Source organism: Chenopodium album, chromosome 11 (genome assembly GCF_948465745.1).
Source record: "Chenopodium album chromosome 11, dcCheAlbu1.1, whole genome shotgun sequence".
NCBI classification, from domain to species: domain Eukaryota; kingdom Viridiplantae; phylum Streptophyta; class Magnoliopsida; order Caryophyllales; family Amaranthaceae; genus Chenopodium; species Chenopodium album.
In genome coordinates, this window is record NC_137844.1 from 57,831,257 (window position 1) to 57,901,054 (window position 69,798).

At 33.3% G+C, this 69,798-nt stretch overlaps 9 protein-coding genes and 1 pseudogene across 13 annotated transcripts in view; 5 read left to right on the top strand and 5 right to left on the bottom strand.

Moving 5' to 3' along the window:
- Window positions 1–5,325: 5,325 nt before the first annotated feature.
- On the bottom strand, window positions 5,326–7,838 carry LOC145567919 (protein TORNADO 2-like). Its single transcript, XM_081627341.1, has 2 exons — window positions 7,227–7,838; window positions 5,326–6,105 (listed from the first exon to the last, which is right to left on the bottom strand). Exons 1-2 carry the CDS (start codon window positions 7,722–7,724, stop codon window positions 5,794–5,796), a joined length of 810 nt encoding a protein of 269 aa, XP_081483467.1. The 5' UTR covers window positions 7,725–7,838; the 3' UTR covers window positions 5,326–5,793.
- Window positions 7,839–9,427: 1,589 nt separating this feature from the next.
- On the top strand, window positions 9,428–14,746 carry LOC145567918 (28 kDa ribonucleoprotein, chloroplastic-like). 3 transcript variants are annotated; one of them, XR_014095751.1, is made up of 5 exons: window positions 9,428–9,825; window positions 9,981–10,079; window positions 12,694–12,987; window positions 13,781–14,001; window positions 14,558–14,746. XR_014095751.1 is itself a non-coding variant. In XM_081627340.1 (4 exons), exons 1-4 carry the CDS (start codon window positions 9,439–9,441, stop codon window positions 13,928–13,930), a joined length of 930 nt encoding a protein of 309 aa, XP_081483466.1. In that variant the 5' UTR covers window positions 9,428–9,438; the 3' UTR covers window positions 13,931–14,223. The 3 variants fall into 3 exon arrangements, 1 of the variants encoding a protein (XP_081483466.1); XR_014095752.1 differs by lacking the exon at window positions 14,558–14,746 and adding an exon at window positions 14,399–14,417; XM_081627340.1 differs by lacking the exon at window positions 14,558–14,746 and having other exon boundaries at window positions 13,781–14,223.
- A 5,991-nt stretch (window positions 14,747–20,737) lies between these two features.
- On the top strand, window positions 20,738–22,409 carry LOC145567913 (RING-H2 finger protein ATL52-like). The gene has a single exon (XM_081627335.1). It carries the CDS (start codon window positions 21,101–21,103, stop codon window positions 22,241–22,243), a length of 1,143 nt encoding a protein of 380 aa, XP_081483461.1. The 5' UTR covers window positions 20,738–21,100; the 3' UTR covers window positions 22,244–22,409.
- Window positions 22,410–24,452: 2,043 nt separating this feature from the next.
- LOC145569394 (transcription factor bHLH71-like) lies at window positions 24,453–26,740 on the bottom strand. The gene is made up of 3 exons (XM_081628740.1): window positions 26,381–26,740; window positions 25,181–25,612; window positions 24,453–24,676 (listed from the first exon to the last, which is right to left on the bottom strand). The coding sequence occupies exons 1-3, from the start codon at window positions 26,738–26,740 to the stop codon at window positions 24,569–24,571; spliced, it is 900 nt and encodes a 299-aa protein (XP_081484866.1). The 3' UTR covers window positions 24,453–24,568.
- A 1,585-nt stretch (window positions 26,741–28,325) lies between these two features.
- LOC145569395 (uncharacterized protein At4g17910-like) lies at window positions 28,326–40,188 on the bottom strand. 2 transcript variants are annotated; one of them, XM_081628741.1, is made up of 16 exons: window positions 40,060–40,188; window positions 39,901–39,964; window positions 39,747–39,792; window positions 37,185–37,318; window positions 34,182–34,255; window positions 34,007–34,088; window positions 33,812–33,901; window positions 33,216–33,289; window positions 32,993–33,080; window positions 32,618–32,744; window positions 31,206–31,310; window positions 30,800–30,929; window positions 30,670–30,721; window positions 30,532–30,576; window positions 28,780–28,878; window positions 28,326–28,647 (listed from the first exon to the last, which is right to left on the bottom strand). In XM_081628741.1, the coding sequence occupies exons 1-16, from the start codon at window positions 40,113–40,115 to the stop codon at window positions 28,495–28,497; spliced, it is 1,419 nt and encodes a 472-aa protein (XP_081484867.1). In that variant the 5' UTR covers window positions 40,116–40,188; the 3' UTR covers window positions 28,326–28,494. The 2 variants fall into 2 exon arrangements, with proteins under 2 accessions (XP_081484867.1, XP_081484868.1); XM_081628742.1 differs by lacking the exons at window positions 39,901–39,964; window positions 40,060–40,188 and adding an exon at window positions 39,119–39,208 and having other exon boundaries at window positions 39,747–39,776.
- Window positions 40,189–40,991: 803 nt separating this feature from the next.
- LOC145566978 (RING-H2 finger protein ATL29 pseudogene) lies at window positions 40,992–41,885 on the bottom strand (annotated as a pseudogene).
- A 999-nt stretch (window positions 41,886–42,884) lies between these two features.
- LOC145567922 (cinnamoyl-CoA reductase-like SNL6) lies at window positions 42,885–47,669 on the bottom strand. The gene is made up of 5 exons (XM_081627343.1): window positions 47,263–47,669; window positions 46,874–47,037; window positions 44,484–44,675; window positions 44,017–44,351; window positions 42,885–43,392 (listed from the first exon to the last, which is right to left on the bottom strand). The coding sequence occupies exons 1-5, from the start codon at window positions 47,393–47,395 to the stop codon at window positions 43,299–43,301; spliced, it is 918 nt and encodes a 305-aa protein (XP_081483469.1). The 5' UTR covers window positions 47,396–47,669; the 3' UTR covers window positions 42,885–43,298.
- A 7,521-nt stretch (window positions 47,670–55,190) lies between these two features.
- Window positions 55,191–59,416, top strand: LOC145569396 (uncharacterized). Its single transcript, XM_081628743.1, has 4 exons — window positions 55,191–55,561; window positions 56,392–56,527; window positions 58,274–58,359; window positions 58,440–59,416. Exons 1-4 carry the CDS (start codon window positions 55,235–55,237, stop codon window positions 58,578–58,580), a joined length of 690 nt encoding a protein of 229 aa, XP_081484869.1. The 5' UTR covers window positions 55,191–55,234; the 3' UTR covers window positions 58,581–59,416.
- A 2,703-nt stretch (window positions 59,417–62,119) lies between these two features.
- On the top strand, window positions 62,120–63,425 carry LOC145569397 (uncharacterized). The gene is made up of 3 exons (XM_081628744.1): window positions 62,120–62,536; window positions 62,723–62,895; window positions 62,990–63,425. The coding sequence occupies exons 1-3, from the start codon at window positions 62,135–62,137 to the stop codon at window positions 63,093–63,095; spliced, it is 681 nt and encodes a 226-aa protein (XP_081484870.1). The 5' UTR covers window positions 62,120–62,134; the 3' UTR covers window positions 63,096–63,425.
- A 2,283-nt stretch (window positions 63,426–65,708) lies between these two features.
- The window catches only part of LOC145567923 (uncharacterized), a 4,909-nt gene continuing 819 nt past the window's right edge, over window positions 65,709–69,798 (top strand). For both annotated transcript variants that reach the window (XM_081627344.1, XM_081627345.1), the window contains exons 1-5: window positions 65,709–66,515; window positions 66,611–66,669; window positions 67,493–67,562; window positions 67,680–67,811; window positions 67,906–68,034. In XM_081627344.1, the coding sequence (XP_081483470.1) occupies window positions 65,835–66,515; window positions 66,611–66,669; window positions 67,493–67,562; window positions 67,680–67,811; window positions 67,906–68,034 (1,071 nt within the window). In that variant the 5' untranslated portion in view covers window positions 65,709–65,834. The remainder of the gene's footprint in view (window positions 66,516–66,610; window positions 66,670–67,492; window positions 67,563–67,679; window positions 67,812–67,905; window positions 68,035–69,798) is intronic.

A 69,798-nucleotide genomic window follows, 5' to 3' on the forward strand; every position in this document is an offset into this window, starting at 1 on the left:
TCGAGGATAACACTCCTGACTATCTAAACGGAAGTTTTAGTGGCAGGCCTTATAGTCACAACTGTGAACCAAACTTCAAGCACAACTGTGAAGCAAACTTCATGATTCGCTTTTTTCTTTCTAAATAATTGATAAAATCGGATAAGTCTTGCCCGTGAAAGCTTGTTAATCCACTGATTGGTGTTTTTTCCGGAGAAAGCCCAAGAGATGAGGAATCCGAGAAAGCTTCTCTCAAAAACCTTCCCCGGTTGACAGAACGTCCCGCTACTGACACTTGAAAAAGCAGCTTTCAAGGTCTCGTCGCTTCGGTGAATCACTGTGATATGAAAATAGAACTGGGTCCGGATCATCCCCTCGTCCAGTTTGTTCGAAAAGAGGGCTATTTTAGCTTCATTTTTGGCAGACCGGGGGGTGATCTCTTTCATCAAAGCAAGCGAAGATCTTGCTGTTAAGGCACGGCGGTCCCTTATTTTCCTTAAAAAACAGGAAAAAAGGGACAAATCGGCAAGAAAACCGCAAGAACGGCCCTGAGAAAACCGAATTCGCAATTCCTATTTGCTTACTCGTTAGAGTAAGGAAAAGGAAGTTTCTTTTCTTTTGCCTAACTGAGCGGGAGTCGGAAAATAAGGAACAAAAAAATTGGGTTCGAATCCAGCCTCTTAAAAGATGGAGGGGAGCAGGAAAAGGGGGAATTTTTTTCATACCGAGTGCGAGCTGCTTTCTGTGGAAGGTTCGATTACGGGAAGGAAATAGAGGAGATGAAGGAATTTCCTACTGAAGATTAAGATGCCTATTTTGCTGCTGATGAAATTGGTTTCTCATTGTGGTTCACCTTCATATTTTTCGTGGTCTATATCATGCGAGTTATAGCAGGAATTGACTGCGGAGCCGTATGAGGTGGGAAACTCTCACGGGGACTTTTCTTCTGTTTAAGAGGATTCCTCCTTCAGGCGGGATGTAATGAATCCACTGTATAATATAGTAAGCCCATCTCTGGATTCTGTCTTTCAATGAAAGATTTGAGGCCGAAGTGTTTGGCCTTTTCTTCTCCGCGCCCGCTCACGCTTCGCTGACCTATCGCGTGGTAAAGAGAAGAAAGTACAGTAATTACAGACTCATTTCATGTTGTAACACCATTAATAAGTGCCTCACTAAGCTCATAGCTAATAGGTTTTCTTGGTGACGCCACTATTTTACTAGAGGCCCTGGCGATTCCACAGCCTAGCCTGTCCTCCACCGCTCTTCCTCATTCAGTCAGATTATTCAGTAAGATATGCTTTGACCATTTTGCTTTTTGGTTAGTAACGAAGAAAGTGCTAATCTCGCAGTCAACTGTTAAGAAGCGGCGGAGAGAGGTGTAAATTATGGCGGAAAGAGTTGTCTGGAAGGCCTTTCGCTAACACTCACCCAAGAATCTCCCACTTACGGTGAACAAGTCCTATCGGCAAAAGGATCCTCCTTTCGTACGCTCTGAAACAAGTATACATATTCGCTTTAATTTCTATTTCGGGAGCAGCCGACTGGTAGCCGAGAAAAGTAGCAACCATAGACCTAGCTCACAGTAGCTCTTGGAGTCTGATCAGTAGGGGAGAAATTCACACTGGGAAGCAGCCAGTTGAGAGCCCATGGCAACCATGCCCGCCTTTCTTACTGTATTAGCTGTATGCTAGAAGAATAGGTTCAGATGCGGGATTACCCGCTTGCAGCGCCTCGAGACAGACGCAAGAAATGGGAGAAATGAAAACGAAAAGGTATCCGATTTTCGAGAGGACATAAACTACTCACTATCCAAATGAAAGACGATCGATTATCTACCCAAGAAGATAGAAAGTCCCCTCCGGTAAGGCTTGGGTTACCCACGGGCAGGAAGCTGCCATTGTGCCTCTCAAGGTAAGGGACACGAGTGAACAGATTCAAGGGAGAGTTGAAACCGCTTACCCGAAGGAGGCAGGAAAGGAACGTTTCCCCCCAAAACCCCCTCGGGGGGGGGGGGTTTCGGCCGGTTTTACCTACTATTGGATTTGAACCAATGATTCTCGCCGTATGAAAGCGATACTCTAACCGCGCACGAGCTAGCCTGCAAGTCTTCCGCGGGGCGTAGCGAGTCGCTAAAGCGAAGTTTTTGGACAGAAAGTCTTTTTTGCGAACTACTGAAGACAGACTACTCTACTGGGAGTGGGAATAAAGCTCCAGTCCTTAGCCCTGAACTCCTTCAATATCGCACCCAGCAGGTCCCGTTCCCCAAAGGAGCTAATCAGCTGACGAAAACTGTGCACCGGACACGTAGCTTACCGAATCAGTTGCGACACGGAGATAAAAAGGGGAAAGGACGTTCAGTTTTAGCCCACACCGGATATGGACCGAACTGTCTCACGACGTTCTGAACCCAGCTCACGTACCGCTTTAATGGGCGAACAGCCCAACCCTTGGAACGCAGGAAAGGAACGTTTCCCCCCAAAACCCCCTCGGGGGGAGCTTACGCTTACTAAGCCTAGTCTACTAAAAAAGGGCTACAGCAAGCAAGCTTTCCCCCTTCCTTTGTTGTGGGTCGCGCCTTGCCTTACCGCAGGCACGTAGGGGGCGGGGGGAGCGGTCAACTTGATGCGGAAAAGGCATGAGTGCAGTTCCGATCTTTTAGTGTATTCCTTTGTTCCAACCAACTCAATATGATGGATCCATCCGGAGCGTCTGGATCGGAAATGCCTTCAGTTATTCTTCAGGGGATTCCGGTTCCTCCGGATAATGGGCCCGTTCTGCCAAAAATACCTCGATGATTTCCACTCGTTAATATATAGAGTCCAATCCAACCAGTCCTTCCTCTCCCTATGGTCGAACGTCTTAAAACCTTTTGCGTGCTCATATAAAGGGAGGTCTATGGGAGCTATTTGGGGTGAATACCACTGGAAATTACTATACTGGCATTTAGAATAATCTCAGAAACATGGCGATCGAATCGATTCGACCGATCAAGAACAGAGCTAGGCAAAAAAATGCAGAAGACCTCTGTTCCCCTTTTTGCCTAGCTTTCCTTTCCGTCTATGGCCTGGCCTTAACCGAGGAAAGTTCGAAAAGCTAAGGAAGTATTTGATATCATTTCGATCATAATGAATAATGAACTAACTTTGATATTTTATACGAGCTATTATTATATATTTTTCCTCATAATTTTTTCTATATTTAGGCAGTAAGTGATTTTTTTAAAATTATACACTTTGTATATAACTATTTTCTAAATAATAAGTAACGATATTTCAGCTAGTCTAGCAAAGATATAAATAGACACCATACAAAAGTAGACGAAAGATAAATTTGAGAAAGAATTAAAGAATTATACTGGTCGGAGGGCCATTCGTAATTAAATTATTTAACCTCAATAAAGTGATTATGAATTTATACTAGTTAATTAATTATTTAAGATTCCAAAAAAGCAGCAATGTTCCAAGTTGTCTATGACATTTAGGATTATGAATTTATATTAGTTAATTAATTATTATTAAGAGTGGCAAATTATTCAATCTTAGCTAACTTTTTATTGATAAAACATTATCCTAAATTATTAAAAGGAAAATGATTGGTTATAGAATTAAAAATAAAAATAAAAATTGTATCACCTAATATTTTGGTTTGGATAGAAACGGTTCACAGTTGATGAAATGGCATAAATGAGTTGTCAACTCAAAGTTCATTAATTTTGACTTTTATATTATCATGTTAGAATTATATATGTGGTTAGGGTAAAATCTGACGGCTAAATGTGTACTTACAGGAATGTGGTTGGGAGAGGAACAGCTACTGTTATTTGCTTTGTTTTGGTGAGTATATGTCCATGTTTTTTGTTAGGTATTGTGAGTTTGTTAACTATATATATCGTCATCGATGTCATATCATATGTATATTCTTGTATATAGTTTTATTGAATCAATACAATGTATCATATCTACTAGTCCGTCAATAAAAATACACGAGGTATATTACAGTAAAGGATCGACTAATTAATAGTTATATCGAATTGTATCACTTACGGATACACATTTCAAGGTTTATGGCAAAATTGGCAATACAATCCAATTGAGTTTACCCGTTGACCATACTCCTTGTGCAAATTTTGTTAACTCAAATTGACAGTGCACCGTTGACCTTACTGGTGTTTGCAGATGAAAGATATAGTCTGTATTGAATATGTAACGTTGACTTAGGCAATCCATGTTGTATAGAGAGGACCAGTTGACTTATTCTTGGTGGAATAAATTGAATTGAGATAGGAAGTCGTTAATTAAAGTCAAACCATTTCCGATGAATGAAATTTGCAGCATCATGGTTGATGCTCCCAAATCCAAAGATTTATGCATCATTTCAAGAAATCCATTAGTTACAACTTTCAAGCTAGACTTACTTAGTTTAAGGCGAAGCTACATTGAGTACGAGAACCAATATCTTTAATTTATTTTTCCGTTTCAAATTAATGGTTACACTTTTCAATTCCCATAGAATTGGGGATTCTGGTCAAAATGTTTCATCCCCCAAAATCGTGGAACACAAATTTGGTTAAGTAGGGAACTCATTAAATGTGAACCCCTTCACAAAATAAAATGGCATGATGATAAATAATGTGGCCCATTATATGTGAAGAGGCCTCAAGTTCATTGGGCCAGATTATAATACTTTCCCACAGTAAAAGCAAAAGCTGAGAGAGTATATGGCTACAAACAGAGTAATGTTGTCTTTGTACCTGGCCCAAAGACAGACAGGCTCAGCTTGTGAATTTGTTAGTAATAGGCAGGTTTGTATTTGCTTATTTTAGAAATAATCATAAGAAATTAGATCAAATCCTATCTTGAGTTTTTTTTTTTTTTTTTTTGAAAAATCTTAAGTTTTTATTTGTGTTTGTATATCGTTAAATATCTTTAATTTCATATACACTTTCTTTGTTCTCTTGCCCCAATTTGACTGGGACAATAGTTAATGATGACTTTAATTATCAATGACTCAATGAATATACGTTATAATAAGTTGATATTTTTGTAAAGAACAACCAAAATAACTATGTTTACCTTATGTGTCAAATATCAGTTAATATGATGTACGTGAATAGTGTAATGTGTTTGGCTTAGTAGCTAGGCTACCAAACTAGATCTTACTAGCTAAGTGGCTAATTTAATGAGCCTCTCCTTTAATTGGTTGGATTAGAGTGGCTTAATGCCTTCATGTACTTTTTTGCTTAAAAATATGTAGTAACATTGTTCTAGATTACTACTAGTAAAAAGAATACATGTGCAAATGTATAAATGTATAAAATGATACCATGTCCTCAAATTTTCTCAACGTTGTACACTTGTACACCAATTACATAGAGTTTGTTTTCCTACACGTAGTTTGCTACTTGTATAGTTTATTTTGTGTGTAAGTAGCAATTTCAACTTTTAGTGCTAAATGCTCTAAATGGTAACGTATTAACATCATGATAAGAACAATTATAGCTTAAAAAAACATTTGTAATCATCGAAACATGCCCACCTTTCGGCACCACCCGCAAATTTCGTTATTGAGATAATCAGTAATCACCATTCTTTCAAAAAGTTCTCTTCTCAGTCTCCCATAAAACCCCACCACAAGAAAAGAATATTACACTTCTCCCACAAAATCTACGCAAATCTAAAACAAATACTATAAAAATTACAAGTTAAAATGAAATTACAAGAAAATCATATCAAATCAACCATAATGTAGCTTAAACTAAACATAATATGTCCAATTAATCTTAAAATGAAGCAAAGGTTTAGGCCACATATTTTATTATGTGTAACCTTGCTTATATTTTCGGAAAATCTCTTCAGTTTTGGCATTCCTAAAAGCACAACAACCAATAAGATAAACACAAATAAGCGCGATTAGCGTAACGATTAAGATGATATTAGCCTTCCTCCATTGCCTAGAAATACTAGCAAGTAAACCAGCTTTACAAGATTCACAAGAGTAGCAAAGTTGGGTTTGGTCATTGTTCCATGCTAAGCAATCCATGTCAGCAGCAGTGTCAATTGGGCTTATCCAAAATGTTGGGTTTATGAATGTGTAACCACATGCTGTTGGTGGCTTGCAACATCCTGTCTGTATAACATAAAGTTTGGAATAACATCAATGCTAAGTAAAGAATAAATTATATTTGGGTAATTAATTAAGATTTCATTTATATATTGTAATACAATGTGTTAATGTGCATAGATTCTTATATAATGACATGAGAATTTGAGGAGTACTATGTAATATGTATGCATGGGTTGGGGAATCTTCTGCCTTTTCTACTTTTTAAAGATCTATGTTTATAAATCAAAGTGTTCTTAGCTTAAGGAGCTTAATTTGTCATTAACATGCCTGACAAGTACTTTGTCCCCTGTATAATTAAAGCTAATACAAATACTAGTACAAATGTTTAATATTCATGAAAAATTAGCGGTAAATTTTTTTTTTTTTTTTGAGGGAAAAAAATTAGCGGTAAATTATATGTGATGATATATTTAATTATCATAGGGCCATATAGAACCTCATGATAAAAGAGAGTTTGACCACATACAAGTCCAATAAGGTTACATCTTACTAAGTACTCCGTAGTCCATTAGCCTTACAGTTGGTCATCCTCAATCAATTTCTTTTTTTTTTCTTTAATGTGGAACCACTAATAGCAACACACGTTTAGGTTATCCTTGTAAAATTAAAGTTTACGTTTTTTTAGGGAAAATTAGAGTTTACATTGTCACTTGCTTATCTCATATGGTCATATAATGGTTTTAAGTGTTAACTAGTGCCTCTTTTCTCCGCAAAAAAAACTCTTGTAATAATTTTCAAGATTAAGAAGAAACTTTAAAAAAGGGTATTTTTAAAGACATTTATATCTCAACTTTTGTATGGCTTGTAACAGGTTTAAAGTCACTACCATCACAATACATACAAAAGATTGGATCTAAGTCACATTGAAAAAATAAAAATAAAAATTGAGAAATAATTCAAGAGTAAGAACTGAAAAATGCAACATATATCTTCATAATCAAGCATCAACAAATATTCTATGCATGCTTTCTTAACATATACAAGTAATAATTAATTCTTCATGTCCACCTATATTAAGCTAACCAATCATATAATAACACAAATTAACAAACTAAACACAAGTATGTAGTAATAATAAGAGATATTAAAAGAAAGAAATTAGACATTGTGTTAAATAAAATTACCTGTATAGGAGAAAGAGGAGCATTGAAGAAATCTTGAGCCGTAGTATAAGTTTGGTTCAACTCAGGACAAATGCTAGTAGAGCTTAAGCAATTCTTAATCATGGCCCATTTAAACGGCCCATTGACTCTCCGGCGAAGAAAACCCGAAAAACTATCGAGGCGATACTCCAAGTAAGCCCGGCTAGGGGCCGGGTGACCGGACCCTCTATTGGTAACCATGAAAACAAAAACAACCAAACAAGCTAACAAAATAATCATAATAAGCATACCAATAAGGTAAAATATTAGTAAAGGAGCGTTACGCCAAAACCCGCCAACGAACCCGGCTAGGGCAACTATTAGTGTCAATGCACCTATGATAATAACCGGCCATTGTAAGATCTTGATACATGAATTCTCAGGATCACTAGCTAGCCATATACCGGTACCGATAATCGGTATTGCAAGGAGTATGCCTAGGAAGTTTATGGCTCCTATGACATTGTTGCTTAAGGCCATTTTATTTTTGGTAAGATATTTGAAAGGATTTGATTTTGTTGTGGGATAAAAATATGGGGTGTTATGTTATGAGGAGCTTTTTGGGTGCATGAGAATAGAAGCTTAGGTAATGTGTAAAAGGTTTGTGTTTGGGAATAAAAAGTCCAAGTTTAAAATGAGAATAATTGGATTTGATGTGCTTTTTGAAATTGAGATGAGCTTTTGTTGTTTATTGCCAGAATAAAGGGTGGAGATATGATGCCCTTTATTGTGTGTCCTCGAGATTGGCAACTTTGGAGCCCATAAACAGTGTTGTGTATTGGGGCCTACTCTAGCTAGGACTTATGAGTACGACAACAAGTCTTGGGCTTCTTGGTTCTTGTTGTTTTGGATCACCTGGAAATCTGGCAAATGCAAGTTTGCAACCCATCTTTCAAGGATCTAGTGTACTCCAAATTAAAAAAAACGATCTTGCAAACGAGTGCCTGAGTGCCTAGGGTATTAGTTTAGGATTTTATATGTATTTTTCATAATGGTTAAAATCTTGAGATTCATGCCAAAATTACACGTTAATTAGTATAATTAATGTTTATTTTAATTAAATATTTTTCCTTATAGATAGCTTATTTAAACGCTTTGAGGGCGCTTATTAGCTTTTGACTTAAAAAAACTTGTGTATTTTTTAAAATTATTTATTATTAGTTTGCTCGTATTTAAAACTAAAAAACATGCGTTTTTAGACTTGTATAAAGCCGTATTTATTTCGGCCTGAATCGGGTCGAGGTAGTAGGTCGGGTCATTGATGATGAACTCTAGCTCAAGTTCAATGGGACATCAAACTTTCCTCACCTAATGAAAAAGTATATAGTGTAATAATGATAGTAAGTCAAATTGAGCATATTATTATACATTTTGCAACCGTCTCATCAACACAAGTGATTTTTTCCCTCAAATTTTAACAGATGAAAAGATTATTTGTCAAAATTTAAACCATAAACTATTTGAATGAATTTGACTTAAATTAAAACATGCATTTACCTTAAGAGCCTAAAGGCATATTCTCTTCGGTTTATTTTCAGTTCAATTTAGTACAGTTTAATTTAATTCCTAATTTCCCTCTCTCATAAAATATTCAGTTAAGTTTAGTTGAGTTCAGCTCCAATCACTTTGGTCCAGTTTAGTAAATCAGAACAAGCCCTAAATCGACTCTGCCTAATAGAAAATCTAACACAAACGAAAATAAAAATGTAAAAATCCACAAAAAAATTGTATCACAAATGCTTTGTACTACCTTCGTTAAATGTTATGTGCAACTTTGGAATATTTTATATCTCACAAATAATACTCTAAAATTGCACATAACATTTAATGGAGGTAGTATAATTTTAATTCGAGCAAACTTATTGACTCTCAATCAACTATCTTGAGTTCTCACACATTTATTTTATTTTAAATAGTGTCAAATGTTAAATGTACAATGGTTGAGACTTTTATCAATTGGATCTACTGAATTTTGTGTCTCGTGTGCAGCCTTATTAAGAGCATCCCTTAATCCAAACTTTTGTGTACCTTTCACATAAAAAAAAAAAAAAAAAAAGTAAAAAAGTTAAACGCCGCGTTCAAAAGATATTGAATTCGTAGAACAAATCAATACGTTGCGTTTTAAAGACTACGAGTCAACAAATTAGGGGAAGAAGCACATAAAAAAATCCAAAGAGTTTGGAAAAAAAAAAAAATGAAGGTAGGATTATCAATGGAAGCAAGAGCAGCAACAACCTCTATCCTCTTCTCTCACCTCCACACTTCACTACCTTCTCCCACTCTCTCTAAACTTCCATTCTTATCTAAATCTTCACCTTCTCAATTTCATCTTCGCATTTCCAATTCTACCCTTTCTTCTCCTCTCAAATTCCCCCTCTACCCCTCAAATACCCCTTTTATCAGACCAACTTTTGAACTACAATCTGCAGTTGAAGAAGTTGCATTAGAGGAAATTCCCAGTGAAACCCAGGATAATAATATTCAAAAGAGGAAACTTTATGTGGTAAATTTGCCATATTCTCTGTCTTCTGATGATTTGAAGAAGGTGTTTAGTGAGTGTGGTACTGTCAGGGATATTGAGGTAATTTCTTCATTTTAGGGTCTGTCGAGAGTCGTAAAGGGCAGTGATGTAGACGGGATTCGATATCGGGTCTCGGGTACAACCAGCAAGTATTGTTTTATTTCTGATTTTTGACTCTGTTTGATTTTTTTTTTCTTTGTTGGAAATTGTTTTAGTTGATTAAAAATAAAGATGGGAAGAACAGAGGATTTGCATTTGTTACAATGGATTCTGGAGATGAAGCTCAGGCTGCTATTGATAAATTTCATTCCAAGGTATAAATTTTCTTGGGTTGAATTTTGTTGATTTGGTACTTTTGTTTAGAATTATGTATTGAATTTTTTTGGTAGAATTGAAAAAGAAAATGAAACAATTGAAGTATGGAAATTTTGCAATTGTGTAAGTTTGGCACTAAAAAAAGGGTGGGAGGAAGAAGAAATATAGGGTGTGTACATTCATACACAATTTGGGCGTTTGGTGTGTTGGGAATGTGAGTTTGAGGATTAGAGTATGTTTTACCAGTGCGATTATAGTTGCATACATTACCTCCAATTGCTACCTTATGCCTGACAATTGGGTGTTTATGAATGATGATATTGTTGATATAGTGCTTGACAAGCAGAATTTAAATATAAGTGACATATATGACATGAAGATGATAAGATTAGAGTTCTTGGAGTAATAGTATGTACGATGGCCCGTAATTATCAAGTGCAATATTAAGGTGATGTATTGTATAAAGTATAAGTTGTGGAGATAATAGAGGAAAATATTCATTCTTTAAAAGGGAGCTCGATTTCATGCTCAACCCAACTTGAGAGCTTATAAGTTACAACTTTGCCTACCTATATGCACGTTGTGTGTTTGTTACATGAAGTTGGGAGGATTTATGTAGATTTCTACAAATACAATTCTTATATCTCTTGTTCTACCCAAGTTAAGAAAGCAATCATGCATTCATCACTTTAGTTCATTCTTCTTCATTTGAAACCACTTATTATTGCAAAATATTTTCTTTACCTGTTTGCCTCTTCATTTCACTGACATTTAATTTACAAAAGGAATTGAGTCTATAATAACTGTCAGATTGCAAGTGAAGACATAGCCTTTTCCTAGACATCGTCAAAAAAAAAAAAAAAAAAATTCAATTTACTTTTTTGGTATGAGAATGATTATGTTTGAAGTCTAATTCAGGAACTGAGGATATTTCGTCAAGAGTGAATAGTCTAGTTATTTCATAGTATGATATGATGCCATGTTTTTTTTGCAATACTTTCATATGCACTTGGACTTGTTAGACTAGGTTATTAATTTTGTAAAAATAGTAGTAGCTTATAGATAAAAAGATAAATGAAATCCTTCACCCAATAGATTGCTTCCATGATTGAATGGAAAGATTGGGTAAAGTTTATTTTTGGAGACCAGTTGATTGTCGAGCAGTTTCTAGTTATTGAGGTTGCTGAATAAGGTTATTTTTAGAGTTTAGTTGACTTGCTCTGAGTTGGTTCAAGCAGCCTTTTATGCTGTTAAATATGAGTCTAACTTAAAGGGGCCACTCAAAAATTATCCATGACCAATTGTGATTTACTAATTGTATTAAATAATAATTCCTGGATGACAGCTTTATGTGGTGCCACAGTGGTAATATAATCAGCTGCAAGGGAAGCTAGTAGGGGGCAGAGGTGAATCTGTGGATAATGTGGTTATATGCAGCATTATTGTCTGAAAGTCCTTTCTCACATACACAATTTTTTCGGTCAAAAAATAGGTCTAGTCTCTGATAAATTAAACGTTGTAACCTCTTATGGTAAGGTTGAAGAATTGCTACAGAAAAGTTTCAGGAATGATCTTGTAGGTTTATATGTGTTCTATGTCAACCTAATATTCCATTGTTCATTCTGTGGGAGTATGAAAGACAGTTTTTCATGTTCTACATAAAATAAAGTTTTAAGGTGTCAAAGTTTGATGATTGCATGGACAGAGAGAGAGAGAGAGGGGGCGGGGGTAGTAGATGGCAGACTTGAATCCTAGAAATTATTTTTTCTCTTCTGGCTCCATGAATCTTTTTGCTACACAGTTGTTTTTAAAATATTTCTTCATGTGAGTGCTTAAGCTGAAACACCACAGCCAAACTGATTTTAAGGATTTTAGCTATAGGTGGATCCTAGGTTTCTGTCCAGCTAAGGTACAGAAATGCAATGCTTTCTTTTGCATATTGCTGCTGGGTCTGCAGCATTGAAGATCTTTGAACCTGAGATTTCTCTTTTTCCAATTTTCATATTAATTATTGTACCAGGAAATGATCTGCTATTGTCATTTCAGAAAACTCTATCATCTTGTTTGGTGCAACGAGATTTTATACTTTGTTATTGCTGTGGCTGTATACGAGTAATTAGTTTGGTTTTTCTCAATCCTCTGCACAGAAGTAACTCAAGTACCAATGCATTCATAATTTTGGCAGTGTGTGTGTGTGTGTGTGTGTTTTTAATTATTGTTTTTCAATTGTTCATTGAAAATATTATTGTCGACCTATTGAACTTTATATACCTGTATTGCCATCTCTATTAAGGCTCACTTTGATGATAGGTTTATAACTACTCAAGCTATCCTGGTTATCTAAAAAGAAAGATAACTTTTTCTTTGGAATCAAGCTGATTTTGTCAACTGGCTATATGGCTGTTGGTCTTGAAAGTTGCTATACATGCTGTCAGCATTGTAAATTGTTTTCAAGAGATTATTTACCAATAAGACAGAAATTTAATCAGGCCTTATTACAAATAAATAATAAAGCTTGATTCTTATTCATTGCAATAAAATGGAAATTCATATTCTTATCTTATGTTGATATTTCACCAACTACATCACACAAACTATGCTTTTATGCTTCAGGAATTGGCAGGGAGAACTATTAGGGTGGAGTTTGCAAAGAGTCTAAAGAAGCCTCAAGCACAACCTCCTGCAGTTCAACCTGTTAAAGAGGCAGCTTATAAACTTTATGTATCCAATCTTCAATGGAAAGTGAGATCCACTGACCTCAAAGAATTCTTTTCATCTGATTTCACTCCTGTTTCAACTAGGGTTGTTTTTGAGAGTACTCCATTTCTGAGATCAGCTGGTTATGGTTTTGTCTCGTTTAACACAAGGGAGGAAGCGGAGGCTGCACTCACTTCTTTGGATGGGAAGGTAAATTATTTGTTTTGCTCTTGACCCTAATACTCCCTCTGTTTCAACATAACAGTCTAACTCATCGAGTTTTCAATTTTTAGGCTTTTTTTTTTGTCCATCGGATTAGTTAGATTCTTCCATTATATTGCCTGCGATGAATTTCAGCCTGCGTTGTGCCACTGTGATGCTCTTGGACTTCAGCTCTCCATTTGAGGCAAATCCAGCAAGAGCATTTTACCATAACGAAGGCTGAATTGGAATTTAAGGCCAAAACATTTTGCTTCTTGCAGCATGTGGTTGTGAAATTTTTTGATGTGCCAAAATCTAATGCTTTCTCGAATCATCGATTCATTGTAGTCCAATGCCATGCAATGCGGAGGAATTAAGGGACTAGTAGCATTTTATGTTTTTTAGGAAATACAAGTGCAGATTGTTGCTATTTTAAGCAATATAGTAACAGTGATCTATAAATCTTCGGGGGCGTATGTTTGGGAATACAATCATCATAGGCTAATACTCTAATAGCTATTTGAAGCTATTTTTGTCATGCTTGGCTTGTTCCCGGAGCTCATCATCTGTATTGTGGAATATATGGATAAAATCGCATGTACCTTTACTCTATTGGCAGCTTCTTCCGATCCACATTCCTTTTTTTTTTTTTTTTTTTTTTTTTTTTTTTTTTTTTTTTTTTTGAACTTAACCCCAGCACTCAATTTTTGATCTATAAACATGCAATAATGTTTACAGCTTCGATGCTGAAGAAGTTTCAAGCTGCTTTTCTGTAAATTTAATAAATTAAAATTTCATGTAGGAGCTAATGGGTCGTCCAGTACGCCTTAAATTCAGTGAGCGGAATAAGGATGGTGATGCTACAAATGAAGGAGAAGAAACAAATTTGGATGAATCTTCAGCTGTGCTTAGCGAAAAAGAACTATCCAAAGATCAGTCTGACAAGTCATAGAGAGAAAAATCTTCCACTTAGGCATGCTTGAACATTTGCGAAAAAAAACCTTTTCTCCTTTTGAAGTCGAGGTATGCAGTCGTGCTCACTGAGATCTGGTCTGTACATTTTTGCTCGATTCCATTATTTTTCTGTAGTAGATTCTTATGCAATCTGTCATAAATTTTTATAACGCATACGCATTACCTTATATAAACCTAGTGTAGAACCTGTAATTGCATCTTAACTTTTCATAGTTGTACAAGATATGTATAATATTCTATTTATACAGACTTGTTATGACTTGCAAGAAACACAAAATTTTCTGTATCCTCCTAAAGCCCTTGTATTCATATTGGCAGCGTTAGTCGGTTAGCCCTTTTTCCAGAACTTGTAACCTGTTATGCTTTCCATAGTCTAGTTCATTTCAGGATATGATTATTGTATGGCTAAGTGAGCATTTCCTGTCTTTATACTCTATCTTAACAGTAGCAGATAGAACTATAGAAGATACATTTGGTGGGGAATCAGGAATCACACACTGCAGATTAGACTCGTAAATTCACGCATACCTTTGTAGCTAGAAGTGACAGACGTGTCGTTGGGATCAAGTCATATTTAGGTACTGAGTAATTCCATTTGTTTTAGGTACTCAGAAGTGTACTGTCAAGTTGCTTATTCTGGAGTTTAGAGTTCCCTATCTCTTGTTCTAACGTGTGTTGCCATTAATTACGTTGAGATGATTGTACTACCTATCGTTTACGAGACAAAATTGTCGGTGACGTCTATATGGCTCTTGGATGAGGCTTTGTTATGGGCAGCAATAACTATACTCAACCACATTCCTGGGTTTTTTCTGGCATCCTTGTCATTTCGCATTGAAATATATGGTTAATTGGTTAACATGCTTATCAAATGTCTACTTTCCAACTACACTACATTAATGTTCAAGGCAGTTTTACCCTCGTGAGATCTTCATGTATCTCTTTCAGGTTCTCAGTTATAGTAGATTATTTGATTAGACAATGTTCACTAACATTAGTCTTGGGTGAAACTGCGTCACTAATTTTTTATTAAGAGGCGTAAAATTAGCTTTAAAGAAAGGTAAAAATGTCACAATAGCGGGCTTATTCAAGTTATTTTAAACCGTCTCATACTAAAATTCTACATGGTTAATCATTTTTAAAGTTTTGCGTATGCCTAACCTAACCATGTGGGCGTTATATGGTAATCACGATTGGACAAAATTGTCCTTTTTTGTTGAATGTTTTAGAAGGTAAATTACAAAAAAAAAAAAAAAAAAAATGTAATCGTATAAGAACAAATTTTCTTTGGAACGATATTTTTTTTTTCATTGACATTTTTTGGGATAATTTTTTATTTAATAAAAAAGTATTTCTCTAGCTCATCCATCTCCCCTCCCCCCCCCCCCCCCCCAACCTCTTTTTTTTTGACAAATTTTTGGGTGATATTGCCGACTGAGTCTTCCCAATTACATATTGCCTAAAAGGCTAAAAGCTTAATATTACTATACTTCAGTGCGTGATTAGCCTCTTTTGCCTAATTGGTACTATTGATTGGCGCCTTTTCTTGTCCTAGACAAGAATTAAAGATCAATTATGTAAAATAAGGAATAAAGTGAAGGAATATAACATCTAACTAGAATTGAAGAAATATAGATCATTGTAATTTAAGATTGTGCAAGAATCATGCTGATCATTTGGTGTCAGTTTCAACCTAAATGATTCTTTTCGACGTGGAGAAATTTGTGATTCTCTAGTATCGTTTATTAAATAACATCATTATGAATTTATGACCTACATAACTTACAAGATAATGAATTGTATTTGTTTCTATAAATTGACTAGTTTATGAGCGTATCAGCTTGCATAGTCCAATTTTTGAACTCACGAATTCACTAAGGATGCACAAATTTTGGATGGTTTTTAAGATTCAACTAATTTTGATGGAGATAGGACAAATTAAAGAGTGTTAAATTGATTTTTACTGGTATTTATTTTATTTCCCATCTTTCCAAATGTGTTTTTTCATCATCTCTCTATTATAAGATTCATTAAGTAGTTTACATTTGATGCTTTTTTATCACAACATTTGTACTTTTCTTAGAGTTTTTGGCTTATGTTTATCCTATACGATCAATAGCTTTAAAAATAAATTTTATTTTATTTCTAGTTGTTGAATGAAATTTTCATGGTAGAATTACTATATGTATTTGTGTTTATTACATATGGCTAGATTATTCAATAAGTTGAATGATTTTTCCATTTGCTCTCAGCTTCTCTGTGCCCATTTACAAACGGTTAAAGCTTTTCTACCCGAGTGTCTCAAAAGAAACAACAAAGGGTGTAGGGCCAATTTTGACTACTTCAAATCCTTATAGTCACCAATCATGATAATTTAATTTGTGTACCTTTCATCAAAATGGTGCTGTTGTAAGTTGTAAGTACCTTTCGTAGGGATCGTTCTTGCAAATGTCAAATCTTATCAATAAATATGAAGATCATAAATGCACACACCAAACATTTTACAAGGACAAATTTGTATGAAACTAGACTTCTCACAATAAATTATTTTCTTGGGTGATCATCTCATATTGTTTTGGGATTGTATATATTAAAGTCAAATATCACTTAATTGGTATAAATTTGAAATCAGAAATAAAATTATGGTGGTATGAGGTTGAATCCTGATATGTAAGAACACGATCATGTGTATTGTTCAAATTATGAATGAATTTTTTCCTCTTAATTTGATATATCATGAGGCATGTTATGAGCCAAACCCGCCCAAAGGCTATAAACCTCATACCTTATAAATTTAAGGTGTAAGATTTAAATTAATAATCATGTCAACCAAACACATGCGGTACACCTCATACTGGAAGTCCATAAATGGAACCTCTCCCACCCTTATGCTCTCGTGCTAGATCCGTTGTGAGTTTTATTTCCATTGCTTGATATATAATTATATATATTTACAAATTTGGTAAAGAGACATTTATGTTGTAAGTTGATATATGTGGAAAAAGAACCCTTAAAAAGAAATAAAGGTAGCAGAAAATTGGACATTCTGATTTATATCCTCGATCTTGTCCATAGAGAAGAATGTCTTGATGGATAAATATATATATGCTGTAACGCCCACAATTCCACAACCAAAATATGGTTTCCAACTCATTAATTATTCCATTTCTTTTTTCTATCTTATTAGTATTATTATTTGACAAATATGGTTGAAATTAAATTATCTAGGTATAGCATTGCTTATTATGATGAGTTGCAACAATACTTGCAAAGTTGTACGGTCCACTAGCTATATGGTTTATAAATGGAGGTGCCGAGGTGGAAAATAAACAAATATATTGTATAGATTGGATTGGGTTCGAGTCATATTCAAGCGACAATGACATTATTAGATCCTGATCGAGGTCTAGTTATTTGGTTGTAAAATTGCAATTCACTTTATGCTTGAAAGCTTGACCGAAAACGAAAAATGCATCTTAGAATCGTTGAGTCAAAAGTACCCTAGCTAAGTAGCTAGATCAGAAAGATCTTAACAAACGTGGTAAGATAGGGTTTGCATGCAAATATTAATCAACATGAGATACATACTCTAATTTCATGCAATAATGTCCGAATGTTTGACCTCAATGTGTACACAAGGCATGACTAAAAATTGTTGACTTCAAGTGTCTCAACTTGAATTTTTTTAAGAAATAATTAATTAGACACACAATGTTTCCTTTAAAAAGAAATATGCAGTATAATCTTATAAATGGAGAAAATTATTTATTATACAGAAATTACTAGCGTTTCTAATCGACAATATTGCATATGATTATTTTTTTGTTTTGTTTGAAGCGATTTCATCATAATTTTTTGTCTAACCAAAATCGACTTATTTATACTTTAGGGGTAAAATTTCCTTTTAGGCGGAAAATAATGCTTGATATCTTAAAATTATATTATCAATATGAGACGATCTCACTCAGTTAAGCTAAAACTTCTAAAATGCAAAGTATGAAAATAATGAAGATCAAAATGTTTATTAATTGCCAGTTCCACCAATTATATACTTCCTATAGTCCTATGCATATTCAGAAATGTGCAATTAACAAAATATGTTTAGGTCAAATATACATATGCATTGAATTATAGGGTTATTAATTTCTATAGTTTGTGGTCCTAGTTCTAAAGGCATCCTATGCCTTCAAATCTTTGAGTAAATTGATATTTGACAAAACTTTCTCCCTCTTTTTTCTTCCTATTTAATTTCTAATAATTTTAGTTTAGGCATGCTAATTACATTAAAGAAATTCATATTATTTTCTCATTGGCTTATTGTGGGACATAGTAATTGGGGATTTTTTTTTTAATAGTTGTGTTACTTGTGTAGAATGTTATACTCACTGAGCTGACATTCCTTAGCACTAACATTTTGATTTGTGGTATTTGTTTAATTATAAGAATTCATGTGACAAATTGGACCATTTAGAGAGGTGGATACTTGATCATGGCGGAGTGTAGAGATTATGAAGAATCATTTGCTTTTAGCAACATTAACTTACTATTATTATATTAAGAGATTATTGACCACTCTTGTTCATTAAATTAATCTCATGTAAATCATCCTTGTATCTTACCTAGGGGTGAGCATAACAGGGTACCCTGTAAAAATTCCAGGAACCGGAACCGGAACCTGTTGCAACAGGTTCCTCAAAATGGGAACCGGAACCGAAACCTGTTGAACAGGTTCCTAGAAATTGGGAACCGAAACCGGAACCTACAGGTTCCGGTTCCGATTCAGGGTACCCTGTATTATAAGATACTCACTAACTTTTTGTAGATTTTTTAATAAAAAACTGGTTAGTCACTAATTTATAATGTTTACAACTTGCAAATAAGACAAACTAATAATAGTTGTCTTACAAATTTAATGTATATATTTTTATAATTGCAATTTTGATATATATTATTTAAAAATTGAGTACAAATTAGTGTATAATAAAAAATTAAGTGATATTTTTATCAGGTACAGGGTACCCTACAGGTTTCGGTTCCAAAAAATTGAGAACCTGATCCGGAACCTGTTACAACAGGTTCTCCAATTTGCTACCCGGAACCGAAACCTCTTGTACAGGTTCCGGTTCCGGAACCTGCGGTTCCTAACAGGTTCCGGTTCCGATTCAGGGTACCCTAATTTTTTGCTCACCCCTAATCTTACCAAGACAAATATAGAATTGCCCCTAAATATACGTTTATATATTATTTTTTACAAAAATAATTGTTACGTGAGACAGATCTATAGACCCTAAAAGCTCATAATTAGGTATATCTCCCCTATAAACTCATAAGATTTATTAAAAGTTATGTATTGCAAAATTTACAAGTTATTTGAGTGTTGCTGATAGAAATTAAAGAGCTAGGCCTTGAGAGTGTTGAGTGTAAGAAAGTACAAGAAGCAACTCAATTAGCGTAATAATTGGTTTTGCAAATCATCGAACTTTTCGTGTATGAGACTATATATATGATTAATTTATTAGAAAGATAAGTTTTGTTAAACATTTAAAAGATATGTTATTTCTAGACCAATTGACATAGCATAATTAATTATGATTGTATTAGGGGAAAAGTAGAATCAAATCAAAGAGCTGACTTTTATCAAGTTTATTAATAGAGTAATTTTTTAAGACAAAATATTATTCTTTTAAGACATTTTTATGATTTAATTGCTCCTTTTAATACATAGAAGTTATGAATAGAAGGTTTGAATGATGAAAGAATATATGCTTGTTGCTAGTGGGATCAACAATTCAACATACTTTCGGCAAATAAATCATCTTAATTAAATTATTATTCCTGATGCACTTTCTTGCTGAATTCTGTGTAATTAATTAATGTGATCAAATTTACTACTGTAGTTAGTGTGTTAATTAAGTTTTGTTTAGTCATTTTAGTAAGGCAAAAAATATATATAGCTTTCATTATCTTGTTCCAACCTAATATAGACTAATGAAACACAAGAAGTATTAATTAAACTTAATTATTGTTCAAAGTTGATAAGGTTGAGACAGTAAATTCTTGATTCTTTGGATAGAACAGAGGTTATGTATACGTGGATATTAGTTAGTATCTCGTCCTATTTTTTTGGAGTTGTATGTACTTTGAGTGTAAAGTACAATGTGTCTATAATATGCTTCGTATACTTTTTTATTTTAGGATTGGACATGATTACTTTGTATTGTAACGAGTGCGTGACACAATTAGGGAATTAGATAAACATATGTGTCGATGATGTGATACAATATGATATAAGACTGAGTATAAAAACTAAAAGTTAGGAGCAAAATTAACATTAATAAGCAACCTACTAGTTAGTACGATAGTATCCCAATACTCAATCAATTTTTCCTATTATATGCATATCTACTTATTTACATTCTTTGTTGAACTAATTACAAGAAAATGTGGGAGAGAGGATTGATTGTAATTGACACTTCATAAGTTCATAGGTTTGTTAACAAGAAATTGTGACTGTTACGATAGTATCTTGATGTCCTAAAATGATTATAGTGATATCTTAGATGGTTGTACATAGTTGACGAGGCGTGCAGATATCAGTACCTAGCTATTGATAGTGAGATCAATTAATTTATTGATTAGTGCAAAGGGCATAAAAGTAAATTAAAGCTTTACAACACACTTCTGGCCCATTCTTCCCAATTATCATAAAGAAGATTGCATTCATGGGGGCCATGCTACATTCTCCACTTCATACACAAATAAATTCTGGAGAAGTGTACAATTTTTGGGAAACCATAAAACAATGACATTGATTACTTTAATAAATTCTCAACTATCACTAACCTTAGTCAACAAAATTTCTACCCCTCTCTTTCTTTCTCAAAAGAAATGCTAAAGTAAAGCTAAAAAGAGAACAACAACACTAACAAAGTAAATAAAACAAAAGTATTAGATATAACACCCAACACTCTTAAATCTTCCCATCTCTTCTATCTTTTGCTCCTCCTCCTCCTCCTCCTCTACCTCTACCTCGTTCTCTACTCGGAGAATTCGGTTGGTAAAACCCGTGTTTCTTATGAAATCTTATGTTGTGTGACGTTGTCACAAGTCTAGTTTTTGTATACTTCATTTTTTTTGAGGTAAACTAATGCAGTTTCTAGGAAAACCAAAACCTTTGTTACCTTTCATGAACACAAAAGATTGTTCTCTAAGGTTATGCAGCACATTTTGCCCTAAATGGTGCGACGGTATAATTGCACCATTTGTTCCACCACCTCCCTTTGCTTTCCCTGAAGACAAGTCTCAAACTAGCACAACTTTCTCACCTCTAGTGATTGCGATCATTGGAATCCTTGCGAGTGCATTTCTCCTAGTAAGTTACTATGCCTTAATCTCTAAGTATTGTGGAAAAAACACAAACTCAAGTAGGGAGAATCGAGTTACAAATAATGAAGAAATCGTCGAGGAAGATTATGATAATGGTAGTAACAACCATCAACATGAGGCTTGGCTTATTAGCACACCCGGGTTAGATGAAGCATTGATAAAAACTATCACGCTTGTTAAGTACAAAAAAGGCAATGGTTTGATAACAAGTAGTGATTGTTCTGTTTGTCTTGGTGAGTTTCTTGAAGATGACTCTTTAAGGCTTTTGCCTAAATGTAGTCATGCTTTTCATGTTGCTTGTATTGATACTTGGCTTAGGTCTCACTCTAATTGCCCTCTTTGTCGCGCTAATATAATCTCCCCTACACCTAATAATTCTTCATCTGTAGTCGATAACAATAACAATAACAATAATGTTCGAGATCATAATGCTTTGTTAGAAAACCAAGTTCAAAGGGAGGATGTTAACAACTCAAGTGAAGAAAGAAGACAAATGGGTGATCTTGTTGTAGGACAAGCAAGTGGGAATTTACCAAAGACAACTCCTTTTCGAGCTTTAAGTGATCTTGGTGCTAGGAATCATGGAGGGGTTGATACAATGAGAAGGTCGATTTCCATGGATCATCGATATGAGACTCGAGTTTCAATTCCTGATGTTATTAGATGCAATCATGGAGAAGAGGATTGTGTAACGAAAATTGGTGAATTTCGAGATCAATCTTTGAAGAGAGTATTAGCTGGTGAAAGCAGCAAGCTTGGTGCTTGTAATACTAGTAGTAGTAGTAGAAATGGAGTGTTGCATTGTGTTACAACTAGTGTTGCTATGAAACGATCATTTTCGAGTGGTAGATTTTTGTTTAGTAAGCATGGCAGAGGAAGAAATGAAGTGATTATTCCTCTATGATAGATTATCACACCCAAAAAAAATGATTGAGAAAATTACTAGTATACTTTTTTTTGGATTGTCATGAATTGTAAGAAATGTTTAGCAGATTAATTGTTTGAGAATAGTTAGTTTGTTTGATGTAATTTATTAGGTGATTAGAATGGAATTTAAGGCTTTTTTCTTTTTCTTTTTCTTTCTTTTTTTTTTTTTTTTTTTTTTTTTTTTTTTTTTTTTGCCTTCTCTGTTTTCAATTTGATTGTAAGGGGAAGTTTGTTCATGCAAATGAAAAGTATAAATTGAATTTACTAGTTTCATACAGATTATTATGTTGAATATGTTCTTTGTTACATGTGTCCAATGTGACCTGCAGCAGTGTAAAATTTTGGTCATTATTCAATATGATATGAATAGAATACATAGCTGATATATTCGATTTAGCTAATTTTAATACCTACCCCGGCTACTCCACTTGTTCCATAATGTTCAATATGAATATCTCGGGATTGCTATAAATGGATTATATTTAGGCGATATTTCATTCAATAGATTATCGGTAGATTCCATACGATAATCTAGGTACTTATTACTAATGAAGCCATGGAGGTAAAAGTAGGAAGAGTGGTGAAGTTCATTAAAGGCAGTCCTCAATGAATGCCTGTTTGAAAGTAGTTCGTAATCATTGCTCATTGATCAGCACTCAGAAACGTGTTTTTGCCTTGTTCAGATTGAAATTGGCAATCTTTACAGATTGATGAGCTAATATTTGGCCATCACATCAGCTAACATTTGGAAAAAAAGTACTTAAATGCATCATCAAAGTGTTCATACCGACAATTCAATCAAGTGCTCCTTGTAATCTATGATCATACACTTGTATCTTAGCGAATAGCGATTCTTAGTAATTGGCTTCGACCCCCTTATCAATCGAAAGATTTTGTTACACCTTCACATCCTACTAATAATGACTTTGATGTAACATTGACAATGTCTTCTTCAAGTCGAACCTGAATTAGCCTTAGCTTGTTACGATGTGTTGCACGTGTACTTCTTAGACACTACCTAAGATATCGTCACTCTCCGTGTGCCACTCGCCTAATCTTCATACGAGGTCAAGTCAAGCTTCTTAATGTGGCGTACTCAACAACACCAATGTACCATCAGCTAGCCTGCTAGTTTATTCCCAAGAGAAGTTATTGCACTCGCTAAGTCAATAAGGTGTATGTCCTTACCCTAGCTAAAGTTTGTGATGACAAGCTTTATTTCTTCCTTATAGTATCAGTGTCTTGGCTTGCCTTAGGGCCAAAGCAACAAATGGCAGCACAAGATAAGGCAATGCAAGGTCAAACTAAGGCAAGCATCTTAAGACATGATAACGAAAGGTGGACCGTGATAACGAAATAAGGTGGATCAAGGCATGAATGAGATGATTTTGGGCACCAAGTAGTCCTCTAGAGGCCTTTAGGAACCCTTGGAAGCAGCATGATGTATAATCTTTCTTGGTCCAAAAATGTTCTCTAGGAATCTAAATATGAAAGCTATTCACGAAACCGGACCAATTTCAGCGAAGAGCTGACCAATTTCTGATAGTGACTATTTTAAAATTTATGTTACATTGATAGCGAAGAGCTGCAAGAGATAATCGTTTATATCACCAATTTGGCATTACAAGATCCTACAAAGGTGTACAAAATTCTTCATCTTCATTAACGGATGGTGTTAATTATACCCAAAGTACATTATAACATTAGTACTGCATAAAACACATGAAAGAAGAAACTGAATTTTAGCATCTAACATCAATGACTTTGGATTAACGGGCCGAGGAAATATTATCATTGATCAATTGGGCCATTTACAAAAGCCCAATACGTAACGAGTTAATAGATTCAAGAAGTTGACCCAATTGTGATACGTTTAGGACAAAGATTATATTGTCAATCTTCATTACAGTGTTCATGTTTGTAAGCAAACTACATATTACAGACAAACTTGAATAAATAAGAACACAACCCAAGCACTAGTGTAAAATTCATGATCAATCTAATTGTGAACCCTGAAAATCTTTCAACAACAAAGATAATTTGCTTGGAAGCCTATTTAGATTATTAATAAAACAAGCAAGGATATTGCAGTGTTACCTAATTCACTATTCACCCTCGTGAACCACTATTTAGAACGTGTGAAATGGTACGTGGTACATATGTACCACGGTACACTTTGGGATTTGATTAACAAAACTAAGTCACAAATTACGCTCCCATACCCTTTTTACGTGCCCGTGATATGGGTAACAATGAAATATCCCAAGGAGGTGCTTAAATTAAAATCTAGAATCACCGAAAGCTAATATGCTAGGAAGGAAGGAACAGCATCTTGCTCAATTATTCTAAGCATGTGATGAACTGCCTCTGCAATACTATCTACAGAATTGAGCTGGCAACCCTCTTCCACCTGCAATGAGAATGTTCATTTTCATAAAGCTTAAAATGTTTTTACTTCCCAAATTGTGACAAAATAAAGGCATCTCTGTTTATAGTAAATGTAACATATATTGAAAACATGCTATTACATTATGTGGTCTTGCATAGCTAGCTAGGTAGAAATTTGATTTATGCCAATAAATGAAGCTAAATTTGTACAATGATCAATTATTTTCATAATGGCGATCTTTTGTCTTATTACTTAAGGTATACATACAACTAGAGGTGGAAAATAGGTCATTCAAATTAGCTTTGTTTCGGGTTAGTCTTGTTCAAATCATTTTCAATAATAGGTATACAATATTAGTTATCAAAAATCATCAAATTTAGGCTAGCTAGGTCAATTTTACTCCTAGTCAAAATCGAGTAATCTAGCTTTGTATACAATACTGATGATTTTATCCAGGTCAGATTTGCCAAGAAATGCATATAGTGAATGTAACAAAATGTAGTACAAGTGTAAAAGTATACATACCTTTGCGCTGATGGAATACAGGACTAAAGGGTCCAAGGTGGTGACACTAAGATGAAGGATGGTGAAACGAAATGTATGAAAACCAGAAACCAATTTTGATAATTGCCTTGGGTTTTTCTTCGAAAGGATTCGGATATTTGCATGGGTTTCAATCAAGGTGACCTCAATTTCGGCTGCTGCAGCTTTGCTCTTTAAGGTATACTTGTTACCAAGTTGAGATATAGAGTGATCAGAATCAGAGAAAAATTCTGGTAATGGAGTTAGCAATGTGCTGTTACTGTGTGTGGTGGTGGGAGTACTGTGACCAGCTTCTGATCTCGTAATTTCTGATTGCTGTAGCAAGATCATTTTCTGAACTTCAAGGGAATGCACCAGATGCTCAAGCTCCTTCACAAATTCTATAGCACCACCAACTATTGAGGCCTGGTCACCCTGCAGAAATACCGAACATTTGTGTATAATTTCAAAGAGTACAGAGCTTTGAAAATTATGTTTGTGTGTGTGTATAGGTTAATTCTATCAAGTCTTAACCAAAAATTGCAAAATTCACAACACAAAAGAGTTTACAATCACATCTCAGGGGAAAAAAAGCTTCATCAACCCAGAAATAGGCCACATTCATTTATAGTTCTGTCTCAAAATAATGTCACTTTCTACATTTAGTTATTTCAAATACATGAACTTTATCATACAACTCTTAATGGTATCCTTATAAGAATTCTTAGAAATGATTGCATAAGGTAATGAACAAAAGTTTTGAATTGTGAAGTGTTATTATGGTGTTGTAGCTTTATTTGTAAAATTATCCCCTTAAAAAAGCCCATATGAAATCGACCTATTACTTAGGGACGGAAAAAAAGAGAAATAATTGACATCCTAAAGAGTAAAAAATAGTATGAAAGAACCAAAAGTAGTATGAAATATACGTTTCTTATGCAACACTGATACGATAAGAGGTGATCAGCACTATCACAGATTAAAATGATCACGTTTCTTATGTAACAAACTAACAATGATAGATAAGAGATCAGCACACTAATATAATATTGATGACTTCTATTACACTATGCATAATCAAAGTTATTGTGCATGATTTTTCATCATACATATAAAAACAAACACTGTTTTAAACAAGAAACTTACTAGCTCAAGATTAATGAAACAGTGAGCATCAAAATTGAAAAATACTTAAATACTTACCCTTTGAGCATAAGATTCAGGCATGAGGGATCGTAGAACAGCAAGGTGCTCATTCATCTGCTTACGACGATTCCTCTCGACAGTAATATGAGTCATCCTCTGTGTCTCAGCTTCTTCCTTGTTCTTGCAAACTTTTGGCTTTCTCCTCCTCTTCTTCTTTCCTTGCACCCCCAAATTCACCCTCCGGCTGTCTGTTCTATGACTCGGACATCCAGACGTACCACCGAGAACTTTAGGCTGTTCCACAACGACAACATCTTCCATAATGCCAAAATTACTTCCATACATAGGAGCATTCAGAGTTTCATATACCATGAAGTTACAGATATCATTGTAGTTAGGCATTGCTTCTAATGCCATCTTCTCCTCCTCCCTCGCTCTAACACTTAATAGGTCGATTTTATGCATATAACTAGCCTAACAAAGAAACTTCATCAAAGAAACAGAAGAGTCTGAGACTCATACTCTTATTCTCCATTCAAGCCTAGCATAGAGAGGGAAGGCTAAAACCCGAAATTAAAAAAATTACGTGAAACTACAAAAAGCGAAGCACGTGAGAGGGCAACCTGTTTCAGGAAAACATACTGAGTCTCTGAAGAAGTATCAACGGTAGTGAGTTAGAGATGAGCAGTGTTAGTTTTGTTTTCCCAAATTCAAAAGGATGCTACCCAAGAAACTGCCATGGTTTTGCTGCTAGGGAAGGTGAAAAAGGGGGCCCAACAAAATTGCATGAAAATGAGTATAGTTACAAATATTACAAGCTGTTCAAAAGCTACACTTCATATATTCACTCTAGGGGCCCTGAGAGAGGTCCTCAATTTGTCAGGTTAACCCATTGATTAGTGGACACCTAAATCAACTTATTTGTCACTTGCATGTCATAATCACTTCTTTTTAACTCATTACATTTAACTATTTTTTGGATATATAACATGGGTTAATTGTCTAGAATCAATGTTGTTATGATTTAACTTAATTATTAAGTACAAAGGCTAGTACAGTATTAGTTTCTGTGATGCCAACTCTACCTTATTATGTTAAGTTAGCCTAAAAGTGTTCCATTTCATGGTCAGAGGATTCGTAGGTCGTATGAGGAACCAGAGTTAGTACATATGGGAAAAGTTAGTACATATGACGACACAGTTAAACACGAGTTATTCATGAAATCAGCAAACTAGAATCAAATAGTGTAAATCATCAAGTGTTCAACAAATAAGAGCAAGTTTAACCAAAAAACGGAATTCGACCATTATATGATGAAAACACTACGGAGTACATTATATGGTCCCGAATTGAAACCGGAGAATACAACCTTAGTCATCCACAACACCCAAAACCCCTCAAAGAGGAGGTTTTATTGAATTGAAAAGGAGGAAAAACTGTTTTCCTAATCAGGTGAAGAGGACGGGAGGTGGACCTGGGTCATGGTCCAAGCTGCCAGAGTTCACATCAGAGGGATCCATGTGAAATCTTACCCATGAAAAAAGTACATTATAATCATTAACATGTAATGTAACAAAATATGAACAAATTATAAAGTTTTTCTGCTGTTTTATATCATAATAATACACCGAATAGCGACATTTTGGTATCTATAATACAATCCCTAGACAAATAATCTCTTCTCTATTCCTGTCATATATGCCAGCTGATGGAAAGGCATATCAGAAAGCTCACCTTTGCATGAGGAGAAACAAAATTACAAAAAAAAAAAAAAACATCTTCACATTAATATGACCTGTACTATTATGATCATGCTATTTTGATATATTATAGAGACAAATGTCCTCAAAGAAAACAATGAAGCAGATGCATGTGGCTGATACTGAAAGCACCCCCGAACCAACAAATCAGAAAATGAAATGTAATTTGGATAAAACCTATGAATCTGTATCTATCTGTACTGAATAAAGAACAGATACAGTTCAGAAAATAAGCATCAGGATTAGAAGAAAATATAAAGCTTTGGGAACTGATGAAGTTCACTCTGTTTAAATTTCTGTTTAAATGATGAGCTGTTCAAGCAAATGTTTCTTACACAATACACGTTCAAAGTAATGGTAGAGAAAACACAAACAAAATTGGCATTGGTATAACGCTGAAATGACCCATCACTACCAAAACTTCAACCGAAAACCATAAAAACTCGCAAGTCCAGTGAAGAAACTCAGAACAAATGCATATAGCACTAAAATAACCAAGGCTTGATTTGAAGAAGCAAACAGAGTATCGATAGATAAGTTTACCAGTCCTGTTAGTAAATTTGCCTGCACAAAGGGGAAATTAAATAGAGAGAGAATCAACTCAAATTGCACAAATTAAGAGATCAATAATAAGGGAAGATAGAAAATAACTTAATTATTATAACAAGTACCAGAAAATATATAAAGCTCATTTACCAATAGGAAGGATGCCAATAAATTTTGGTCAAAAGCTACTTCAAGTGCCGTGAAGTTACTCCCAGGAGTGAACTCAGAAAGCATAAAAATTGCCAGAACCTATCAATTTTAGCAATTATTAATGTTAAATGATCAAGACACTGTTATATGGAGGATTAGAGGCTACCAAAATAATGTACTTATTTTAGTAGTATTACATATTAGACATAAAAAGGGTCATAAGCCGCATAAGTCATGACTGTAATTTTACTTAACCTTATGCATTACGGAGTATAAATTATTATTCCTTTCACACAAGTAGCATCATTTTTAGTAAATATGCACTTGTGTACCCATTGTACTTCAACAAAATTACAATCCAAAGGCACCTCACCAGCATACTATAGATCAAATAAAAAGCAAATGACCATTTAGTCCACATAGATTGACATTAAAAGTTAAAAGATATACCCACTCGACATTACCCCAATGCCTATAAAGATTATTGAAGTTTTATCAGAAAAATCTTTGCACCATGACCCAAGCCTGAGCTATACAAGAGTATTAACATCACAGTTAAGCGATTAAAGTAAACAACATACTTGTATTACTATTTAATTTGACCATGATTTTGTATCATGAAGCATAAAATCCTAAATCTTAACTTCCAGCAGCAATTACACAGTAGAACTGATGGCCCAAAGTTATTTCTCTGTTTCTGCACAGAAAAGTACTAAGCCAATATACGAGGAAATAAATAGGTGCTAGATACACCTTGAAAGAGGGAGTTCACTACTAAAAGGCATGGTCCCTATTTCCAGGGAATGAGAAGATTGTGACAAAATACCAGGTTGTTTACTTAAGTTTAAGCAAAGCAGAGGAGAACATAAGAGGCACTGAAGGTGCATTCTGTACAGTGATTTTTGGAAGATGGGTATGCCCTTTCAAGATCTAATCATGTTGCTTCTTGAGCACAACAAGAGATAAGGGATTAGATGTATGCTATAGAACCAGAAAAGCATCTCATAAATTTCAACAGGAATGTTCAAGTTTTCAGTAATACGTAGCAGTAGCTAAAAAACATTCTACCAAAAAAAAAAAAAAAAAACAAGCTAAAAAACAAGATTGAAAGTGTTAGCCGGCAATGGTTTGTCCACAAGGACCGCAATAAATCAAGCTCAACATCCCTAATTATCAGTCAAAGTCACTGAATATATGGCACAGTTGGAGCCAGGGATACAAGCTGCAGTAATTACCAATAACAGAAGGCTTTTCACCCTAGTTTCTGGCAAGTTGCAACCATAAACAACAGATGTGTAGTATATCTTTTGGTATAAGTGGAAAGCCGAAAGCCAAATGTCCAGGCCAATAATCTATTTCAATAATAAGCCTGGGCCTAAAAAAGAGCAATTACATTTCAGAATAGGGGTCCTTCCAGAGTTCCAGTTAGTAGAACGAGAAACTACATAACCCAATGTCATAGGTTCAAATCCTACAAAGTGTGATTCCTATATAATAAGAAATGGAAACTCTTACTGCTCAAGCTGGTTAATTTCCACGATTGAAAGTAGTGATTTAGAACTTGAATTATAAAATCAGGATTTGATAGAACATTCTAAGTAAACTCTCAACCAACCACACTTCGAGTTGTATACTGTAAAGATAAATATTATATACAATACCACAGTTTACAAGCAACACAAATCTTTCTGTAACAAATCAATCAGATCAGCTGATTAAAGAAAATAGAGGGCAGCAAGGAAAATAGAATACCTCAAAATTTACAGCCAACACAAGCATCACATAAGCCATGTTGCACTGAAAAATATAATAAGAAATTTAATTAAGTCGGAATAATTAAATAGTAAGCTAAGATATTATAATATTAACTCAACATCATAGTAGCAATACCATTCTCCGTGAGACTTGTTCTACATGCAGGTTTAAAACGAGAGTCAACAGCCTACATTGGTGAGAAATGATTAGCAGCAGAAAAACCACCGAATGACAACTAAATCTAAGTAGGGACAAAGAAATCTACCAGAGTAAAACAGAAACAGCACAGACTCTGTATCTTGTCAGCTGATCTCTATGTGAAGAAGCAGAATTATTGTTCTTAAAGAAGAGTTGATAGCCCAGCTGAACACCAATCAGATACATACCCAGATATCCTAAGAATGAGAGACCATTAACATCAGACATCTACACACTCTCTAAACTACATAGAATTTTAATTTTTATGTAAAAATAGATTTAGCTTCAAAGCAATTTAGAAAATAAGTAGTAACATATGATGATACACAAATATCTGATAGAGAGCCTTCTTTCGAAACCCACTAGCAGCTATTTTCTAAGAATTTCCTTCCATACAAGACATTGCCAATTGCCAAAGGTTTAAAAAAGGGGGGGAGGGAGGGGGGAGGGGGGATGTGCTTAAAGGCCCTTACCAAATATACTAAAAATGCCTTCTTTGTTTTGGCTTATAATGTCCAATCCTCTAACATCCGACAGAAGATAAGTGTTTAACCCCTGCACCAAAAAAATTTGATACCCTGAAAAACTGATGAGTCAATTTAATCAACAGGGAAGACAATTCATTGTCATTAGATTGACATCGGCAAAAACAAATAAGAAAGGGAAATTTAAATATGATAACCCTGAGAATCTGAGATTGACAAAGTTCTTGTAGTAAATTTACTACATAGTCACTGCTCATAACAGTCCTACGATTTCATGAATTCACATCATATCCCACTGACCCAACATTTAAAGGAAACCAAAGTTTCCAATTGTATAACTTTCAGTCGTCATCACAATAACTTTTTATCCAACATAATCACATGCTAATCTTTATTCTTATCAGCACTCTGACTTGACATTGTATTTTTTTTCCCAATCCCTGGAAAATTTCACATTGTTATTCATTTTCAGTTTACGGCTTTAGTTTTTTCCAAAATTTAATTTATGTGATGCAGCAGGAAAAAATAGTTTTAAGGTCTTGTATTTTTTATTTTCATTCAAACACAACTTGGTGCGAAAGAAGAATATGTATCACAAATAGGAGGGAAATACCAATTTTTAAGCATACATCAAATTTATCATTAGATCTCCTACAAAGTAACTTTTCATGTAATTGTGCATTGTAAATATAGATATTGAGTCCCTCCATTTCTAAAATTTCTTCCATTCAAATGTACACATTTGTCAATACACATCTTTGATCATTGGTATCTCTAATTACGAATTTCAAAAATTATACAAATTAGATATTCTTTAAGCACTCATTGATATGAATCAAACAAGACCCCACATGACTATTTTTTCTTATATACCAGTAATAGGAAATAATTTTGAAGATTCTTTCAAACTGTGAATAGTTGCAAAATTCTAAATAGGAAGAACTTTAAGAGACAGATTAGTTTTTGTAAGAGATTATCATAGATAATTTTCACCCTTTTATAGTGCAGTGCAACAGTTAAAGAGTTTAGAGGATTGAAAGAGGTCTCATGAATTTATTGATTTTTCTGATTAGTCAGTGGAAAAATTAATTTTGAAAAAATATCACCAAATTTGTCATATATTTGAAAACATATTACTATGTCTAGCAAGAGATTTTCTACAGCATCATGGAAATTAAGATTAGGGCATGAATTTCGTTCTGCCTCAGATTATTAAGAGCTACAAAGTATAGACCCAGTTTACAAAACTAATGTTATTGTGGCCGAAGGAAGATGGAATGATGTGAATCTTAACAAGACTCAAGCCTACCGTGTGCACGAAGGCCACGAACTGTGGGACACACTATTACTTAAATTATGAAAACCTTTATCATGTAGATATTCACACAAGGAAAACATACCTATAAGGATGAACAGACCTAGAACCCCACAATATTGTGGATGAACATTGATTGCCGATGTCAGAAGTGAGATTGCAGCAAGAGTGAAAAAGAAATTCCAGTGCACACCATATTCTCCCACATGGACCTAAGATGACAAAATGACAGATATAAGTTACAAGAATCTCTTCAACTAAAAAAACAATGCAATGCATAGTCATGGACAGGGCCACACTGTCAGGACTTCTTATACATCTGCAGAGAGTAGTCAGAGACTCTCAATCAGAGGTTACTAACAATAAATTGCTACTAATTATCTTTTGATTGAAATTTAGGGTTGTCAAATGGGAAATTTAAACCATAACAATGTAAGACAAAAGTCTTATTAATCCTCACCTGATAATCCACTCCTGAAGTTGAAACGAGACGAGCAAAACCCAACAAGATCAGTGGACATGTAGACTGAAGTGCAATCTTCCATCCTCTGAGGTCACATAAGAATCAGCAGAAATAAAATCCAAATAATTACAATATAAAAATTGTTTTAGTAATAACAAATACAAAGTAAACATAATGGATGCCACATATGTTAAGCTTAACAACAGCAAAACAGACTCACCCTGAAAATACGTCACGAGCGTGCCGTGAAACCAAGGCATTAGCCACCACAAATGATCCCACTCCCAGATCCATCTGATACAATCACATTAATAGGAATAAGTTACAAAGGACTTTAAATTTCTATACATATTAAGGCTGACTGGACAGCAAGAAACAGTGTATAAAACTATAAACTTTGAAGTATCTCACAAAAAATTAATAGCCGAAGGTACTCCCTCTGTTTCACGATGCACTGTTCTAAAACAAATAAGAGAGGCTATCAAGACAACAAGGAGTATAAATTACTAAGTGACAAGGACAACACAGAAAGGCCTGGATTACAAAAGGCATTGCATTTATTTTCTTATTCAATATATAAATACCACATCCTATCACTAATCTTAAATTTAAAGTTCTTCCATGGTATTTGCGGGCTGCAATTAGCAGGAAATCCAAAAGACCTTTCCCATGATGGTCATCCCCACTTAGGAACCAAAACAGCCCAAACAGGTATTCTGAAAGAGGGATATTTTAATGACCATGTCTTTTCAATCTAAATTTGTGAATCAATTTACTAAAAGGTAGAAAAGATACATGAATCTACAACATTCTTACCCAACTGGTTCCATAGGTCTCTGTCTTTGCGTATTTTCGAGGAAATATTTTGAAGTCAACAGCAAGTATACATATACATGTAATTATCATCTGCAGTAATCATCCTTGTGAGACAAAAGGGACCTTATGAGAACATAATCATACAGTTATAGTGCTACATCAAATAATTACACTTAAACAAGGTAAATCTTTTACCATGGCAACTCTGAACGATGATATACTTTTCCGTACAGTATCACAAGGTTGGTGGCTTCCAGGAGAAGATGATGTACTGTATCTGCCCATATGCACACAGAAAATTAAAGGTCATTAATCACCAAATTCATGTTGTACCAATAATTTTAGTTACTTTGCATGACATAAGAACTACCTTTTGACTAGCATTAAGAGTAGAAGAAATAACGTCAGCAGTAGTGCTAGTTTATGTATCCATTCTGACAAAACCTGGAACCAAAAAAATCTTTTGTCAAGTTGACTAATCCTTCTATCACTGAACTATTATACAATAATGTGTACAATCACTAAACATATATCAAAGCATATAAATGCAAGCTTCCAACCATTTCGAAATGACACAATATACAAGTGATACAGCCCCATTCAGAATCCAATTGCCGCAAGAAATCCCAGAGATGGGAATTTGATGCATTCTATCCCATTCTTTTGTATTGTTTCAAAGATTTCACAATGCTAGGCGCAAATGAAACTCATTTCCAAACTAAAAACCAAACAGCCTAGACTTAAGCAAAATAATCTGCATGGACATGGACATGGACTTGTGAGCAATAAAGTAGAGGAACTCAGTAGCACACAGATGATTCTTGCACTACAATTCCCTAGCATTAATATTAAAGGCTAAATACATCACCTACCCTCTATATGATTTTCCATTTCTGCACTTTGTACAGTAAATTTTTTTATTATAGAGGTCTACTGCAATATTTATTTCAATTTACAAAGTACATCTACTTTTTGACTTCAACAGTTAAGGGGTTCATGATTTGCTAGTTCTTCACTTCTTGAAGATGAAGCAAGAGTAGAGAACAGGACTAGTGCAGGATAGACTTTCTATAATGCAAATTTAACTGTTCTCCAATATTCTTTCACAGTGAAGTTTTGAAAACATTATGTATAATATATAGCATACATAATATAGGACTCTAGTATAAAATAGTGTTGTTAACAATATATATATTTATATTCTTCAACAAATGATTGTATGCATGAGACATGATACTTGCATAATTTATTCATATACAATAAAGTACAATACTTATTTATTTATTTTGGTAAAATATACTTCCTCCATTTCATAAAAATTGCAACACTTCGTCCAAAAATCTCTCACACTTTTAGTCAAAGTGTTGCAATTTTTCTGTAACAAAGGAAATAATAATTATTTATGTATTTTATTACTGAAAAGGGAGAAAATTCAGGAAAATAAAAATAATAATAATAATAATAAAGCGTGACAATTCTGTTGATAAAGATGAGATGAAGTTTCATTCCAATATTAGGTTATGGATACTTTTCCATCTTGCATTAAAAAGGCTTTCATGCATTAATTCCATTATGAATGAACAAATGAAAACAATCAAACCAAATTGAACATTGAATGATGTTGAGTAACAAACACAACACCAATATATTATTATAGTATAATAGTATGATATAAACAACAGCATGATGGAAAGTTGCAGTAAATAGTAAGTAATGAATTTAGGAATAATCAACAACACCAATGGAGATGAAGGATTCCCAACACCTAAATAGGAACCTAAGATGCCAAGTTGGTGACTATTGAAAACATCTCTTGCAACTCTTCACTTCCAATACAACCTAATTACGAAATAACCATATAGCTTAACCAAACACAATCTCAAGACTAAGACTTTATAGACCAATTGAATGGCTTGTTATGGTTCCAAACTAACTTATATGACCCTAGAGGACACCACAAGCATTCACTTCACTTTTAGAAAAAAAATTCCGAAATAGGGCCAAAAGCGTGGATTATAACCTTTAATTTCAGACAACTTTTGACTTTTTCGGACCCGTAAAGGAAAAAAGTTGGGGTGCTTTCCATGGACCTCATGACACCCTGGGAGGCCATTTCCGTGGTTGAAACCATCCACTTTGCCTTTACTCTATCAATTTAGCCGTTTTTAACTTATGTCTTCTTTATTAACAAAAGGCCACCGCAAGACTTTGTATGACCAACTAGTGGTCATATATTGTTGCAAACAACATTATATGACCCCAAGATGTATCCCCTGCAATCCCAAGAGTTTTTGACACCAGGTCTCAAAACCTCCAAAATCGGTCCGATTTCATGTATTAACCTTCAATTTTGGACAATTTTATATTGTGTTGGACCGGAAAGAAAAGAGGGAGCTTTCCATGACACCCCAAAAGGCCATTTGGGTGGTTGGGACCGTCCACATTGCCTTAATCGTCAAGCTATCCGTTTACATACATGCATCCCCTCGTTAACACTCTGCCACGGGTCTTTATGTGACTAACCAGTGCCCAATTATGATTTCAAAACATTATATGATCCAAAGATTCATTCTCTATCATCCCAAAAAAATTTGACACCGGGTCCTGAAACCTTTGAAATTGGTCCGATTCGTGTATTATAAATTCTCACCTCACAACCCTTCACGTTAATCTGCCAATATAAAGGTGCCAGCAAGATCAAGGATCAAGACTAAGAATGTGTGTCATTTTGGTCTTGATTTATTAGCCAATCAATTTGCCTTCTTACACAGAGAAAATGCGAAGTTTCAAGCATACACTCTCGAACCATGGATGAATAATCTAATAGATTCTAATAGATGAGCAAAGGGTTAAAAAGTTCAGATTAGATAAGATAAGAATTAATAAGTTCCAATAAGGTGTAATAACACCTTATATGTGGTCTAATAAGATAAGATAATAAAGGTTTGAAAAATTCAAATAAGTTTAGATAAGTTCAAATAAGATAAGTGTGGGATTAATAAGATAAGATAAGTGAAGTTTTTGTGATGAAAATACTACTTAAAATTAAATTGATGGTGTGCGAAAAAAAAAATTATAGATTTATTAACATAACAGAGATGTTTACCATGCACTGGATTGGAACTAGAAGAATGCTAAGTCTCTAACAATGAGAGCAGACCAATCAGCTACTAAAAAAGAATGGGATCTTATGCAAGAGTGCAAGATTTTTAAAAATTTGGAAAGGAAGAACATGACTTGAACACTGATAAAAATTTTAGATCAATAATATTGAACCAGACAAGGAAATCTATATGTGAAGTCATCAACTCATCATAATTCTTTCCTTGGGCATTTTATATAATGCTCCCGCACTATACATGGATCAACTTACAGTGTGAATTAAAAGTATAGGAACAACAATGAAGAGAAAATCCACAGCCATTGACACCATGTAGGTATTGGAATACTTTGCAGTAGCTGAATCACCATCATCTTTCTTTGATGACCTCTGCGATTTAATGGAGCCTGAAAAAAGAAAAAAAAAAAAAAAAGGAAAATTTGTCAAAAATAAGTCAAGTGTGATTAGCTCAAAATAAGCCAACCTTTTAATTAACTTATAATAAGTTAACTTTTAAGGGATATTTTCTTTAAATAGGTCAAATGACCTACAACCTACCAAAGATCATTTTTGTTTATTTTTAATTAATGATTAAAAAAAACTTTATAAAAAAAATAAAATAAAAAAAAAAAAGAAGAAAAGAAAAAAACCCAACCCCACTACTGACGAGCTCCCCCGCCACCCTCACCCTTTGCTGGCCTGCCTGACCACCGCATAAACCACCTTACCCACAAGATCCGTTTCTTTCTATCCCCTCCTACTGCCAACCCTCCCCACCCCCATATCCCTCTTCCCCCTCCCTGAACGCATGCCAATCCCCTCCCTAAATGCCGGCCAACCTAAACTCACGAACCCATTACCCATCTCGCATCAACCCAATAGCCACTCCAAGAAAGCATCCCACCCTAAAATCATGAAAATAAAAAAATAAAAAAATAAAAAATTAAAAAAAAAATTAAAAAAAGAGAGAAAAATAAAAATAAGAGAGAGAGAGAGAATGAGCAGAGGCGGCAATGAGAGGGGAGAGAAAGGAATGGGCAGTGGGGGGGGGGGTGATCAGCGGTAGCCGGCAGGGGAAGGACACGGTTTACAGTGGTCAGCTTGTGTGTTGTGGCCGTTAGGGGAGGGCAGGGGTGGGGGTTGCTCTACGGTGGGAGAGGAGGAGGATTTTTTTAATTTTGCAAAAACAATTTTAATAAAAACATTAATTTTAATTAAAATTTAAAATGGACCAATTATATTATTACACGTGGCATATTTAACCTAAACAACCGGTTTCGCACAAAAGCAACCGGTTATGACTCGTTTTTGGAAGATATCCTATAAAGGTTAACTTATTTTTAGTTAATTAAAAGGTTGACTTATTTTGAGCTAACAACATAAAGGTTGGTTTATTTTTGACAAATTTTCCAAAAAAAAAAATCAATCTTCTAAGCATTTGCAACAAAGAGTAAGTAAAAATCCACACATGATGGAACCTTTAAAGCTTAAGAATGGACAAACACAGATATACTTTTCATGTTGTTTACTAAGTTACTTCCTCGCCCTTTGACAAGCAATATAACAAAGAAGATGCATCACACAAAATTCTTATACTGAGATAAACATATTCCATAATTTAAAAGGATAATATATGATTATAGGTGTAGTAGTGAACCTTGGTCAAAGATGGGAGAAAAGAAGATAACAAAACTTCAGGACAAAAAAAAAAAACACAAATTAATGCTGCAAGGTTGAACTTAACTATCATGAAATGTAGACAGAGCATAAACAGGAAAGCGTAGATATGGATAAGATAAGCCATATTACCTTTTAAAACTTCATTTTTTCACAAACGAGAGAAACAATAAGAGCTTGTATTGTTCAGAACTAAGACCAGTACATATAGTGACATCCCAATTATCCCATCCATTCTAACAAAGGAGAATTTACTATGATCTATCAGCATATGCTAAAGGAAAAATATTGCAATAGATAACACATAAAATATCCACATGTAATCTTTCAAGTGACCAGGTTGAACCTACATACTTGTTTAAGCTAGGCCTCCAAGTTCTAAAGATGAGAAAACAAACAAGATGGAGAAAAAAGGACCTTATAGTAGCTATGCTTTTGAAGTTGGAATAAATTACTAAACATTCAAGGGTTTGGAATAAATGTAACGAATATCCATAAGAAAGCAGGAGAAAATTTTTTAAGCTCGTTACCTAGGATACTTTTGGAAGTTTTAGTTCAAAGAAGAGTTATGTCAATATAACTGGATTCAAATGCTTGAAAATCCAAAGTTCCCTTCCAACCTGGGAGAGAGTATATTAGTTCCTATGAATCCTATCTTCCTTATAATACATTTCCGTTCAACAACTAAAAATAAGAAAGGCAAATTTAGCATAATGTAGTGTCAAGAAAAGTTCTATAGATTGCGTTGTATACTTTGGAGCAAACATCATCAATAACCCAATACCTATAAACAGAAGTAAAGGGATTCGGTTTTATGAAGTTCTTCCCTTGCAATGTCCCACATACCTTTATTCAATGAGCGAACCACAAGCATGGAATTAACTTCAACCATCTTCTCACAATCTCAACTATCATTTTTCACTCCCTATATATCATATCAAAAATATTCCAGAAACAGGATTCTCCTGCATCATATGTTCCGATACCGAGCTGTGGTAACTAAATTCATTTCAACAATATAACAGAAACCCTAATTGTTCTATTCATTGACATAACCATCATCCTACTTATTGCACAATAGAATTCATATATTTTACACAGAAATTACTCGTAATCATAGCTAATTTTAACAGCTGCTGTATCACTAAAATAACATACCAGAAACGTAGTCAAATCCAATTGCACGCCGAAGAAGCACAATAATCTGAGAATTAGTCAAAAAAATTGCAACGAATTCAATTAATTACTCCATACCAAAATTGAAATCGAACAATAAGAAATCAACGAAGCAGAAATATTGAAGAAAACTCACGGGAATCACGAATGAAATTGAGAAAATGTCGAGCAAAGATGATCCAGTTAAGTTGCTAACAAACCTAAATTTGATACAGCCACAAATTTACAAATCAATCAAATCAGATTATTCAGGGTTGAAATCAAAAGAGGAGAGAAAGTTGAAGAAATGGTTAACTGTTCTTTGAGATGCTTGTTATGGTTAAATGACATTGTCGAAGAGAAATCCTCCATTGATGATGTTGAAAGGAAATGCTACTGTTTTTCAAGTTTCTGCACTTTTTTTTATTGTATGAGGAGAAATTCCCATTTGAAAATGAGAAATGAGCATCACTTTAAAGACATCTGGGAATCGGAAGAGAAGTTCTAACCACTTATTGTTATTTCAAAATTCAATGGCAATATTTCTTCAAAAAAAACCATACGACAATATTTTTTCAAAAAAACCATATGACAATACGAAGAATTTTCCTTATAACTCGTTATAAGCGTTTTTAGTTCTAATACTAGTAATTCATTCTGAATGTCGAACACTTATATGTGTTGTTTAGTATAGTTAATACTTCGTAAAAGTATAACAATGAGAAATGCAGAGTACATATATGAGTACAATATACAATATTTTTAAAAAGATATCCCAAATTTTTAAAAATGTAATACTTTGTATTTCTGTGTGACATATATTGCTATTTTATGTAGCAAAACATGCAAATCTTCTACACAATTGATATAATTGATAATACAAATAGTCTAAACCTACATTCCTAAACTAATTAAGTGGCCAAAATTCAGAATTAGACCCAAAAAAAATATAAATAGGGGTTCGTTTGGCATTGCTGTGGTTTTCTGTTTTTTGGTTTTTTGTTTTTTAAAAGTTTATGATATATGCCCCATAATGAATCAAAAATTATTAAAATTTATTAAAATCATGATAATTTTGAAAACTGACAACAGAAAAGTGGAAACACCTTTTTCTTGTTTCCTGTTTTTGGTTTTCAAAAAAACAGGAAATTGAAAACCAAAAATGATGCCAAACAAGCCCTAGAATTGCTGTTGTGATGAATCATGAAGAAAAGGAGGTAAATCGAATGGTGTAGAAAAAATAGATTGTTATACGTTGTTAGCTACTTGTGCAAAATCAGAAATTTCTCCAAAAACTTCATGCTTTCTTGGTGGTGTGCTTGTACAATCTCCAATTGCAGTACAACTTAACGTGACAATATGCTGCCTGTTCGTGATGGTTTCTTTGATATGCTTTGGTAATCTTAACGTATATTTATAGTCATCCTCTTTAGTCCTATTCCTAAATATTGAATGTCCGGTAGAATGTGATCTTGGAAACTTTTCACTTATGAACGGAACTTCTCCATTTCCTTTACAATCCAACAATATCCCTTCATCAATAGGCTCATCCTCCTTAATCACAATGCTAATCGCGTCATCATTATCTCTAGGATCATTTCCATCAACGATTTCATCTACATTATTGTTTCCGGTACTAGTTCTTGTACTCTCAATGTTGGGAAGCCTCTCGGGTGATTGCCTCGTGTCTAAGGCATCAAGGTTTCTCCGACAAACCGGACATGATTTATGAGACTTGAACCACAAATCGATACACTCTTGATGGAAGACATGGCAACATGTCGTCAAGAGTCTAAGGACATCATTATCATCAAACTCGCACAAGCATATAGCACATTCAAGGCCGAACTTGTCACGTCGATAATCTTTAACACTTGAATATGTAAATATTGGAAATGAGTTTACAATGCTTGAGTCTAGGCCAGGAGGAGTAAGGCTAGTTGGATTAATAGGAGTTCCACTAGGAGTTTGCCTATTATTCAAAGAATTAACTATATTTTCAAGAAAACATCTACAAAAATATATAGAAAAGAAACCTACAAAAAACATGACTAATAGAAGTATGGTTAACACGAGTGTAACGGGTGGAGTAGGGTCTTGAGGAAATGGTGGTTCGGGAATAGGCGCATCCGACGTCGACATCGGCGTATTGATGATCAAAGGGTTTGATTATTGGCCGGAAATTTATTACTCCGGCCTCAACTTTTTGCATTTGAATTTTTTTGATTTAGGAAATTAAACAACCATGTTCTACACTTGATTGAAATTTTATTTTTTTTCTTCTTGTGTGAGACTATTTTGTGAGGGTTGTTTTGAGAAAAAAGAGGAGAACTTTAAGAGCAAATATGCATGAGCTTAGTACATGGGTTCCTTAAATAAAGGTTTGACATGTAATCGAAGTTGAAGTGTGTAAGAAGTATTACCTACCATTAGTGTTGAGCGAGTCCTTGTGAGAAGAAGTAGGAAATTTGTTGAAGAGGTTTAATTTATAATACATGAAAATAATGACATTTTTATTAAGAGATTAGTGGTTAATAAAGAGTTTGGTGTAAGAGTTAAGTCTATCACTTGAAATAATTCAATTTCCTCAAAGTTGTTACAAAAGTATTACAAGTTATTTCTACTTATAGAATACATTTACTATATTTGATTTAGAAAAGGAAAAAGTTAATAAAAAAATAAAAAGGAAAAAGTAACCAACTATATGGGAAAATGGGATTGCTACATAATTCCTCTAATTTAGAAAAGTTGTATAATTTCTCTTTAGAGGTTAAAGCTTTTATTTTGAGCATAAATTCTTAGTTGTACATTAAAAATACATAGTCAATCAAGCTAATGGCTTGTGATTTTGTTTGAATTATTTTAATATGATCAATTTTAATATATTGTCCTTTAAAAAATTAGACAAATGTACACAATCAATGATAATGAAGGTCAAACTAATGCATTAAGATCAGAACAGAGAAAACCATAAAAGTCAAATAATTCATATATTTATTTTTGAATCAGATGAAGTTATATGTTTAACTAACATTTAATTCTCCATTTTGGCTTGACTTATTAGACCGAAGGAATTGTTGTTAATTGAGCATAATAACAAAGTAATTTGTATTTAGATTCCATAATGTACTCTTGAACAAAGAATTAAACGTTTGATAAATTGATAATATAATGTTTCATAACAACGACTAAGCTTACATAAACGTAATAATACATGTATAATACTACCATATGGATCTAATATAATGTAATTGGTGTTATATCATATTAAAATTAAGTGCTAAAACTTAAACTCTACAAGTACTAAGAAGACCTATAATTATTAAGTGATGTACGTATCATCGCGACGTTGCTTTAACTTATCTATATATATGTATAGATTTTATTTTTATTTACAACATAGGACCACTTATTTGTACTCCCTAGTTGTGTGAAAAAAATGGAGTAGCTTGCGCTTTGATTAATCTTGAAGATAATTAATCTAAGTTGCCAAAAGACCTTCTATATTAGGAAGTTTGATTAATTAATTCGAAACTATATAAGTTGATTCTGATCTTAATCAATAGGATGAGATTCGAATTCCACGATTGATTTCTTCAACTTCTCATTGCTAATCTTCTGTTGAATCATTTTAACGTCGTCTTGGAAACTATACACACATCAACATGAGAAATTCAGGTTAGATAATTAAACTACTACTATTTGCCAATATCAATGTTAAAGAAGAAAATAGTCACCTCTACAAAAATAGTAATGTGTCAGAGATTTGAGATATTGAAAAATATATAACATAATGACTTATTATGAGAGTCACGATGATATTAAATATGATTGAAATATCAATTTTATATGGATGATTAACTAATATTAAATGTGATTGTACTCTTACTCAACAATGAAAGTAATGGAAAAAGTCTACATACCTAGATATAATGGGAGTTCAATGTATGGTATGTACTTCAATTCATTCATGTGTTAAGAATTCCTCAATATTCCTTTCAAATCATTATGTTTCTAGTCAATCTCATTTATATAGTTAAATTAACATCATTCTTAATTGTAATGTTGCATGTCCAAATCATGAATATTGGCATGCATTATTAATCTACTTATACATACAATTAAATCAATGGTATTGACTTTTCTGTTGTTATTGTTAACTCGATCCTAAGTCTCAAATTTTGGCATGCATTAGTTTTCTTATATGATGATACTCTGTATTAACGTGACAAAAAGAAAAGTTTAATAATGCTATTTTAGATAGATTTTATACCTTTGGGCATGTACGGGTGTTGAGGGCAACAAGATCTTAGCAAGCTTAATCGCATTTTCGGGGCGATTAATGACATGATTAAAGCATAAGTAGCGTCCATAAGTGGAAATATCTTCAAAGACATGAACATGAGCATCCACCAAGAAGCTCAAATCAACGGTCACAAGTACTCCATCTTGGTACATCTCAGCCGCTCCTTTTAAGTAAGGGTGTCTAATGGTAAGATCGGGCCCCACCAACAAACCAGCGTTGATTGTTACCATGCTAATTCCACGGTCCATTGCCAACGCCCATGCACTCTTCTCCGCTAAAGTCTTTGATAATGCATGCCACAACTAAAAACAAGAACAAAATTCAAATGACTTTAATACTCCAATTTTTTTTTTTTTAAAGACTTTAGTACTCCATTATATTGCTATTTGACCTTGAATATTCTTAAAATCTAGATGAGTGTAACATATTCTTACCTTAAATTTACGACAAAAGCTTACATCGCTCCAATGTCTCTCGTCAAGATCTGATAACATTGATTGACGATCTTCTCTCCAAAGAATGGTGGCAGCCGATGATGTGAAAACTACTTTGTCAATAGTGTCTAACTGTGCACAAGCCTCTAATACGTTTTGTGCGGCTCTCACCTCTGTGTCCACTGTATACTCCTGAATCATAATAGTAGTATGTTAAATTTAGTACTGTCAAATTCGTCACAATTGAATTTTGTTACAAGGAAACTAGTTTAATGATCAAAAGTTAAACTTTAATAAACAGCAATTGAGTGACTTTGAATTAGTAGTCCTAAGATTTCTGAAGCGTTGACCAGTATTATAGAATTAGACATTTTCTTCCCAAACAGAAAAAGCCCACCGAAGAGGACCATTCATTTTGAAATTAATAACATGGACAAATGGCTGAATTTTGATCCACAATTATGGCTGACATAAAAATTTAAAATCTTGTTATCCTTGTTATTTCCTAAAATTCCACAATTTGTTGCAAAACCATGCATGTATTTCCGCATTAAATGTCATATTTCGTATATTAACTGCACTTGGGCACCATCAAAACGACAATCACCTTAACTAAAAGTTGAGCACTTAAATTTACACTTTCTTATTAAATGTTTGCTTGAATTGCATGTAGACAATGAATTTTGAAGTGCATGACAATTAATTTGGTCTTTTCATCCAAAACATTGATTGAATAATTACTCTGTATTTGTTACTCCCTTCGTCCCTAAATTACATTCCTACTTTTAGCATTTATTCCTCACATAATAGAAAGAAATAGGAATGTAATTTAGGGACGAAAAGAGTACCATTGTTCGACATGGAAAATGTTTGGGTGACCCTAAGGGTTGCTACCAATAGTATGTAAAATAGAAGAGTGTTAAAATTTATACCAATTTGATTCAATGACTATAAAAATAGTACAAGTATTGTACATAAAATATAAAAATAATCAAGAATTGACCAATATACTTTTGTTATTATTTACACGCGGAGTCATATGTAATTGTCTACTTGCACATATCGATCAAAATTTGACAATAAAAGGGGCAAAAACTTGGAAACGATATAAATAGAATTGTATTCTTGATAACCATCTCTTTCATGGTAAATTATTCAATGAATCCAGTAGCTTTCAGCCTTTCATCAATGAAATAAATTAAAGGTTGCAAAACCATGCACTCTAAACAAGTAAGTTTGGTGCAGTGTTTAATCACATGCAAAAGCTAGGTAAGATATTTGTACCAAAAAAAAAATAGAATTGAATCATTTGATTGGATGATCATATATTCATATGATATGAATACGTATAGTATATGATATACCCCGTATTAATAATTGAATACACATGCAATGATGTGGAAAGGCATATAATATGGTTGTATCAAATTTATTGTTCCCTCTTACATAATTCATCGGCTTTGTAGCTGTAATTGCCTTTTTCATAAAAGGTTTCAAATTTTGCTCCAACATTGGACTATTAATTACTTCGTATTAGACTATAGTCACTATATGACTATAAATGTATAATACATGTGATTGAGGTATACTTTCATTTCTCTTTTGCTCATTTATTTAGGCTACCATCCGAATCGAGTTACTTGCAAGTTGCAACTCTCTTCCAAGCTTTCCATTCGTATTTTAGGAGATATTTAATGTATTAGGATGAATTTTGTATCACTTCCTTTGTTCTTAGATAGTAACTTCCTCTGTTCTTAGATAGTACTAAAGTTACTTTTTTTTTTCGATTTTTGAACACTTCAAAGCAATTGGCCACTTAGCCTTTAAATTTCTAGTAAGTTAAAATTTGAACTATTACCTTGACTAACTACAAAGAAAGATAATAATTGTATGAAAGTAAAGGAACTATGGACACTAGTAGCTAATTTAGAGATTACTTATATATCCATTTAAAAAAAAAAAAAAAATTTACTTATATATGTGCATGGTAGGGTCAATACATGTTTGATTGATTTTAAAAAGTCAATACGTCAATATTTGCGTTCAAAATCTAAAATTCGAAGTCTATAATATGGAATTTCTAAACATTTGACCCCACAATCCATAAGTTTATCGGCCCTTGGATATTATTGCATGATATGAGTGACGTCATGATGGGAGTGGAGATATAAATTTTAAAAAATCAAGGATAATTATAATTTATATACCAAAATTCCCTTAAAAATTAACCCGTAATCTAAATCTTTATGTTTTCTAGCTATTTTATACGAAGTACTTAAAAACCAAGGTATTATATATCTAAACCATATACTATGAAAAATATAATAGGGTATAGAAAAATCTTGAAATGAAAATAAAAATACATAGAAAACGAGGAATAGTCAACTTACATCATAGACAGGCTGATCGTATGGAAGTTCAAAACTGTAGAACAAAGCAGAGCAACCCTTCAAAGCATCAAGAATACTATGATAATCAAAAAGATCACAATCATAAATCTTCAACTTTTCATTTCCATGATCATTACTCAACCCCTTCAATCCTTTCAATTCACCTATATAAAATTTAACAATATATAATCAATAATGAACCAACCAAAATATACAATTAACACAGGTTAATTAATATCTTCGTTACTACAATTAAGTTGTTCCTACTTCGACTTTTTTTGTGACATAGTCTAGCTCTATCGAAGTAGGAACAACGTCTAAAGACAGAGGGAGTATAAATGTAAAGTATAATACATTATAGCGAGCTAATCAATGTAATTAACAAATACCATGGGGTTGAACAGCAGCATGAACAATGTAACCACGTTGAAGAAGCCGCCTTACAAGACTAGAACCAAGGGAACCAGAAGCATCCATAACACACACCGTGTTCGAAATCGGAATAAACGATGCAGGCGCCATAATATTTGAGTAATAATCAGATAATTAGATAGAATAAAAAAAAAAAAAAAAGATTTAAGGATTGTTAATAACTTTTTTGTATGTTGGTTAAATATAGCTAGGAAAAGAGAGGGTTTATGTGTGTGTGTGTATATATTTATGTTTGTGTGAGTTTGTGTATATATATAGCTCCAAAACTTAGAGTATAAATATAAATAATAAAAAATAGTGTGGAATTACAGAAGTTGGTTCAACATGAAAGATAGGCTATGTTTGTGTGTGTATATATATATAAATATAAAGTATGAAGATATGGAAGGAGAAGAAAGGGAGAGCTGGCATTCAAAGAGTGTGGGTTGTGATAATAATATTAAGTAGTGGCGAAGGAGGTGGTTGTTAGAAGGGAGAAAGGGAGATGATGTGAAGGAAATAAATGTTATAAAATTTAATTACTGTTTAATTAGTCAACGTACATGACTAATTAGGAGAAGAAGATTAGATGAAGAGAAATAAGGTGGATGGAAGTTGGGAAAGGGGGAAGTTATTAAATAAATAATTAAAATGAAGTATATTGTTATAGGAGTTAAGCTAATTTTGGGATGTAGAAGTTTGGTAGAAACGTGTGTTTGTCAAAGGAGCCTCATTTGCAAGAAACCAAACTAAACCAAGCCTTCTATGTTTATTTCAATGTTTGTGTAGGGACCGTTTTGTGAATTGAAGGCCGGATATGTGTTGTATGTATGCTGTAATAATTCGAGATGTGTCTTAAGTGTGTTCGGTAGTTTATACTCCGTTTTATTTTTGTAAGTGTCTATATGTTTAATCGACATATTAGTCAATATGAAATCTTAACCGATTATATCTTAGTTGACAATATGACACGATTCTAACAAGTACTAACAATATATACTCTTATATATTAATTGGCTATAATGTGTTATACATTGAGACAGTAGCAACAATATTTATTCTTATATACATACAACACAAACATTAATTAGCAAATTATGTGGTATATGTGAATAGTGCAAATATAAATCTAGGGCATTTAAAAAAAACAAAAACTAAATATTATTTGAGCATTTAATTGATAAACCGTACTTCGTAAGTTTTAACATCTTTAATTATTTGTCATACTGCTACTTATAATATCAATGCATCATTACAAGCGAAGGTGTTACATGTTTGAAGTGATAGTGTAACAGACTGACAACCAATAACATTTGTCATTTTTAATATCAATAATAGTGCAATAACTAATTAATTAAGAACTTTATAATTTGGTATGTATAGTCTTAAATGACACTTAAATGATACGAAGTATAACGGAGTATGAATCGTATTAATGTTACGAGGTAGAACTAACATATCTACTAGCCTTCACTTAGTTGTCCGAGTCGTTGTGCTTTCTTGCTAAGCTAGTGGCTATTGAAGGGGTACGATGTGGGGCTTGATTGATTAGCCAGCTTGGGTAAGGTAACGGGGTTGTATGGGACCAAGAGGGCATTAATAGTTGATTAGAATTGTTGACAAAATAATCAAAAGATTGAGACCTAGCTAACTAAATAATTATGGATGGATATGAGGTAGGTAGAATGTCGCAAATTGCTAATTCTTTTTAAAATGATAAATTGTTTGCAACATTTTGTACTCAAACTCTCTTTGTACTAAATGCATGGTTAAAGATTTTTAATTTCTTTCATCTTCGATATTTGTATAGATTTTAATCCTAGTCCTCTTTTACCTACGCAAAGAAAAAAAAAAAAGGAAATTATCTTGTCATGAATATCTAATGTCTCATATGTCCATATGAATATCTCATCATTTTGTATAAAGGTCATAGAAAAGAATAATATTAGTACACTTGTGTAATGCATTAGAATTTTTTTTTCTCCGATCATGACTTAAAGTTAACACGGTATTAAACCATTTCTTTTATAAAAATATCCGAAGAGAATTCCTGTTCATCTTTTATTACTACTCCGGACAATTCAATATCAGTTGCCGATCTAATAAATTTAGAACCAATGATCGGTCGATGACAACCACAAGGTACGTGTGGCACACAAAGTAACAAGGCCTACGTACAAGTGTACAACTACGAGTCTACAACAACAAGGGTATGTAGTTTGGTAAAGGGGGGTTGGTTAGTTCCGTGGGAGGGATAACAGGAGCATAACAAATGATGCAATTTATTGCAGTGAGCTGGCCATTATTGCCTACCAATTTAAAGATACACACCTTCTTCTCTTAAATTACTCTCTTAGCTTTTATTTTACGGACAACAGAACTATAGCTGGCTTATGTTATTGCCCTTTGTATTTAGATCTCCTTCTATTTTGGTAAGTGCTATAACTTCTTGACATCATTAATTTAGTCATCACATCAAAAAAAAAAAAAAAAAAAAAAAAAAAAAAAATAGTAGTCGTATGATTTAGATTATATTCGTCATTCATGAAGTCATTTTTTCTTGGTTTTTTTTGTTAAGATAGCTTACACATTTTCTTAAGATTAAGAGCATTTGGTATTATGTCGTCATAGAAAAAGCTGAAATTAATTAATCGTTTTCTTTACCTTGTTATATGCTTGTATATCATTTTCTATTCTTTTTGTGTGTAATGTGATCAATTAAATCACAAAAGGCAAAGAAATAGATGAGATTTCAACTCAAACTATATATTATATATGGATCGGATATACCACCTCAATACCTTAATCAAAAGACAAATAAAGTATATAAATTGATAGTTATTTTAGGCTCTGTTTTTTGAGCTTTTGAGTAAAGCATAGGAGAGTAGGTGTCAGCAAAGCAGTTTATTTATACTCAACAGATCAGACCGCATTAGTTTAAAAGAACAGGACCTTAATTTAACGATTTTAATCTTAAATAAGTCTTTATTATGCTTTAGTTTTGTCCATCAAAAGTATGCTTAAATATCAACCTCATCACCAACCCTTCATATTACACTAATAATATTCATAGCTGTTTAATATTGAACGTTATGCCTCTGATGTGCATTAAAGTATTAAATTAATAAAGTACTTACATAAATGTAAGAATTTTGGATATTTGAAGGTTTTGGTCAACATTGACTTCTGCTGTTTGTCTTTTTACCACGACTAGTGCATCAGTATGATAGTATATGACTCGATCTGCATTGTTTTGCAGGTTTCTGACTTTATTTATTTTTTTTTTTTTTCCGGAAAGGTTTTGAAATTTTTTAGTGCCGTCTTTTACTGAATTATCACTCGGTCTTTCCCCAAAGTCCCATACCCATTTATCAATTTTGGCACGATTGTAAATATTATTCGTATTATTGCAAACATATGAATTTGGTTTAATCATATTTTCACTAGCAACATCAACGTAGACAGCTATGTATAGTGTATCATTCATTCATTCCCTTGATTGTTTAAAATTTTAGGAAAATTTGTCAATTACTACCGCGTATTAATGCGTATTTGAAAATTACTACCGCGAAATAAAAAACTTGTGACTTACTACCGTAAAACTTCAAAAAATTTGCGATTACTACCAATCTCCATTTTAAATCGTTTATGACGTCACTAACCCATGTTAAACCCATGGTTAACCTATTTAACCACCTAAAAATAAAAGAAAAATAAAAAAAGGCCTAACCCATGGTTAACCCCCCCCCCCCCAACTACCCAATTCAATTTCCCTCCTCTTTCTCTCTCATACCACACAAAATATTTGCAGCCTCTTGTATTGTTGTCCGCATCAAAGTCTGGACAAGCTACAAACCTCCTACCAGGGTTTTCTTTGGTCCAGGACTTCATAATTGAAGTGTTCAACCCACATTTGCATTTCCAACCCTTCCACCTTGCCCCCCTAAATATCTCCATGTTGAGTCAACAACAAAAACACAAACTTTTATCACTTATTATCTTTAAATCTTAGTTTAATTTAAAGAAGTATACAATACCCCTAAATTTGTCAATCAAAATTGCACTCCAAAACCCTAAATTGCGAATTCCAGAAATGTCGTTAAACCCTAGAATTCTAACACAATTAAACAACAGTTTGGGAGCGAAATTAAACAAATTGAGAATTTACCTGAATCGATTTGAGGACACCTTCGAGGTATTAGTCTTCAATTTTGAGAAAGAGCAGCAATTTGGAGAAATTTCTAAGTTGCTCAGTTTTCTAAATTGGGGGAAAAGAGTGAGGTTTAGTTATGTTAGTTGGGGGGGTTAACCATGAGTTAGACCTTTTTTTATTTTTCTTTTATTTTTAGGTGGTTAAATAGGTTAACCATGGGTTTAACGTGGGTTAGTGACGTCATAAACGACTTAAAATGGAGATTGGTAGTAATCGCAAATTTTTTGAAGTTTTTACGGTAGTAAGTCACAAATTTTTTATTTCGCGGTAGTAATTTTCAAATACGCATTAATACGCGGTAGTAATTGGCAAATTTTCCAAAATTTTACTAGTTTGTGTCATGCAACATTTTGTTTACACGGGACATCAAAGTACGTGTAATATATCGTGGATCATATTTATTTATGTATGGAGTGCATGGAATTATAAATAATAATATAATATTTTGAGATTATACTTATACTTAATTCCAAATTTATTTTGACTGAAATTTTTAACATTGTAGTGTGTAGTGCTAAGATTGCTAGCATATTAAATCAATCAAATGATATCATGAAGTAATTGACTTACAAAATAAATATAGAACCTTACCAACCATTTACAATTTATTTGGGTAATATTGGGGGGGGGGGGGGGGGGTGAAAGGGGAAGGAAGGGAAAGGAAGAAGGATTAGTTTTCCTTCCAAATATCTCCACGTAAAGGGATTATTTTATTAGAATTTAGTCCTTTAATTTCTCTTTCCTCCAATTCGCTTTATCCCTAAATTTTTATCCAAATGAAAGAAACTCCCTTTCCTCCATTTTCTTCAATCCAAACACACTATTAACGTATTAGTCTCCAGCCTCTTACTAGGTTTACAATTTATTTTGTTTTTCTATGTCGAAATTTCAACCCTTTATTTAGTTTAAGTCACTTATTGTTTTTTAAATTCAATAAATCTATGCAATATGAATACAATTTGTCTTTCGTCCTTCATCTCTCCCTATGACCGAGTTGTCATTTGTGTGTTTAATAGGTTGTTTCTCGGTAAATTATTGTGAATAAACAAGTCAATTGATAACGAAATCGAAAAAGAGATTAAAAAAAATGCAAAAGTTCAGATCTGCCTAGACTAGGGCCAACTTTTTTATTTTTTTTACCAATACCCTTTTTTTTAATGAAATATTAACATTATTGTTAATGCATTAGCTTAGTGTTAGAATATTAGATCACTCAAATGATATCATGAAGTAATTGACTTATCTAATAAAAAAATAAAAAAATAAATAACCTTACCAACCACACTTCCCTTGCTCGGTCTCCTCTTACTAGGTTTATAATTTATTTTGTTGTTTATATCGAAAGAAATTTGACTATCTTCAATCTTATATTTACTTATTTCCTCCTCCTTAAATTCAGTAAATTTGTATTAACAAAGAATAAAAATCATTTTACTCTATACTAATAATAAAAATAAAAAAATAAAATAATAAAATATAATAATAATAATAATAATAATAATAATAATAATAAAAAATTAAAAAAGGCCTTGAAATTCAACCATCACATGAGTCAACGTAATAAAAAGATCACGAGATCAAATCACACTCCTCTTTCAAGTAAAATATTAAGAGATCATGAACTTCAATAGTAGCTTAAGTTATGGTGAAGTCATTTGTTTGTTTAATACTTCCCCCGTGTTTTAATACTTGCTTCATTTTTCATGAGCACGTACGGTGATGTAAATCTTTGATCAATAATATCTTTAATTATCCATAAGTGCAGTAGAAATTGTTTTATATATTCGGGTGCACGGTGCACCCAAGAGTATTTATTTTTTGCTCGTTTTGATGAATATTGCACATTTTATCATTAAATGAACAAACAAATACCCTTGGGTGTACCGTAAACCCGGGTGTATATACACAATCTCTTATCTATACTACTATATAAAGAGAAAGGGTCTTTTGGGTGATAAATATGTCTTTCCCCAAAATGCCCTTCTCAATTTACAAAATTACTTATTCACAAATTAATTAAAAAAAAATCATAACTACTCACAAAAAAAAAATCTTTTAAATAAAATAAAAAAAACTAACTACCCACAAACCAGAATTACTATCACTAACAACAAACCAAAATTATCTATTTTTCATAAAAAAAAATAAAAATAAAATAAAAATATCCTACACACAAACCACGTTTACTTTTTTTTTTTTTAATTAAAAAAACCATGTTAAACTTTGTTAAAAGATAACTATATCATAATTTTATTAAACTAAGAAAATTAATACCAATATAGTTCCCTCAAAAAAAATCTAATATAGGCAACATATACCACATTCATCTATGTTACCAAAAAAAAAAAAAAAAAAAAAAAAAAAAAAAACATAACAATTCTTAAAAAAATAAAAGGAAAAATTATACATCTATTTAATCTATATACGTACTATTATCGTAGATGTTTAATCTATAGTTTTCAATCTTTTATATAAAAAAACTCAACAAGCAACAATATTTTATAAGGTTAATTGAGGTACACAAAGTGGAGTAGATGTGCTATTGACATTTTTTTTTTCATTCTTAAATGTAAAGTTTACGTAAGTATTGATTTTCAAAAAAAAATCTATAATAACAATTTTATGAGTAAAATAACAACTTCCTATATTATACACGCGTAGCGTGTGTCTCATAGCTTGTAATTTATAACAATTGAAATGAAAATTAATAATCTATTTCTTGAGATAATTTCAACAAGCACCCACAAAACTACTACCTCCGATTTTTTTTAGTTACAACTTTGGAATATTTTATATCTCTCAAATAATGTCATAAAGTTGCAAAAAAAAAAAAAAAAAGTGGAGGTAGTATTTTTTTCTTATGTATAAATCACAAATACGTACTATTAGTTTAAGTAGGTCAAATAAATTTTGCAAATCCCTATCCCTACCTTATAAAAAGTGGGAGATTGTTCTTATGAATAGTGCACAGACTACTATACCCCTCAAAATGTTTTTTTACCTTCTTACTCCCAAGTGTAATTTTGTAATTATTCTAAAAACCCATCAATTAATTAGAAATTAAATGATGAATGGAATAATAAAGTTTAAAATTTTCTATATTTAATTTAATGGGGTTTATGATTTTATTATATGACAACATTAGTCACTAGACAATGAAAGGTTGTTGCTATATGTGGGAGTTTTTTTTTTTTCTATATTTTGTGAAGGTCGAAATTAACAACTTACATATAATCGTGTTTAAAGGACATTGAAACTAATGAAATTAATCTATGATTGTGCCGAAATAGATGTACTAGAAAGAAAGGAAACCAAACTAATTATGGTGAAAAGGGGAAGAAAGAAAGAAGGGATTCAAGGGAATTATTAAGGGAATCATGGCTTGCATAGGGTTAATTTACTGCAAAACCAAAAATTAAGGTTAAGCAATAGAGAGATATTTCTTTACCGATCCATTAACTCCTCCACTCCGCGCGCTTTGACTAGTAATGCCCTGGTAATGTAAAATGAGCAAGTAATAAAATACAGACCCGAAAAAAAAAAAAAAAACAGTTGGACTTTCTAGGGAGTAATGGTCCAACAAGATTACTTGCAAGATGGGCCCATATCTTCTTATGGGCTATATCCAAAGTAGCAACTCAAATACCATATCCATTATCCATCAAACTAGTAACATTCAACTGAAGAAGAAGAAGAACTGAACAAGATCGATCGAAGAGAAATCAATTTGAAAAAAGATGACTGCAATTTCTGAATCAGAACCTCAAACATCTTCATCTTCTTCCTCAAATTCAACTATAAAAACAACAGCAACAACTGATTCTTCTTCAACAACTGGTTTAATTTTATCAAACACAGAAACTATACAATCTTTCCTCACTTCTTCGTCAAATCTCCCTGAAAATCTCCGGCAATCTGCACTTTCTCTCTCCTCTCAATCTTCTCTTCCTTATCAATGTCTGAGATCCATCTGGGTTGCCTCTGACCCCACTACTAGACCCTCTCTCTCTCTCCTCCTTCGCGGTTCTTCTTTCCTCTTCAACAGCCCTAAGCCTCGAGAAAAGGTATCAGCTCTACTTTTCCCCTTAATTGCATTCTTTGGGCTAAATTTTTTCTGGGTTTTAATTTTGCAATCAATTCAATCTTTTATTTTCTGGGCACTTGTGTTTTGATGGTGATTGACTAATACTTAAATTGGGTGTTTCAAATTTTGTTGAGTGAAATTGCATTTTGTGGGCAGTATTGTATATGATTATTCAGAGCTATTCAAACTCATAATGTGGTTAGATTGGATGTTTGTTGAGTGTATTTTCCATGTTTTTGAGTTATAATTATGATTGATGTTATTAAAGTAAATGTGTAACAAATTCTAATTTTGTAGTTTGTATATTGATTATTCAGAAAGAAAAAAGAGAAAATTCTGGTTTATCATGCTTCTATGAATTTTGATAATTGATGAATTCCTATCTCTTCCTACATTGCTGTCTCACTATTGATGGGGGGTATATGTATCTTGATGTATTCGTGTTTTGGTGCATTTGTTAGGGTTATTGAGTATGATGTTGATAAAGCTATATAAATTAATTTACAGTAATTAGAGGCCTCTGTTTAGGTGATAAGTTCAGGGTGTGTATAAGTGTATTCTGAATTTTTGATGATCATTGGATAATTGATGAAGGAATTGAAGTACTTGGAACAAGTTTTGGTTTTTCTGCTGTGATGCTTGAATGCGTGTACTTGAGTTTCACCTCATTTTCCCTACAAATACTTTGATGTTTTCGGGAATAATTAGAGGCTAGAGCTTGGTGTAGCCAAGTGCCCAAGTCTATTTGATTCGAGTAGCTTATACTGGTTAGATATGTGTCTAATGGTTGGGGATTTTGGTTATGTTTAGAGTGAAGAGCTGAAAGCAAGGTTGAAGAAACTAGAGGAGTTAGCTGAGAGGAAAGCATATGCAGAGCTTGTGAAAGATATTACTCCGAAGGAGCCAAATGAGCCCTTTTCAACTTACAAGGACCAACTTGGATTTGGTAGGTGGCTTTGGACTTTTACTTGCTTAACATGATGCAAAATATATATCTATTGTAATTGATGATAACTAGATATTTGTCTCGAACTTATGATGTGCTTTTAATTCCATGTCGGTTCATTATGTTTTCTTACAAGAAATTGTTTCTGGCAATTCTTGTGAAGTCGTGTGGTTAGATTTCCCCTTCAATTTGTTTCAAAGGTGTTAGGTTCTTCTTTAAAGTGAAGTCGAGACCTCTGGCCAACAGCCAAAGTGCCAAACCCTGCTTTGTTGTGAACTTGTGATCTTATGATGTACTAAAAGCTAGATTAGACTGATTTTGGTTTCAAGTTAATGGAGAAGTTCCTCGATAGTACACTTGGTAGATTTACAAATTATCTGATATCTAGATAACTTCCTTGAGAAGTTCAGCATATTAACAAATAGTTATGTCAAAGAGAAGATGCACTGTCGCTGGCTTGGTAGATCCAGCATTTGACAGTAGGCCACCACCCTCCCCGTTGTTTTACACAATTTGTGGGATTAAGTTTGAGCGTTATCTGGATTGATAAAATTTTCTGTACTTACATTCAAATCTCCCTCTGGTTCCAATACCTACCAAGATTACTCTTTTTTTTTCCCTCCTTATTCATACTGCAAAGTGTCTGACTGCCTGCTTCTCATTTTGGTCCATGCTCGTTTAGTCGGTAGTCATTATCATCCTTGCTACTATGGTCAATGAGAAATCCATCCAAGGCTTTTTAGAATTACAAGTGGCGACACAATTTGGATGCACATACTTGATCAGTTGATCTTGTGTACTGTAGGAATTGTCGTTTTTCTGTTTTCTGCAACTTGTCTTTTCACTGTCCAAGAGTTCCTTCCAAGTTACAGGCAGTATGCAATTTCCTATAAACACCAGTCACCAGTTATCCAATTTTGTCTCTTGTGCTCGTGCCGGAGTAAAGATTAGTCTTGATTATGACCAACCAGAATCCACTAAAGGCAAGATCCTCCTTAGGTCTTGAACACTGATGTTTTCGTATCTGCTTGAGTGAGAAATTCAACTTCAAAGGTATTTGCATTACATCTTGCTTTTAAACTTTATTTTTTGGGAGGGTTCAAAATCTGAAATTTGGAGATTCATTTTCAAAGAATCCAAACAATGTTAAAATTTCAAGAATCATTTGTTTCCCAAACAATTGCTACTTCGATTCTTAGAATGATCTTTATTCTTACATTTGCATATTAAGAATATCACTACCTTCAGCTGTTCTGCAAACTGGAAGAGTTTTGGCTCGTTAACTCTTTTATGTCTCTGAAATTGTTTGGCTCTTGTCCCTTTGATCGTTTCTTTAATCTACCCCTGTTGATTATTCGTTTAACTTGGGTACAAATTAACTCCTTTTCTCTGTACATCACTACCTTTATAAGTTCCTGCTCTATTTTTTTACTATAATTTTTCATACTGCAAAAGAGAGTGGACATATATAATGTTTGGGTAAGCTAGCATGACAGCTTGAATGAAAATGTGATTTAGCCAAAATGAAAGGAATCTCTGTCTCCGCATTAATATATCTAGAATTCAACTCGAAGTTTCAAACAACATAGAGCATGCTTCCTGTATTGTTTGTTCTGATTCAGGCTTTATATGCTATCAAGCTTTGTTTCTGCAACCTGCTTGCTTTTGTGTGGTTTATATTTGGTTTAGCTAAAGATCAGGCAATTTTTATTTGGCTTAGCTAAAGATCAGGCATTTTTTTTGCAGGTTTACATGTCGTGGTCATTATGTTCACTGGTTATCTTGTTGGATACATTGCCTTCAGGGCATTATTTGACCGTAACCCTATTATGGTAAGTTAATGGAAATTTCACATAATTTATGCTTATAATTGAAGTGAAATTGCTAATGGCGGCTGAATTTTTATTTTCAGAGTACTGCAGGAGGCGTCCTAGGTTTGGTTCTTGGCATGCTTGTGGAAACACTGTTATTCATCATTAGAACTACTGATTACAGTGAAAAATCATCGAAACCTCGCCCACCTTCTAACTTGAAGTTCAAGAAAAATCAATAGGATCTTAGGTTGAGATTCCCCTCAGGCACGCCTCCTTCTCTTTCTCTTACTTTTGTTCCTCACTTAAAAGAGATAGGTGTTCTTGATTTCCAAGTGTTGTATACACTTTTTCCCCCAACAAGTAAGTCTTATTTTGTTGTACACATGACGGAGTATAAGCTAAATGTACCTAGAGTCAAAGCACAATAGAACTTTCAGTTTCTTGTATACATTAAGAAGCTATATCAAAGTTTATACCTTTACTTAGCTGAGTGGTTTTTTCAAACCTCATGGAGAAAAACTGATAAGTCATAAACTGCACATGTGTTTTGAAGATTAGGTTGTAAAACTGCGAAGATTTTTTTTCAAAAAAAAAGGGGGGTTTCTTGAAAGAAGCGGCTAATCTTACCTGCCAATTTTAGTTGATTTGATGAGGCTTCTCTAGTTTCAAGTAGCTCATTTTAGATTGTCTACTCTTCTTTTGAACAAGTTCCAATGTGGATCGGGTAACTTTGATACTTGATCTCTTCAGGTGGGCGACTCGTAAATGCCTGGGAATCGGGTAGCTTGGCAATATCTTTTTTGTTGATCTTACAACTTTGTATAAATCATGTTTATTGTACCCTGTTTTGGGGATTGAAGAAACTTTTCAACTTGTTTGGTTGAATTATGGGATTGTGGAAAGTAGGTTATACTTTAGTATTTTGTCTACGGTCTTGCGATTGGAAATTTGTCATGTGATTATGGTTCAGTAAAAACCGCATGATCCAAGTCTTCACATGCACACTACAAAAGTGGTTTTGGGTTCGATGTACCTGTACTTTCTAGCTAGATTAATGCTTCATCATTTTTTTCTATTTTAGTTTGATTTGATTTATGAGTAATTATAAAGTCATTTAAGTTAATGTTTTTACCTACACTACCAAATCACTCTTGTTATGGACCAAAACAGGAAATAATTATAGGTATTATAATGCTTTTAATTTCAATATCAGTAGTTACTAATTACTATACCCGATCAAACTAGATAATGGGACTCATAGAAAACAATCAATATCCAACACAAAGTTAATGAAAATTACCTAAACCTGATATGATCGTCACAAATGTGAATTTACCAATTTGATAGACTAACCTATTTATCATACTTTGTAATTGCGTATGTCACAAATCTTTATAAATTTGATTATAGATCAATAGTACAATTCGAAATCGACAACAAGTATACATCCACTCGAATAGACTTGTCGAACCTTACCTGATTATGTTCGATGTACTTGGCAAGAGAGTGTTGTTTCTTAAATACGTTCATAAGGGAAATGGATCGGACCATAGTTTTGGTACCATTTCAATGAAGTAAGGACGCCAAGAATCCACTAGAAAGAAAACCATTTGCCAAAGAAAGCAACCTTCAAATTTTTATTTCAACGTAAAATTAAAATTTGATGAGACTTCCATTGTTGTCAACACTCTCAAGTAGAACCCACAATTTGGGGAATATGGTAAAATCCAATTCTAAAAATGGCAATAGTAATGGCACAAATATGATTGAAGTGGGGACCTTAATAAGAAACCATAAAAGAGCACACAGTTTGGATATAATATAACAGTGATCGTACCATTTGTGCGGTTCATCTTTATTTGTGGCGAATTCTAAATAGAAACCATAAAAGTGCACATAGTTTGGACTAGCATGTATGCAATTATGCATGATTAGCTTTCTTTCTAGTGTAAGGTTTTTGGACAGCTTCTAAATTTAATCAATCAACTACATTGTCATTTGTCCACACTCAACATAAACATTGCAGAGTTTTGATTAGCTGAACCTAATGCAATGTTGCTTGATGGGCTTTGGTTGATCGTATTAGGTCGTCTATCTAATTCTAATTAACCTGATCTTAAGACGTATGTGACAATAACTTTTTAGATGAAATATTTGGACTTGATTCCCAAACACAATCCGGCAATGCATATACTCGTACATTTTAATGTAGTCCATTAAAAATTTACTTCTTATTACCGTACCATAAATAGCTTTTAGGTTGTCTTTTTGCAAAATTATGAAAATCAACTTCTTTTTTTATTTATTTTCGTATTACCGAGGTAGTCTAGAAAAGAAGTTGAATGTTTCTGTTCATTATGCTTTGGTGCTTGTTTGGTTCAACATGGGAAATTATTTCCCACATAAAATCATATACCATGGGAAGTTTTTTTCCTTGCTAATTGGATAAAAATTGTGAAGTGTTTGGTTGACATCATGGGAATTAGTATTTCCTGAGAAATAACTTCCTATCATGGGAATTAGTATTTCCTGAGAAATAACTTCCTATGCATTGTAGGAATTCACTCACCTAGGGGGGCCTTGGTGAGTTATTTCCCATACCATGAGGGAATTTACATTTCCTAGAAAATTTCTAATTAATAAAATACCTTCCAAAGAAAATACCTTATGACCAAACAAGCTCTTACTCTCTTCATTCAAACTTTACCCAAAACCAAAAGCCTTTTAAGGGTCTATTATCTTTAGCTTAATTTTAATTCAGCTCCAATCAGCTTAATTCAGTAAATCATAATAGACTCTAAATTCCTTAGCAAGTTTAGCCCAAAGTCTTAAGACTTGAATGTGACATCATTTTTTGTGGTTCCCATCGAAAATGATGTCATCAAATTCTTGTTAAGACTCACTAAGACTTGCACAAATTTATCACTTTAGCCCTAAGACTCAAATATATGACACATTATATGTAGAAAAGTGTAAAAAAAAAAAAAAAAAGGATAATAAAAATAAAAGTGAAGTGGGTCTCAATCTCAAGTCTTAAATTGAGTCTTGGAATTTCAAGACTCAACTTGAGACTTGCTTAACACTTAAGAAGAAAAATGGGAAATATCTTAAACATAAGTCTTAAGACTCAAGATGATAATGTCACTCCAAGTATTAAGACTTGGAGCTAAATGTGACATTATTTTTTGTGGTTCTCATTGAAAATGATGTCATCAAATTCTTGTTAAAACTTATTAAAACTTGTCCAAATTTATCACTTTAGTCCTAAAACTCAAATATATGACTTGTTAAGACTCACTAAGACTTGTCCAAATTTATCACTTTAGTCTTAAAACTCAAATTATATGTAGAAAATGTAAAAAAATAAAAAATAAAAATAAAATTAAGGTCGATTTCAATCTCAAATCTTAATTCGAATTTTGGAATTTCAAAACTCAATTTGAGACTTAATAAGAAAAATGGGAAAATTATACTCTCAATCTATCCGTACATTGCATAGCCTTTTGTCGTTACATTCCAAGTGGCATCCTAAGACTCTTCCAATTAACCTTTTCCACGTGACACGTATACACTTTTTTCAACCATTTCCACTCTCTCTCCTCGACCACCTCCCACGCGTGTGCCTTACGTTCAGCAAATCACGTGACTCCTTACACGTGTCACCTTCCCATTTACCCTTTCTCGTATATATATCCACCTCAAAGTCACCTTTCATACTCAGATCTTCTTCACTTCTAAAAAACAAACAATGAAATCTGCACTTCTAAGAACCGGTTCAATCCCGGTTCAAACCATGAACCGGAGCCCTTCGTTGAACGGTAGTGCATGTTCTTCTCCAAAGATCTCATTCCGGTCGGAAAATTGTGGGTTTAACAAGATTAGACGGTCCAACTCCGATACTGAGTTGAATCGTTCGGAGTTGATGATAATGAGTTCCCGTTTAAACCGAGTTGGGTCGGTATCTTTTCCCGATTTAGGTATTATTGCTGAAGAGGGGTTAGCGGGTGGATTCGGAATCGGAACCGGAACCGGAACCGGGAATGGTAAAGGGAATAATTATGGAGGTAAAGGAAAAGGTGGGAGTAACAATAATAATAATAATAAGGGTAGTGTTGGAGAGTATTTCCAGCAAATGTTGAAATCAAATCCTGGTGATTCTTTGCTTTTGAGAAACTACGGGAAATACTTGCATGAGGTAACCTTTCGGATTTCAATCCTATTGATATACTCTCTTTGTTCGAAATTAATAGTTATGTGAATGTGTGATCTTTGTGTTATTTTGAGTGTAACTTAAACGAGTAATGTGATAACTAAAATTAAACAAGGAACTTTCTTACGATCATGTAAGAATAATCTAATTGATTATGTTTTTGTATTATAGGTGGAGAAAAATGTGGAGAAAGCAGAGGAATGTTATGGAAGAGCAATATTAGCAAGTCCAGGAGATGGAGAATTATTATCATTATATGGGAATTTAATTTGGGAAACTTCAAAGGATGAAGATCGTGCTCAACTTTACTATGATCAAGCTCTTCTTAACTCACCTGATGATAGGTAATTAGTTAAATTATTTGTGTATTTATGTTTATTTTTTAAAAGTTGGTATATTATTTATTTGATTCTTATTTTATGTTCATGGTATTGATAGCATGGTATTGGGATCATATGCACACTTTTTATGGGAAGCAGAGGATGATGAAGAAGATGATCAAGAAATAATCAAGCATATTCCTGCTATGGTTGGAGCTCACTAATTAATAAGTCTCAATAATTGGGCTCGATTTTAACTTTTGATTTTGAGTTTTAACCATTTTAGGGCATTAAAAAAACAAAAAAAAAAAGAAAAAAAAAAGAAAAAAAAAAGGTCATTTTGTAATGTATTGAGTTTTAATTTCCTAATTTTATTACTAACTTCTAAAACTATGTAATACTATTAGTAGAAATTAAATAGGATGATGCATGTAAAAAGAGAAATGCAAGACTATTACAATCACTATATGTATACCAGTAATTTTTATTTATATGTTTGAGTATATATATATTACATCGATCTCTAAAATTAATGTTTTTGCCACTGTTGTCAATACTATATTTTGTTCACTACTGTAGTAAATTTTGTTTCATCTAAAGATTTTGATCAAGAAGATCAAAATACAAAATATATAGGGAATGTGACGATAAATATATATACGTAGTAAATACTTTGAACCATGAATAAATCTAGAAATTAATATGAGTATGAAAATTTTGTCATACTGTGTATCTTTTTTTTTTTTTTTTTTTTTTGGAATATATTTGTTATTAGTAAATAGTAATTCAGTATGGCTAAAGAACAACTTTTTGGAAAAGGAAAAAAACTAGATGTTGAAAATATTATAAGGCATTAAGTAGTCGGTAATCAATATATATACTACTAAAATTAGTCAAATGAAAAGAAAATAAAAATCCATCTATATCCATATAATATGGGAAATCATGTGATCATGTTGCTAATATAGAGAGCAAGCTAATAGAAGAGAAAGAATTTGTAAAAATACAGAAAATTACAACGAAAAAAGTTGAAGAGGAGTGAGATTTATTTTTTCTTTATTTTCAATTTTGTTGAACGTCACTTGTAACTTTGCGCATGATTTCATAAAGCTTGTAAAGATTTGATCTTTGATTGGCCAATCACTGTTTTTTTTTTAACTTCCTAGTTCGTACAATTTGTCTTAATATTTTATGACAGAAATAATACTTAATTATCTTTACACCAACTTAATTAGTAATTGTTTAAAAAAAAAAAAAGTTAATTACGGAGTAGAAATTGCTTTTTTTATAAAAAAAAAAAAAAAAAACTTAATTAGTAGTTGTTGATATTTTTGTGCATGTTAATTATTGTCATTTATTATTAAGGATGTGATCGAAATTGTCCTTTTTGGCTGCTGCATCAAATTATCATAATCTAATTAAAGGATACTTTAATCTATCACAATCTTTGGATAATGATCTAATCTTATCAATTACAGTACGACTTTACGAGTAAGTGTTTGATGATGTTTTAGACTTGACCAATTGGAAGATTAGCAATTAATATTAAACACATTCCAATTTGAGCGGGTAGTTTCCAATTTCAGCCTGTTTAAACATCTAGACAGGTAATGAGAATTTCCTAATGACATGATAATACTTAGGTAATGTTCTATGTAGCCCTAAGGGATATATATAAGCATTAAATACACTCTTGAAAATTGTATAAAATTAGGAATTCATGACAAAAACACGCGTAAATCAGTATAATTAGTGTTTATATTTTTATGATTTCTTAACTTTTTACGATTTTCAAGTGTAAATTTAATGCTTATATGTAGTCCTAGTGATTATGTATAACATTTTCCATAATACTTTAGTATACGAATATATGTGATACCTAGTGTCCTAGTGCATGATATTGCAAAGGTTGAACTAATCATGACATAAATGCTAATCTTTATACTTATTGGGCCATTTAGATGGACAAGGAGTAGATGTTTAAGACTTTAAGGTGGCCCAAGTGTTTGATAAGATTCACCAATCATGTAGCCCATAAGTCATAAATGCATGATATTTTTTCCAGTTATTATTTCATGTGATACATTGAACACTCAATTGATGCTCCAACATTATTATTAGAGATACTTGTATCTTTTCGGCTAGTATTTTTAGTCTTATTACACAAATATTTTTTAATAATTGATATAACTTTATAAATAAGTCATAAATACATTATACGGAGTACAAATTAAAATTACTCATATTTTAGTCAACCAAATTACCAACACAAGTAATGAAGTAATGCTTATCTTGTTGGTTAGGGCTAGATGGTGTATGCTAGAGGCCTAGAGGTAATTCACTAATTCTCACGAGTGCTTAGTGATGCATTTGATTTCAACCTTTTTTGCCTTGTGACACCCCTTGAATTCTCAATTGATCGTTCAACATTATCATTAACCTTATCGAACCACTATCTATAATCAATGTAAAGCTCCACTAACAAACCATAAATGCACCATAAAAACCTAACGATAATCATATCTTAACCATACCATCTCAAGTAATGCTTCTTGATAACTCTATATGTCTATATAATAAGTGGCTCGGATCACACATTGTCAATAATCTTGTTTAAGCATTCAATACATTGTCAAGGACATCAACTAGTAGTATGGTATGTGGATATTCATATCAAGTGACTATACGAGTTATATTTACGAGTAAGATATAAGATAAAATCACGTCAACCAATCTATGTCATTTATGCTACGTGGTTTTCGATTGTCAAGGGCCTAAAATTGACACTATTGATATATTTCGATTGATTCAAGTCATTTAGCCCACCCCAAACATAGAAAATGGGCTGATTTACAGCCGTCTTCAACCTTCCACCTCTTTCTCCCCTCTTCCGTCTCCTTCTTCCTCCTGCGTATTTCTCTCTTTCTCTCTCTCCTCAAACGCAAGCTTAACAATTGATAACAATGGCGAAGAAAACTAAGGAACAACCCAATAAAACTTCAACTCCAAAATCTAAAGAAAATCCCGCAACTTCTAGCAACATTTTAGACAAATTATTCGGCGAAATTCCTGATACTGAAGTCTCTAATTCCTTGTTTTCTTCCGAAAATCCATTTCGAAGAAAGCCAACAGATTCAATTCCAACACCCCAAATCCCAGAAACCCCTATAAATGCCAAGGTTGCGAAATCCGAATCCAAGACGAAGAAGAAAAGCAAGGAAGAAAAATCTTCTGATGAGGTTAAGAAATCGAAGAAGAAAGATAAACTAGAGAAAAACCCTAATTTGGGAAGTATTGTTAATGGGTCGGAATTAAATGTGAATTTAGAGGAGATGGAAAAGAAGAAGAATAAGAGGAAGAGAGATGAATTGGAGAGAGAATATGAGGTGAAGAAGTATGGGGTTGCGCCAGATGAAGAAGATGAGAAGAAAGAGAAAGTGGGTGGTGGGAAGAAGAGGAAGGCGTTGGATAATCCTGCAGAAATGATGGTTTCTCAAGAGGGGTATGATGATGAGAGTAAGCTTTTGAGGACTGTTTTTGTTGGGAATTTGCCATTGAAGACTAAGAAGAAGGCTTTGTTGAAGGAGTTTAGTCAATTTGGAGAAATCGATTCGGTTCGAATTCGTTCTGTTCCAACATTGGATGTGAGTTTGTGGCATTTTTCTTTGGTACAGGGAATTTATTTTGTTCTTGGGTATGATTTTGTTTGTGTTATTGAATTGATTTTTTGTTGTTACAGAGCAAGAAGCCGAAGAAAGCTTTGGTTATTAATGGGAATCTCAATGAGGCAGTTGATAGGTAATTTCTTTTATGTCTGAAAGATTGAACTTATTTCTTTGCTTTGGGTTTTTGTTATATGCTGCTATAGAATATATGTTTTGGTTACCTTTATGTTGTGTTTTGAATTGCAAAACACATTGATTTACATTGAGCAAAGTTACAAGGTGATTGGAGATAAATCATAAATGTCAGCAAGTTGCAATTAGTTCTAGCTATATGTGAGGTATTGATCCTGCTGAACGTGTGATTTATTATTTCTTACATGTCATTCAAACTGTTTCCTGGATAATGTATTTGGAGAGGTTTTGAAATTAGATAGTTGAAGAATACATTAGGGTTTAAGGTAGCTACCATGTGGTTGGTAGAAAACTGAATTATGAAGTTTTGAATAGAGACATTGTGGCGGTAGGAAGGGAAATTAACTTGTGTTTGTTTGGTGAATGGCTATGGGATGAGGGTGTTTTGTACAAGAATGTGAAGAATCTTCGTTCGGACAGTTTGTTTTAGGGCATTGGAGATATTTGCTCCCGCCTCCTTTATTCATCAAACTTAAAATTTTCCCTTCACATATGAAATGGAGAATAAAGGAGTAAGACCATGTACTTTTCAGCTAGTTTTGTTTTAGATAAGGGTTTTTTAGTGAGAAGAAAGAAACATTCTTGTCTTGTGTTGAGGGTTTATACCTTGATTGTATCTAGTTTTCTTGGCTGACTTTCTGGTTTTGTTATACCTTGGAGTACTTGTTCATGATATGCTGTCTTCTTCATGTGTACCCGGCTTAATGATTTTGATTATCCACGTACAATTTTCTTTGTATTTTCTGACAATGACCTTTATGCAGTGTCAATGCCTACATTGTATTCAAAACAGAGCAAGCTGCTGAAGCCTCCCTAACACATAATATGTCTATGGTATGTATGCTGTTGGGTGGGAACTTTATCTGCTGTTGTTTAAAACTTTTCTTTCCTCAATAAAGTTTCTGGTTGACTGCCATTCCTTTTTTGACCCGTGTTTAACTTTGTTTTTAGATGGGAGGGAACCATGTCCGCGTTGACAGGGCGTGCCCACCTCGGAAGAAACTGAAAGGAGACGACGCTTCAGCTACTCTTTATAATAATAAGAGGACAGTTTTTGTGGGTAATTTGCCATTTGATGCTAAGGTATATCCTTGATATGCTTTCCATTTCTTTTCTTTTTAAAACTGTCTATTCCATTCATATTGCTTATTTTGCTCATTGGCTGCTTTTGAAACAGGATGAGGAACTTTATCAGTTGTTTTGCAACACCAAACAACTTGAATCTAGCGTTGAGGCTGTTCGAGTGATTAGGGACCGGCACACAAGTCTTGGAAAAGGGATAGCTTATGTCTTGTTCAAAACAAGGGTATGCCTTGTTCTCTGTCTATGCAATATCCATCATGTGCCTAATAAACATTGAGTTGCTGCAGAGAGATGCTACATTTCCAATTGAAATGAGTTTATTGCATGAACAGGCACATCTAACAATTAATTTTGACTTTGCATCTTTTTGCTGTGCATGTGTTTCGATTTATGGAGGTGTTAGGACATCATTAAAAGGTTGCCTGTGTTTTCCTTTTGCAATTTATTTGATTATTTAATTGCATCAAATTACGTTTAACTATCAATTTGTTATAGACTGAAAAATTCAGAATTATAGAAATAAGGAAGGGATGTGACGAAATTTTGGAGAGTTGATTGTTATTTGGTGCAATTAAATCACCAAAATTTGGTTTAAAGTCCTTGTCTTATGGGAGTGGATAGACAATTCCAATAACAATATAAAGCAAATTAAAATAGAAGTCATTCACAATTTTCTTTGTGGTTTATGTCTCTTTGATTCTCTCTTTATATATTATTTAATTCACCTACTAGTTGCTTCTCCAAGCTTATTCTAACCTCTAATATTGCATTGCCTGCACTATTCTTCCTGCTTAAGCTATTTAGTTACATATCCCATGAGAGAATATGTATGTTGTTGCATGGAAGTTATCAGCTTTTATCAGTCTCTGCTAATATTGTTCAGTGTTTTAGTAGTTAATAGCCCATATTTGGTAAATACTTGATAAATACTTATATATGTGTATCAACTATTAGGCATAAGTGAATTTATTTAGTCCATCACATATATTCTTCTGTAGGAATTATGAAGATCCATGTGCATTTATCCTTTATATTTTGGCACGTATTAGTCTTCACATCTTTCATTGCGTGTGTATTGGTGTGGACATCTCGTATATTGCTATGCTGCTACGCTGGACTACTGCTGGAGCATGGATGTATGAACTTATGTCTTCACTTTCCTTGTCCCTTGTTTAGGTGAGGGTGTGCAAGGATTTGTATCCCTTGGTAAACTTAAAGTTTAATGTATTCATCAAAATCAGAAGGGCCACTTTTTTTTAATACAAATATACTGGGATTTGGGGCTTGTCTGTTGTCAAAAGCAGTATCACATGCTGTGGCGACTGCCTATTTTCTTTTTTTATCGATATGCTCAACTGTTGTTCCTTATTATCAAGATTGAAGTGGAACCTGCTTATGTTTGCTACTATATGACTATATGTTTCCCTCAAAAACAAAAAAAAAAAAAAAAAAACAAATATGACTATATGTTATTATTGTATAAATTTGTAAAACACAGGTTGTGACAACTGACAAGTATATGGCATAATGCCTGTCAAAAAAAAAAAAAAAAGTATATGGCATTATGAATTTATGACAATAGGTGATTTTATTTATTTATTTATTTTTTTTTTTGGTACCAAACCATCACTTCTATATTATTTTCTCTTTGCTTAAATATTGCTTATGTTTATATGATGGCTTGTGGCCGCTTAAGCAGTTAAGTTTATTCTGCCAGTTTCACTAGCATTCTCCTATCTAACTTTTTCTGAGATTGACTCTTAGATTAGGGGAATATGAGTTGGCTTAGGATTTCATCTTCCAGTACATATAGTATCTTAGTCATCGTTTTCTACCGCATCATGCAAATGTAATGCAGACTATAGGCGTGATAGTTGTTGATGCTTGATATATTGTTTTCCCACGTCATGTTTTTTTAAAATTTATGTGATATTCATGAATTAAGTGAACATTTTGTATCTTTGTTGCTTTTTCTCTTTGAGTATAC

Coding starts and splice junctions, on each gene's coding strand:
- LOC145567919 (XM_081627341.1), bottom strand. CDS start 7,724: ATGGCCTTAAGCAACAATGTCATAGGAGCCATAAACTTCCTAGGCATA. Junction 6,106..7,226: donor CTCCTCTTTCTCCTATACAG/GTAATTTTATTT, acceptor TATGTTATACAG/ACAGGATGTTGCAAGCCACC.
- LOC145567918 (XM_081627340.1), top strand. CDS start 9,439: ATGAAGGTAGGATTATCAATGGAAGCAAGAGCAGCAACAACCTCTATC. Junction 10,080..12,693: donor TTGATAAATTTCATTCCAAG/GTATAAATTTTC, acceptor TTTATGCTTCAG/GAATTGGCAGGGAGAACTAT. Junction 12,988..13,780: donor TCACTTCTTTGGATGGGAAG/GTAAATTATTTG, acceptor AATTTCATGTAG/GAGCTAATGGGTCGTCCAGT.
- LOC145567913 (XM_081627335.1), top strand. CDS start 21,101: ATGCAGTTTCTAGGAAAACCAAAACCTTTGTTACCTTTCATGAACACA.
- LOC145569394 (XM_081628740.1), bottom strand. CDS start 26,740: ATGGCATTAGAAGCAATGCCTAACTACAATGATATCTGTAACTTCATG. Junction 25,613..26,380: donor CTGAATCTTATGCTCAAAGG/GTAAGTATTTAA, acceptor GTATTTCTGCAG/GGTGACCAGGCCTCAATAGT. Junction 24,677..25,180: donor TGTATTCCATCAGCGCAAAG/GTATGTATACTT, acceptor TTCTCATTGCAG/GTGGAAGAGGGTTGCCAGCT.
- LOC145569395 (XM_081628741.1), bottom strand. CDS start 40,115: ATGGAGGATTTCTCTTCGACAATGTCATTTAACCATAACAAGCATCTC. Junction 33,290..33,811: donor AGACCTATGGAACCAGTTGG/GTAAGAATGTTG, acceptor TGATTGTATCAG/ATGGATCTGGGAGTGGGATC. Junction 32,745..32,992: donor CTTCAGGAGTGGATTATCAG/GTGAGGATTAAT, acceptor TTGTCATCTTAG/GTCCATGTGGGAGAATATGG.
- LOC145567922 (XM_081627343.1), bottom strand. CDS start 47,395: ATGGCGCCTGCATCGTTTATTCCGATTTCGAACACGGTGTGTGTTATG. Junction 47,038..47,262: donor TGCTGCTGTTCAACCCCATG/GTATTTGTTAAT, acceptor AATTTTATATAG/GTGAATTGAAAGGATTGAAG. Junction 44,676..46,873: donor ACGATCAGCCTGTCTATGAT/GTAAGTTGACTA, acceptor ATTATGATTCAG/GAGTATACAGTGGACACAGA.
- LOC145569396 (XM_081628743.1), top strand. CDS start 55,235: ATGACTGCAATTTCTGAATCAGAACCTCAAACATCTTCATCTTCTTCC. Junction 55,562..56,391: donor GCCCTAAGCCTCGAGAAAAG/GTATCAGCTCTA, acceptor GGTTATGTTTAG/AGTGAAGAGCTGAAAGCAAG. Junction 56,528..58,273: donor CAAGGACCAACTTGGATTTG/GTAGGTGGCTTT, acceptor TTTTTTTTGCAG/GTTTACATGTCGTGGTCATT.
- LOC145569397 (XM_081628744.1), top strand. CDS start 62,135: ATGAACCGGAGCCCTTCGTTGAACGGTAGTGCATGTTCTTCTCCAAAG. Junction 62,537..62,722: donor ACGGGAAATACTTGCATGAG/GTAACCTTTCGG, acceptor TTTGTATTATAG/GTGGAGAAAAATGTGGAGAA. Junction 62,896..62,989: donor CTTAACTCACCTGATGATAG/GTAATTAGTTAA, acceptor TGGTATTGATAG/CATGGTATTGGGATCATATG.